This window comes from Eutrigla gurnardus (genome assembly GCF_963514095.1).
Source record: "Eutrigla gurnardus genome assembly, chromosome: 8".
Lineage (NCBI taxonomy): Eukaryota > Metazoa > Chordata > Actinopteri > Perciformes > Triglidae > Eutrigla > Eutrigla gurnardus.
In genome coordinates this window covers 21,491,477-21,562,204 of record NC_139922.1, presented here as the reverse complement: position 1 = coordinate 21,562,204, position 70,728 = coordinate 21,491,477, and the positions used below count along the sequence as shown (strand labels likewise).

General features: G+C 43.6%; 4 protein-coding genes across 11 annotated transcripts; 1 reads left to right on the top strand and 3 right to left on the bottom strand.

Annotated features, from left to right (window-relative positions):
• Positions 1-10,858: 10,858 nt before the first annotated feature.
• Positions 10,859-42,899, top strand: LOC311017375 (synaptotagmin-2-like). Of its 3 annotated transcripts, none has more exons than XM_084015664.1 (9): positions 10,859-10,923; positions 28,872-29,087; positions 29,448-29,608; positions 33,551-33,688; positions 33,805-33,972; positions 34,376-34,543; positions 35,526-35,643; positions 35,994-36,127; positions 36,888-42,899. In XM_084015664.1, exons 2-9 carry the CDS (start codon positions 28,892-28,894, stop codon positions 37,101-37,103), a joined length of 1,299 nt encoding a protein of 432 aa, XP_083871790.1. In that variant the 5' UTR covers positions 10,859-10,923; positions 28,872-28,891; the 3' UTR covers positions 37,104-42,899. The 3 variants fall into 3 exon arrangements, with proteins under 3 accessions (XP_083871790.1, XP_083871789.1, XP_083871791.1); XM_084015663.1 differs by lacking the exon at positions 10,859-10,923 and adding an exon at positions 16,506-16,686; XM_084015665.1 differs by lacking the exon at positions 10,859-10,923 and adding an exon at positions 16,507-16,686 and having other exon boundaries at positions 33,560-33,688.
• A 1,096-nt stretch (positions 42,900-43,995) lies between these two features.
• Positions 43,996-54,586, bottom strand: ppp1r12b (protein phosphatase 1, regulatory subunit 12B). 5 transcript variants are annotated; one of them, XM_084015674.1, is made up of 8 exons: positions 53,941-54,586; positions 49,764-49,780; positions 49,516-49,645; positions 48,635-48,739; positions 48,428-48,478; positions 48,218-48,268; positions 45,631-45,878; positions 43,996-44,676 (listed from the first exon to the last, which is right to left on the bottom strand). In XM_084015674.1, the coding sequence occupies exons 1-7, from the start codon at positions 54,040-54,042 to the stop codon at positions 45,744-45,746; spliced, it is 591 nt and encodes a 196-aa protein (XP_083871800.1). In that variant the 5' UTR covers positions 54,043-54,586; the 3' UTR covers positions 43,996-44,676; positions 45,631-45,743. The 5 variants fall into 5 exon arrangements, with proteins under 5 accessions (XP_083871800.1, XP_083871803.1, XP_083871804.1 ...); XM_084015677.1 differs by lacking the exon at positions 45,631-45,878 and adding an exon at positions 47,345-47,419 and having other exon boundaries at positions 53,941-54,585; XM_084015678.1 differs by lacking the exon at positions 45,631-45,878 and adding an exon at positions 47,345-47,416 and having other exon boundaries at positions 53,941-54,585.
• Positions 54,587-57,161: 2,575 nt separating this feature from the next.
• Positions 57,162-60,407, bottom strand: LOC311017786 (uncharacterized protein; the record flags this gene model as incomplete). The annotated part of the gene is made up of 6 exons (XM_084016365.1): positions 60,312-60,407; positions 59,105-59,195; positions 58,824-59,015; positions 58,642-58,735; positions 57,302-57,411; positions 57,162-57,212 (listed from the first exon to the last, which is right to left on the bottom strand). Exons 1-6 carry the CDS (start codon positions 60,329-60,331, stop codon positions 57,162-57,164), a joined length of 558 nt encoding a protein of 185 aa, XP_083872491.1. The 5' UTR covers positions 60,332-60,407.
• Positions 60,408-62,412: 2,005 nt separating this feature from the next.
• Positions 62,413-67,735, bottom strand: LOC311017303 (uncharacterized protein). 2 transcript variants are annotated; one of them, XM_084015555.1, is made up of 6 exons: positions 67,112-67,735; positions 65,450-65,934; positions 65,059-65,125; positions 63,668-64,301; positions 62,865-63,578; positions 62,413-62,817 (listed from the first exon to the last, which is right to left on the bottom strand). In XM_084015555.1, coding segments are annotated over exons 1-5 (1,467 nt in total). In that variant the 5' UTR covers positions 67,391-67,735; the 3' UTR covers positions 62,413-62,817; positions 62,865-63,576. The 2 variants fall into 2 exon arrangements, with proteins under 2 accessions (XP_083871681.1, XP_083871680.1); XM_084015554.1 differs by having other exon boundaries at positions 65,450-65,937; positions 67,112-67,732.
• Between the last annotated feature and the right edge of the window lie 2,993 nt (positions 67,736-70,728).

The following is a 70,728-nucleotide window of genomic DNA, read 5'->3' as shown; positions in this document are numbered from 1 at the left end:
GTTTATTTGCCCAGAAATAGCCAGTGCATAGTAGGTCTGTATAACTGAAACCATGGCTTTGTCAGCGGTTAGTCAGATTTCAGGCAAGTCTGCCCTCAGCCCTAAGAACGAAGGCGTTGCATCATTGAAGGCTGAATATGGAACATTTTGTCTCTGGAGCAGAGCGACGCCTTGAAACAAGGACCCTCCTCATCCTTACAACCCATCATGTGGATGCTCAATATTTAATGAGGGTTTTTATTTTAATACTCTTTTCATCCTTTAGCCCAGGTGAATCACACAAGATGGTTACAGAAATACCTCACTGCTCACACTCTGCACATTGTGAAATGTGGCTTTAAAAATGGGACCTAGGTACTGTTGATGTCTTGGTTGAATGCATTTTTTTCTTGAGTGGCTATTTTTTTGGCCCAGATTTCATTGTATCTGCTCTTTCCGATCTATGATTCACAAAAGGAATCAACCCAGACTTAAGGATCAATGTTGTTCGGCACTTCTGTGCACACAGCAACCGTTGGCTCTGACAAGCAGCAGATGGTGTGCTATACAGTGATTTACTGCTGCATAGCCGGGGGTGCAGTACTTTTTTTTGCAAGCCTTTCTCCTCCTGAATAATTGATGGAACGCTGTCAGTTGGCTGTGTGGGATTTCACATATTGTCAATTGGGTGGAAAGATTTGGCCCGTTATGTGTTTCTTCAAGGCTTCCTGCTTCTTAATTGTTTGGGCATTAACGTGCACCTGTTAGGATGCAGTAAGAGATAGACATGATGGTTGTTTTTATGGTGAATCCTGATTTAATGCAGTGTATTAATCTTGTACATTTAGGATTGTTTGGCAGAAATAAAAAAAAGAAGGGAAACATACAAGATTGGACTTGAAAGCAACTGGGTGACATCTTTGGCCCAATGTAAATGACCTTGACAACTAGGTTACCACTGTGACTCATTAACTGACTCCTTTATGTCTAACAAAATTGAGCTGTGTTTTTTACAGTGATTTAAACATTTACTGAAAGGACTATCAAGTCCACTAAAACAGCACAACTGCAAAAATGAAGGTCAAGGGGCCCTTCAAGTCCACCAGACAGACAACACTATAGGAACACCACAAAAGAACGATATGGGGAACTTTGTGCGGTGGTGTTAGGTACCGAAATGCTGCCTGCTTACCGTCAAATTCAGCCATTTTTTTTTCATTTTTTCCACACGAACTGGTGACCACAAAGACTCTTGACCCCTGACTACGCAGATCTACCATGTGATACCAACGTTGTTATACTATTGGCTCACAAGCCTTGCTAGAAGCCGCAGCCACACGTCACACATCTACACAGAGGTAAACATAACATGATTGATTTGATTCTGCACCTTTCTAAAAGCTCAGTGGGTGTGTTTTTTAAATTATTCCTTTAAATAAAAATGTTATCAAGATGACCTTTAATCAGTAAAAGAACTGTAAAATAAAATATTCATGTTTATAAAAAAAAAGAATGAAAGTGTCGCCTGTGATCTCATGGGCAGATACATAAAACCTGCCGTTGCTTCTCCTGTTACCAGTGCAACATCCTGCTGGTTATGTCCCTGTTGGATAATTCAGGATGCATTTTATCCAGCAACTAAAGCGGATTGTAACATTTACCAGCCAGGCCCCCAGAAACTGTTTGTGTTTCCCAGCCAGCGGACATCGACTGCCAACAATGTCCGATGGCTCCATTGGAGCGAAGGATGGGTACCTGTGTTTTCGTCCAACTATTTCAGTTACTTTTTTTGCCACAGTGTACAAAGGCTGTTGTGTGCATGCCATGCTAGTGGCAAGGACCCTGTGTTTATCGTTCTGTGGGTTGGTCCCCATCATGGTCCCTAGAGGATGAACCCAAAGACTTTGGTCATCCCCTGACTCTTTCTCTTGAGCCACCAGTGGATTTCTTTTGCCTTTCAGTGAAATGTGTGTTCAGTGGATTTTCCCCAAATGTGGTACAGGCATTCATGTTGCCTTTGTAATTAATTGTAATGACTTTAGTAATCTCCAGACTTTCCATCTAGTGCTATCATCAGGTCACGTTTTCCATTTTCCCCTCCCAATGATTGGATTATGATGCATTTCTGCGAATGCCATTCTGATCAGCCTCTGCTGTCCTTTGTCCTTAGTGTTAATTAGCAACAGCCAGCATGCTATCATGCTAAACTAAGGACGCTAAACACACCTGTCAAACATCAGCAAGTAATATCTTTATGAGCTTAGCATGTCACTGCACCTGAATGCTGTATTGTATCATTGTTTCCTTGGGAACAAAATGTTTTCTCTTTAGAGCCAGTTTGGTTTTCTTCAGCAAACCTTACCTGTTAACAAGCTTCCTGATGCTTCAAACTTCGTTTATATATATTAGGCTCCTATGTATGTCAGTGAGGGTGTTTAACATCTCAATTGTCTATCTATAGATTTGTGTGGGTATTGATTCAGTTGACCCTTACAATAATGATCTTTTAATCATCTTATTCTGTTAACTGCTTGTGTTACACTGGATGGTACGCACAAATAGGAGAATTATTTCAGTAAGAGTTATAGGGAAACAGATGTTGTTCATTATAATCAAATCTCACTTTAAGCCTCAACGGGAATTAGATGTAGCATTTATAACAGTGTAGTATTAAACCAGTACACACAAAAAAGGGCGAAATAGTTGTGCAATTTGTTGCTATTTTGAAAATGAACTTGAATGTCATCTCAGGAACGGCCACCCAATTCACGCTCCTTCAATTTAATAGCGGGTAGCTGCTTCCAAACTGATAAGTGCACAATTACAGCGGTGTTTCTAACAGGCATCGATTGGTCTTGTCTTCTCTTTCCCTCCCACCATTGATTGTTGATGCCACTCTCAGATTACAGGGCTATGTGAGGGCAGGTGATAATACACTATTGTCTGGCTGCAGGAAAACCCCGAATATGTGTCGACCAGTCTTTGTCATCCTTTATTCTTTTCTCTTTTTTTCATAGATCTCTTACAGAAATAGTTAATTCATTAATTAAGTAGCCATTGGTGAATATTACTTCAGCTGATCATTTCAGATGTTTTTGGTGCAGAAGCGCTCAGCAACACTACTTGATTTGATTGGAACACCAGCGTGCACATTTATAAAGGAAGATCTTAGAGTTTTTGCAATACCCAGCTGGTGGCAATTGAAATTGTATAGAAAATGACTAGATCAAGCTGGTGTAATTAAGACTCACTTGTACTTTGGAGGCATTTTTGCAAATAGAATGTAAGATTAGACCACATTGGCGGTCCTCGTTTTAATCAGAGACGGATGCATTAAAGTACCTTTTCTCCTCTTCCCTGTGCAAGTATGCTTCTAAGGTCAGTCCCTAATTTAGCTTTTAATGAGGGCTTAATTGAAAACGACTCTCTGTCTACTTTACAGATGATCTCAGTTAAATATCGCAGTGTTCTTAGGTCAGATCTTTCCATCACTCGACTGAAGACGGTGGCTTTTTGGGAGAAGTGCTGAAAGGGTGATGCCATTAGTTTAAAAAGAAGTAAGTTACACTACTCGTTTATGCACAATTGAATAAATCGTCAGTCAAGGGCAAGACTGTGTGACTGAACTGTTAAAACGGCAGCAATGTTTCACTAATGAAAGAGTTGTAGATGAAAGACCTGCAGTACGCTACTGTTTAAGGTATTTGTACTTAAATTAATGCGTGTTTGATGTATGCAAAGCGTAATTCAGTCACGGAGGACAGATTGTTTTTCGTTTTCTTCAATATTTGACAGATATTTGTAGTTAGGTGACTTTATTAGACGGTTACAATGTTCTGTCTTATTATTCCACGTAAAAGCACTGCTAATAACAGACCATCCACTGCCCTATTCCTATGGGTTTGAGTACAACACGATCATGCAGAGTGTCGGTTTTTATGTGGTGCAAGGAGATCATTCATGAGAGGTTAGCTGTCACACCCAATCTGTGTTTGACTAATGGCGCAGAGGTTTCCAAGATTTTGGGGCCTGGCTTGTAATAGAGTTTGCTGATGATGTGAAGGTGAATGATCCCCGGGAGCAGCCACAGTGTTTGCCACTTGCGGCTTGTCTACCGTTTGTCCTACAATAGCTTTGACCGCATTACAAGGAGGCAAGGAAGAGCATCCACTCTCCTCTTGACAAGTTCATCACAACTATAGTTTCATTACAAGAGCATAAAGGATGTGTAACATAAAATATTGTTGCGTTGGTTTTGATCAGAAATGCGACACTCGCTAAAAAGGGAATTTGGGAACTGATCGTTCTTCTGCTACCAATTGACCTTGAAAGGTATTACTGATTATTATTTTAAGAGACACTGTCCTGAAGAAACAGCTGCTAACAGAACACATCACTTAAAACCTATTTGACATTTAGAAGAGTTTGTTGGTCCCCTGGGGAGTTTTTCCAGAGCCCACGCTGCTCTCAGGAAGCATGTTATTCAAAGACATTGAGGTCTGGAGGCCTTTGAGCCCTTCTCCCCTCGCCTTTGCACGGATGGTCCTCTTCCATTATAGCCAAGCCAGGATGTTACACAAACGGCGTACGATTAGATGGTTGAATGGTGAAATGTTAACGCTCAAAAGCAGAAAGTAAATTGATCCGTTCCATTATTTCCTTAATAATATCTAATCTCTCCCCCTGTCTGGTGCGGTTTGTAGTGTTATGTTTCATTCACCAGGCAGGCGAGCGGGGAAGCAATTAATCTGGAATGGTGTGCTGGTTCGTCCCTGCTGTTGACCATTTCTCTGGGACTGGATGACGAATTGCCTTATTTCTGCACATAAACACAGGTCTTGTCTCTCAGTGAAGCAGGTAGCCCGAGGGAAGTAGGATTTATGGACGGTGGAAACTTGAGGAAAAATAGCACTTGCTTCAAATAAGTGAAGTGAGATCATCGATTTCCGAAAAAATGTAAGGACTAGAGTAGTGAAAAGGGGGGGGTGATGACGCAAAAGTTCAATCTTTCTTGTTTTCGTCGTGAGACGGGACTTTGAAATTGATTGGATGCAGCCATTTTAAATGTAGATGATAGATCGCTTCTGTTCACAGAAGGTGTTTTTCAGAAAGCGTGAGTCAGCACAACCAGGAGCGGTCCTTAAGCATCCGGCTGTAACTGGCCGTCCCCAAAATGAAATGGGAGATTAGCCGCAGACAGACACAGAGGTGCACACTCACTCACGCACACATCTTCCTGATGGAGATAATAATAAAGGTTGAAGAAAAGGACTTTGAGGGTTTAAATGTGAAACCGCCATTTATTGGAACATATTCAATAATGGTTGTTACAAAATAGAAATTGCTAAGAGTCCATAAACAAGAGTTATACCAAAGATATTGTAGATATATTGTCCATTGTTTTTCACGTCTGCAAGAGACATTCAGGAAGTGCATCCCAGTATTTCATACAAATAGTGCACAGGAGAAAAAGTCAGAAGTGTAAATACACAGCAGGTACCCACTTAATGCTGTATATGCATAGATAGTACAGTAGCAAGCAGACTGATCATCCAAAACTAAAGTCTGACAAATCTCAAATAAACAATCACAAAGCAGCTGTAATAAAAGCAGCGTCTACAGACAACGCTCCAATAAGATAATTTGTTGAGGAGATAAAAGATGCCTGTTAGTCTTTACTTGGACACAGATCTGACAACATGATGGATGTAAGAATGTTCGCTGCTCAGGAACTCTGCCAGTAGGGGATGCTGCTCGCAACAGATCGTTCATCGGAAACCAACTGCTGGTGGCAGAGCATTCGAGGAAGCCATTTTTAATCACTAACATCCTTCGCAACATTAGGACAACGTGCGGTCTTGATGATGGGGAGAGCAGAGGCTTCGATTTGTGAGAGATACGTTTTACGAATCGTCATAAATACAAATCAACAGCGTCGGCTATGATGAAAATCACAAATCCTGCACATTATCTGGAATGGTTTGTTTGCTATAATAGCCTAGAACGGGAAAACCAAACAGGGTCCTGTCCTCCAAACACGCTTGGAAGGGGAGGGATGAGTGGAGTTTTTTTTTTAATGTTGTGATCCGCCACATCACCGCCACTAAAACCGACACCTTGGTGCATGAAAGTTGGTAAACGTTTGATGGACAGCACTGTTTCTCTCTCTTGGTTCTGACATGGCTGTATCCGAGCGTGAAGAAGCCAAAGTGTCATCAATTGCTTGTTTTTGCTGACTGTAAAAGACTCCCACAGTCAGCAATCTGTCATGTACGCAGCCACCCATCACGCTCTCTCACTCTGGGAAAGTGTATGGACGGTAAACAGTAGAGCTCATGGCAGCCTCCACCTCGATTTATATTCAGATAGATGGTGCAATGTGTGCATGGAGGAAACCTTTGAACACAGAAATCATTGGAATAACCTTCATATGAGAGAATTCTGTGCGTCTTTCTCACTGGTTTGAAGTGGGCAGGGCTCAGAAGGGGAAGTGTCCCACCTTCGTTCACCAATCAAGATCCAGCCACACCCACACAGTCCTAATGAATGAATGATTAATAATAAATGATCTCTTTATATATTTTTAACTTCGAGTGTAGCTGTTTTAATGTATGAATGTTTTATAATTATAGAGATATTTCCGTCTTTCCGGGGCCGTAAAATAGGCACATTTCTGTTTCCATTAATAACTTTTTATACCTTTTATGTCTCTTGAGTTGCCTGTCCTTCACAGTGCTGCAAATCCCAAACCTACCTGGCCACCGATATATTACACATGGTCATGCTTATAGAAAAGCGGCTTTAAGAAAGTCGACGTAGGCTTCACAGCATTTTATAACGTTGAAATCACTCTTTCTTCCCTGTTAAACACTCTACATGCAGGTGCCTTGGATCAGGCGGGCGTTTTGTGGGTGCGCCTGAATGCATATTTGAGTTTGCATGAAAATGTTTGTAATCAGAGGGCCGGTTCTTTAAATACGCTCGCCTGCCTTCTGACTCCACGTTAAACCCCTGCATTGCAGCACTGCCAGTGGGATTTCAGCAGGCACGGCCCTTTTTTCTCCCTTCCCCTCTACCCATCCATGCTCACAATAGAGAGATTAAAAATGGGCCCGATCTCCTCCTTCTTGGGAAGCTCCTTGCTCACACATGCAGGTCTTCCAGTGCTCCATACGCTACCCTCCAGAGAGCGCAGGGGGCAGATGAGAGCCCCCCCCCCAGAAAAAATCTCCTGTAGGCCTCCTTTGCCCTCATGAATCCCCCTCCTCCCTCGCCTGAGTGGGAGAAACAGTCAAGAAGAGCCACGTGTCTTGGAGACAGACAGAGAGAGAGAGAGAGAGAGAGAGAAAGGAAACATGGGATCCGCGGGGGCTCTGCGATTTAAGTGCCGTCTGAGGAGCTGCACGATAATCTGGTTAAAGAATGGAAAGGCTCGGCAGTTCGGTGCTGAGTGACTTTTCCAGTTGTTTGGACTGCATGGACCTCTTCATCAAACGGAGAGCAATCGGAGAATAAAAGGCAACATAAATCAGAGAATGTTCTTTTCTCCTGAACGGCAGTGTGACTTTAGTCACTGGGAATATTAGAAGAAAGCGTCGCTTCAAGTCTCCTGGACTCGGTTTAATCAATGAGACAAACGCAGCCGTGGTCCAGTCAATAAAAACTGCAGCCAGCTTTGGGAATCATTTTCACAAAGCTGCTGAAAGTCACAAGCTTGGACTGTTGAGGAAATGAAAAGGATGGAACAATGGTGTGATGATTATTAATGGAAATAACAGTTATTATTGATGGCCAATGAGAACGCTGTACGTCTGTGACGCTTCAAATTTTATTTCATGACATTGTATGATAATGAAATGGTCAGCAATCAATGTCAGTGTCTTTAAGTGTTTTGTTCTACACCCCAAAACTCTTCTTTGTCAGAACTATGTGGGCGTGTTTTAATCAGTATTGATTGACGATGACCAAACCAACTGTCATCAGATTCTGATCCAAATGTTGCTGAATTCCAATTGGTGCACCCATGTATGTGACACAAACCTATTTCTAACTGAGACCCGCCGTAAAAAACAAAAACATCGAGAAATAAAGCAAAATTGCCAAATTTGTCGGAAAATCGTATTTTTTTTACATTGGATGAATACATTTATAATATAGGATAAATACTTCTTCAGTGCCTTTAAAGACATTGTTTAAGATGCACAACAATATTACAATAAATTGAGAGAGAAAATGATTAGATTTCAGTGTAACAAGGTTCAAGCTTATGTATGCAGTATTTTCAGGGGGGATTCATTCACGTCTGGTGACACCTACATCCTGGCATTTAATGGTTTGGTTTATGATCAATGTTCGTTCTGATATGAACACGGTTTGCTGACAGGGGCTTTTAATGAAAACCAAAGTAAAGAGTCTTCATTAAATCCCCCTTCCTTGTGTCTCTCCTCTGCATAGTTTGGTCCCTTGGGGATATAAATAGATGTGGAAAAGATCCAATTATGTTCACCATGAGGCAATTCCCTTTAACTTGATTGTATCTGAGAATCTGCTCATCAGGACCTGTCGTCGCCGTCAGCTAGCCAAATTATGATGTGTGTTTTTTCTTTTAGATTTGACCTTAAATTTGTCCTCATAGGATAACACACACATTACTGCTCTGACATTATGTTATTATTTGAGTGTATAACAAGCAAGAATGTTCATGTTTCTAATCAGGTTTGGTTGAGTGTTTTGGATTTTTTCATTTTTTTTTTCAGTCCTTGTCGTTTGACCTTTTGTGTTGAAATAAAATGCCACCTGCTGCAGTGTGAAGTAGTGTTAAAGCACTGCTTTTCTCCTCGCTGTCACTGTGGCCCCTCAGCTAACTGCAAACAACTCACTTTGACAGTTTCATACTGGTTCTATGAGGACTGCGGCAGGTAGATCACTGTGCACAGTCTGTGTTCTCTGCCATGTACCAGGAAATTATTCTTCAGTGCAACGATATTCTTCATCAGCCGTCATGTTGTCTATAAATGCTTTGAGTCACGTGTGCTAGTAAAAGGTCACCAGCGCCAGGTAGAGAAAGCGATTTCTATCAGTACAGTGTTTCATCATAGAGTTTATGGCATCAGCAGATCATGATGATGGATTGATCTCAGGGGTGCTACATACTTAAATGATAAACTCTAAAAAAAATGAAATCTATATATAATACATTGAATCCACAGAAAGTATGCTGGTGACGGCAGAATTCTGTGAACTGTTTTCCTTCACTGAAGTGCACAAATTGAAGTTGGTTATCTCTCCCCGTGGATGTCTTTTATGATACAATTACAATAAAGCAATTAAGCCCAGTGAATCATGAAATTGATTGTTTTGCCAAAAAAGGAAAAGCAAAATGGGCCACAAACAGAATATCCTCAAAGGTCTGCAAAGGAACAAGGACATAATTTGGCTAATCATAAAAGTTCTCTAATTCTATTAATTCAGCCCTTTGTGATTTGCAAACATATTAAAGAGCACAGTAGATATTCCCTGGTCATGGCATGCTGCTAAGAAAAGTGACTTGGAGCTAATTGTTGTACAATGATTTGGTTTCTTGTTCAGAATGTCCAGAGAAGATGGAGCCCACTCTCATATCTGGTTATTATGAATCAGCAGAGGCTTATCTTAGCTTAGCAGAAACACTTGGAGCAGCTAGTCCACAGCCTATACTAGCACCTTTAAAGCTCACTAATTATATGACCTCTTGGCAACCTCATGGTGACAACAAGACTCCAGGAAGTCCACATGGGTTTTTCTATGGGTCAAAGGAGCAATAATTGAGTAGAGATTGAAGTCACTCTCCCTCTGTGTGTGTTGTTATCCGAGCTTCTCCTTGTCTTGTGACATAGCTGCGCCTAAGCCTCGGAAAAAGAGCAATAAAGCAAACTTTAACATTTCAGTATTTTTTTTTTTTTACAATGGATATTAGAACAGCTTGAGCTGTCTGATTTGGCTCTCTTATAAATGAGTATTTAAGCAATCATGCTCTGAAATTAGTCTGTTGAATATTAAATCTAACATCTTGCCATGAACGAGAATAAGCAAATCTTTATTTACCAAATGCGACTTTATTCTCCTGAATTTGTTTAAACCTTAAAGATTGGGAAATGTGTCCCCTACATTCAAGCATTTGTCACAGGCAGTGATGTGGCGTAGTTCACTTGTGTCAATAAAACGCCCCAATATGCTAAAATATACTGTGTATAAAGGGCTGCTGAATTCATCTTTAGAGGGTGAGCCCTCATGATTTGGGAATGTATTGTTTTTAACTTTGTGTGCTGGTTTAGAAAATGGTTTTATGAGAAGCACATTGATTCAGAGCCGGTTTTTCAAAGAGACGATCATTAGGGTGGTACTACGGTTATGACAATGAATTGATTCAATAACTGGTGAGCCGGGTAGCTTTCAGTCATAATTCATTCGTCCTGCACCTTTGTGAATCAAAATGGTTGGCTTCAGCCATATATCAGCTTGTTTACGTGTGAGGGAGTCGGCTATCAATATTCTGCTCTTGGCTCTCAAAATGATTTTTTTTTTTTTTTTATAATAAGGTCCTGTAGTGTGCAAATTGAAAAGAAAATGTAATTTTTCATGCTTTTATTCAAGGCTGCTAATCACACAGGTGTTCGTGGAGTGTGATTTAATGCCGTGGAAATTGATGCACCCGTCAGTTTAACTGCCTTCAAATCAGTCGAACCCTACATATACACAATCAGAGAGGATTAACCTTCAACAATAGTGTGAAATCCCCTTCATGTCCATCAAGTGTCTTCCTGAAAATACAACACAGATGTTTCTTTGACTCAAGGAGTGAACTTTGCCTCTCTGAGTTCACATTGTCTTTCTCTTTCAGGGTTTTCTGACTGACAACATTCTCACTGTGATTACCTGCCGCCACTAAGAAATCAAGATTTGGCTGTAAGTATCCCAGCGGCGAAGATAGAGTGTGTGTGTGTGTGTGTGTGTGTGTGTGTGTGTGTGTGTGGCAGGCGAGGCTCTGAGCCAACGCTGTGAGCTTAAAGGTTGCCAGATAGCGAGAGAAGAAAGGAGGAGGAGATTCTCCACTCCGTCAGAGCGGCCCAGTGTCATTGCAGCGACCGTCCTCTCTTAGAGGAGACAGATCGCTGCACATTGTTAGATGCTTCCATCCTCCATCCTGCAGCTCTCCTCTCAGGAAAAAAAACCCCATCCATTCCTCATCCTTTGGGAGAAATCCAGCTTGCCTCTGTGTCCTTACTGTCCACTGAACTGCCCAGATGGCAGACGGCTGGATGCTTTTCCAGCCAGTCCAGTAATATAACTCTCTGATGCACTAATTGCCCCCGAAATAAATATTCTGTTGATTACCATTAATGAGCTTTATGTGTATGTATTCCTCCTGAAGAATACAATTATTTATGCTTCAAATCGCATCATTTCAGGAGACTATTGTTGACATGGAATCCGTGTCGTTAGGTGTTTTGGACTCCACTAGATGTCAGCATGGAACGTGTGCGTGTCGGGTTTCCCCCCCCCACTCTTCCATCTGTTCTCGGAGAAGCTATGCATGTGCCAGGGAGGAGGGAGCCGTGAGCCGGGGAGGCGTGGTGAGGATGAAGGTGCAGCCCAGTGTGAACAAGCATGATTTACTGTCGGGTTTGGTCGGCTGTCCGGCATGCCATGTGCCCCCCCCAGCACTCTGATTAATCAGAGTCATTTCCATGAATGATGGAGGCGCCGGTGCCTCCGAGGCTACAGGAAGCTAATAAACACCAGCGGGCAACGGCCACGCCTTGAAGGACGCTTACCAGCGTCTGTTTTTTTATATCGGCACTGATACTACGGCCATCTGCTGTTATTCAGCCCTCGCTGCCCTGTGTCATTGATCAGCTCGACTTTAAGTGAATGAGAGTTCATATACCCTGGGGACTGGCAGCTCTCAAAGTGATATGCAGCACCATTTGAGGTAAAAAAAAATCAGTAAAAGTTGTGGGGGCTGGCAAACCAAAACAAAGCTAAAAGACACTCCACAGAGCTGAGGGAGTCGGGTCAATACTGTGAGCTTTTTTTGTCCAAAGCCCAAAGAAATTCCGTTTACTAAGAGGTGTCCCGGACTAAGAATTTACATCGTTGAATCTGAATACTCATGTTTTTAGTTTTTGCTGTTTTAGATCCCCCTCTGTTTAAGCGTAATATAGAAAAATCATAATAATCGCTTATCTTATCAACTAGCTGTTTCAGAATAATGGAGAGCAGGGATTGAAAGACAGAATGGCTGCTTTGCTTCTTTTTTTTAGTTTTGGCCCTAATCCCATTTGTCACATTGTAGGAATCCACTGTTTCTAAGCGCCTCCCTCTACTGATTTTAGAGAATCTTTCATAAATAAGAAATATATTTAGCGCTGTGATAGTGATTAATAAAATGCGGGTGCTGATTTTGAAATGTGATCTCATGTCGTTGTTGTTTAGCTATTATGAAGGTATCGCCAAGAAGCTGCTGCGATGGTGATCATTCATGCATACAAGGAGATTGATTGAAAGCACATCAGTTTTCTCAATTATAATTTTTTTTTAATTTGCAATATCATTAATGATCTGATATTTAAACTAAAGTAGGTTATATGTGAGGATTTATTGGAAGAAAATAATTAATTATATGTAATTCAGCAGCATCAATTCAACCACAGTTGCTATTGTAGATGTAATCTCAACATTTTCCATTTAGTCTGAATTGTTTTCACCCACCGTTCAATCGGCAGTTTTCCGAACATCAGTGTAAAGACGCATTACGGAAATATGGCTCCAGCGGAGGGGTTTCCCTACCGCTCTGCCGGATCTAAAATGGTTATTGCATTGTTGCACCTCCCCGCATCTGCAGCACCACATCCCAGCACAGACGCACAAAAAAACAGATCTACTCCCCGACTGCCAGCCAGCCACGGCGTTGTACATTTACCACACACACACACACACACACACACACACGAAGACAGCATCCGCTAAAACATTTGGGGATCGGGGGGAGCGGCAACAACGCTTCGCTGCTTCAAGACTTGACTTGATTAAAAAGAATCACTGGATGTGCTTGTTTGTGCATGTGTGCTGTATCTGAAGTATCACAGTCTTTCCTACTTCCCTCTGTTCCTGTTGTGTTGAATTTCCCCGCTGTCTCAGAAATACAGTCCCCTTGTTAAAACACAGCTATGTGCCTTTGCGCACACAGAAAAAATCACATGGCATTACATGTGATTTTTGCAGAAAAGCCTACTGAAGGGTGATGCATTTTAATGGCTTCCCATAGTCATTGACTGAGCGGCTTTACTGGAACACACGCTCCACACAGTCGGTCTCCACCACACGCACGCCTTGTTAAATATGTATTCTCAGTTGCGATGAATCTCTCTGGAGACGTGGCCTGTTTAGTTCAAAGTAAGGTCTGATGGATTTTTTTTACTTATTTATTTATTTTCTCTTACGCTTTCCTCAATGAATTCACGAGATGATTAGCGTAGAAACAGTAGTCAGCAGAATAACGCGATGACGAGAGGAGTCACCTCGTCATCCGTGACCACAAATCGCTACGCTTTCTGTGTTCCGTGTCTCGCGGGGCGGGTGCCAGTGTTGCTCACCACGGGTTTACCCAGCGTGCTATGAATCTTGGTCGGATCAATATCCCCGTTCCCACTCAGACACTGAATCAGACCTGCCTGGCTTTCGGAGGGGGAACCGGGCTGTAAGATCTCTCTCACACTGTGCACAAAGGAATGCAGGCTTGACTAGCTTTCATAGATCCAATAGCGTGGCCCAAATGTCATACCGCATTGTTGATGAGGAGAGAATATCAACTATTGGGCTTTATTTAATCCAAATAACATTGGAAGGCTGCCATTTTACTTTTCTCCCTTCACAAAACAACATGGAGGCGGAGAGTAGCAGGAAGAGCTGGAGCAGCTCAGCCCTGCAGGTTTGCTTGTCGACTCTGCAATCCTAAAAGGCGATATCTTATCTTCTTTTGTCATGAATCCCATCAAAAGACCACAACCAACAATGAAGTGATCCGTCGAACAAGTCTTGTCTGAGTATAGCCAGAGCCTGATTTAGCTTAGATGAGCTCCGTTGTTCAAAAACTAAATGTGCCTCTCTGTTGCAGTGGGTGACATGTTCCTTTATTATGACAAACGTGGTCACGGTTGTTTTGAGTCAATCCTACATACATCATCCTGGATTAGTTGAATACTTGCTACTGAGCAAATGTGTATCAATCTTCCTTTTGAAAATAGTCCCCAGCAAATTCACTATTTACCCCCATTTATAGTCTCGAGCCCTTCGAATTCAGCCACTCCACCGCGTTCGAGTCGTCTGATTGGTTTCGGCATTGTGAGGTGAAACTGCTGTTTCAGCTGTCCACCAGAACTGAGGGCTAATTATACCAACAATGGAGACTGCTAAAGACAACATAGACTACTATCAAGGCTGTTCAGAATCAATTAAAAGTACAGATTACTTTGTAATCCAATCTACACTCTCCCTTGTGAAAAATGTATTATTTCCCGCTGTGACACTACTACAAGAAGCCAGGTTGAGATTTATGCAACTGTAAATTAAGCTCTGACTGCCACCTTTACAATCATCTGTGAACCTTCAACCCTTAGAAGAAACTAGAACAGAAGACAGGTCTGCATGGGAGAATAACCCCGACACCCGAATCTTCACTAAATGTACATTTATCACGTTTGGGATGCTGAATAATAGTTTTGAAGTTGATATGATCTCCTTTATTTAACATTCAATCTATATGGCACAGACGTGTCTTCTCAGTATCGCCCCACATTGTAGGCTCCGCTCCACTCTTTAAACACAGGCAAAAAAAAAAAAGTATGTTGTCATGGCAACACATCACCTGTCGACAAAAGGTGGATTGAAGATGGTACCCGAGTGTAACGGGTTGACACTTCTGTGAGATAGCAGGCGATCCTGTTTTTTCTAATTGCCAGTTGCCAGAATCTACAAAGCTTTTTTTAGGAAGATGTTTTTTTCTCAAAATGAAACTATGTATTTGTGACTAGTGTTAAAAGATGTACGTGTGTCGTGGGAACAAATGAGCGTGCGGTGCCACAGACAGGGTGGGGAAGTCAGAAAGCATCGAGAGACGGACTAACACGTTGTCGGTTCAGATGTTTTCATGGGACGTGTTGACAATAAGAAAAATCTAGAATAATGCAAGCAACCTATATCCAGAGGGGAAGATGCCGAGATATAAAGAGCTGTGCTTGTGTCGTTTTTTTGTTTGTTATGTGAGTTTTTTTGGCACAGCTTCACCTCCCCCTATGATTACCACATCACTTCTAATTCTAAAACCAGCAACCTTGCATTGCTGCCTCAACCAAACACGGAGGAATGGTTTTGCCACAGACAGGAAACAAATTGCATTGCTCTCTCTCTCTCTCTCTCTCTCTCTCTCTTTCCACTTAAACGTTTTGAAATGACAAAAAGCCATCTCTCTCTCTCTATCTCTCCCTTAATTTTTCTCTGATTGAGATTATATTGATTTCTTGTTCAAGTGCTTATTGCCGGCCAGTAGTCGGCCTTAGGGGACGATGATAATTCTCGGTGACACGCAGTGATACCCGATGGGCTCCGAACTGTCTGCTTCAGCGGCGGTGTTAAGCGAAAGAGTGCGTCACATCTTGTCATTAAACAAGCAGATTTACACAGTCACGTGCCCACTGTAAAGGAGGGGAAAAGCAGTGTGAGCTAAAGGGTCTGGGTGGCGTTTTGCAGTATTTATACATTGATTTATGATTTATGTCATTTTATACACTGCTCTGTATGCTTATACGGAGCAGTGTGAGGTCAGCAAAGGGTTTTTATATCAAGCCAATCATTGCTGTCGTAGGATTAAAATCTCCCTTGATGACAGAGGGAGTGGTGCAAGTCCAAAGACATCATTCAGATAAATGGATTGAGACGGGCAAAGGAGAAAGAGACTCAGCAGCAGACTGCCGCTGCGATAAGCACACGGCAAATGCCGGGCTTCTTTGGTCTCCTGTACAGTATGTCATTCCCCCCCCCCCCCCCTCTGCTTACTTATTTACATCCATTCTTATTTTTCATGCAGCTGCAGCTCAGGAACATATCTGAGCCCCCCGGAGTCCCCCGAGCAGCTGTGCCGCGTGAACGAGGGGGCGCGAGTGCCGGTCGGACAGTCCGACATATGCGTGCTTTTGGATTGCCCTTATGCATTGGACCGGGGAAACAGATTGCTGCATGCAGCACCTTGTGAGCGGCATCACAAATCAGCCGGCCGAGTAGTGAGAGCTGGAGTGGAGGGGAGAGATGGAAGATGGAGAGAGAGCGGGAGAGGGGAGGGGAGGGGGATCCTTTCAGTGACAGAGATAGAAAGAGTGGAGCGAGGGAGAGGAGGAGGGGATTCAGAAAAGCAGAGGTGGGGGTAGTCACCAAGAGAGTGAGTGAACGTGTGTGTGTGTGTGTGCGTGTGTGTGTGTGTGTGTGTGTGTGTGTGTGGGAGAACAAGTAGTGCTGCAGTGGAAGCAGTGCAAAGAGGACTGCAGTTTCTGGTGCAGATGGGAGCGCGGTCGAGGGACGTTATTAAGGCAGTGTAACATTAACCCCAAGTGCCTCTTTGGTGAATGGGTTAGCCCCTTTTGTGGAGAAAAGGATTACGGAATTACGGTAGTGCTGGTAAGGGCGTATTTCAACTCTCTTCTCACCATTTGCTTCCTTTTGAAGAATAGAGTTATTGGCATTTCAGGCTGCTGTAGATTTCACGTGCCGTATCTGACTAAGCGGTTCCTTGTTGTTGGGTTTTACCATAATGCAGGTGCATGTTACTTCCTGGTGCATGTGGTCCAAACTTTGGTGGGAGCGTATTCGTAAGTCTGAACATCCTCCGGGTCCCTGGTCTGCCCCCCAGGATCCAGCTACGGATCTTGTCTGCCCATTTTTCCTGCAGTCCATTACTGATCAGGCACTGGTTTTTTTTATAGAAAGGGTGGATGTACTGTAGTGCTGTATCTAGATCATTCTCATTGATCATGCCTCATTACGCGTGCCTGGCGGGCGTAGTGTCTCTTTTCCTGGAGAGTGTCCAGGAGGCTGCCCTGCTGACAGATGCTCCGCTTACCCCCGTAGCCACAGCGGCATCTCTCTGAAACCCCCCTGAACACGCTGAAACAAACAAATTTACTGTATTATATCCACCGTGTAGCCAAACCAAGCCACGGTGCTCTTTATCTTTTGATAGTGAGAAGGCAGACGTAAAAAGAGGCTGACAGTTGTGCTGAGGAGTATAGAGAGTAGAGGGTGGGGATTTTATAAAGTGCTGCAGGATGCTCTTTTTTTCTGCTGTCCCTCATGGGACATATAGCACAGGCAGCACTGAGGTGACAGGACCAAGGACAAAACCTGGGCTGCTATACCTCCTTACTACCTAATGCTGAATCGTGCAGGTCTTTATCAGGCTCATCATTAGCACAGCGTTTTCATTAAATCAAATGAAATTCATTATAACAAGCTGCCTATTAATAGATAGGGTGTTATTTATTTAACTGTTATTGAGGGCATTTTTACCCCCCCGGTGTAAACCTCTGCAGCTTCCAAAACAAATCCACATATAATAAGATTATCACAGTTCGCACAAAGAGAATTATCTATTCTTCGATTTGCATGCTAAAGTATCATCTTGAAATATAAACCGGGACTCATCTGCTATTACCAGATACAGTCAATAGCTTGTATTTGGAGGGGGTCACGTGATCACTCAGGTTTCAGTAGTATAGTAAACAAGGATTGTTGAGGATGTGAAGGATCATATTCTATGTACATGCAGCTGGGTAGACATACTATACCATACATGTTTACTCCTCCAATATCCGGAGGGCAGTAGACTATTTGATACTGAGCTGAAGCTGAAGGTCCTTTCTTTTTTGTCAGGCTCTAAAACATTGAGGCAGGCTCATTAAGTCCGTACCTCAGGCTGCCGCTCCCATTGGCTACTACACTGAGAAATAGTCCCCGAGTCTCTCATACATAACCAGAAAAATGAGGGGATGCTTTGAAGTTCACCAATCTTATTTCTGTTTTTCTTTTGGCGCCCTCCGAGAAGACAGCTGGTGCCCGATTACCAAGAGCAGCTCACAGAAGAGGGGAAAAATTAAGAGGCTCATTCTCACTCTTAAGCCCCCTAGAGTGTCTTGCTTGAGTGGGTGTGCCTTCTTGCACCCACATCACATTTGATTTCTTACCTCCTGCTGCTTCGTCAGATTGAAATATTTCTGCTTATGTTGCGAAGTACTCCACGAGCAAAAGTATGCTTAAAAAAACTACAAAGCCACCCATATTAGACCCTGAGAATGAGTCACTTATTCTCTCTTCATTGGGATTGCTCAGCCGCTGTCAGCTTCTCACTCCAGGTGAGAAGCTGAGCCTTTTCCCAGTCACGGCCCCAGCCCATTTGATGGTGTTTTGCTGGCAGACGAGAGCTTCGGTATTAAACAGTCGGACGCTGTCACCAGTAACAGCTTCCTGCTGCGCTGACGGGGCAATTTAGCCACTCTTTAATCTTCACAGGAAGCAAAACATGCCAATTTATGTTGTGAGACAACTAGAGGCATTTGTTTCCTCACCACCGAGGATTGGTGATGGTCTGAGAGAGAGAGTAAACTACAAAGCAGCGTAGAGAATGGGTGAAAATATTTTCAGTGTGTTTCATCATACCGGAGATGTGTCGTGCAACTCCTACGATGTTGCCACAAAACCTCTTGGATTGAGGTTTGCTAAATGGAAAGTGGCGTATATATTCAGCTGTAAGTTGAAGTTTAACATTTTGAAATCCGCTGATTTGCTTTCCTTGGGAGAGGTCGATCGATACCACCCTCATGGCTGCGCAACCAGCAGCCGGTTAGCTTAGCTAAGCACAAAGAAGGAAGCTGGGGGAATCGCATGGCTCTGTCCAGCATGAGCAAATTCATCATAATTAACAAGTTTTCTCGTGTTTCTTTAACCAAGGTTTAAAAAGAACAAGCAACTTTATGGAGACTCTGCTCGTTGCCTGGCAACTGCTCATAGTCATTAGAAATAGTTTGGTATATAACATTCCCTAACATGGTGAATTGTCATTTCTATATTTTTTTGCAATCAAAGCACTTGCAGGCGGAAGCTCGGATAACAACACACACAGAGGGAGCGCGACTGCTCAGACATTACTCCACTGCATCTTGACACAGCAAATAGATGTTTGCTGCTATATTAATCCTCCCAATGCCGCATATTGCTCCTTTAATGGACAGACATAAAAGTGATATTGATCTTTCTGCACTAGAAAGCAAATGAGCCTATTTCCCAAAACATCAAAGTGTTCCTTTAACTCGAAGAGAGATCTTGTACCTGCAGACTCGCTGTCTACATATTTCCCTTTTTTAAAACGGGAACGTCAGTAGATGTGGCCTATCTGTGGTGCCGCAGAAGCTCCTCTCCTCTTTCAGAGATTCTTCACACAGCCTTACATGCAGATCGGTCACTATCTCTGTGACAGGATGATTAATCGACCTATCAGGGGACAGGGAAAGGGGTTGCGCTGAGGGGGTGAGGGAGGATGTATGGCAACCGGCTGTAAATGATCCCTGCAGCCTCTCATTCAGCATTCAAGCCCCGGCACCTCCCACCTCCTTTTCAAGGATCTCTCCTGATAATAGCTGAGTCACAATCAGCGGCAGGTGAGAATAAGCATTGTTTTATCTGCACAAGCAGGTTTGTAAATGAGCCTCTCCGGACGGCACTGTGGGTCAGCACTCAATGAGATATATGAGGGAGAGGCTTTTCTCTAATTCTGCCTTGTGAGGTGATGTGCGAGGCACCTTTTTGACATCCTTATCTCGGCCGCTGCCCCCAGATCAGCAGAAGCAGCAGAGTTCCTGGTGCATTTCGTTGACATAAAGGTATAATTTCGATGCCGACATCTCTGAATGATGGTTGTTTTGTGTATTCTTGCATCCTGGGTGTTTGTGCTGCCCTAGAGCCAAACACGGGGGTCTGATGCTTCTGTAAATGTCCCGTCCTGGATGGCTGCATAAGCAGTTCTGCTGACTGTGCTGCAGATCGGTTGCTGAGTGAATGAGTCTGTTGTTTGTTGGGACAGAGGTAACTACAAAGTTTATCTCCAGTGTCGTTTAACCAAAAAAGGAGAGCCCTAAATAGAGTGATGTCTGGCAGCGTTCTGTCTGCACCTTGTTAGCCGAATTGAATGGCTTATTTACTGTGAAGTCGCATTACGGCATCCCGACAGATGCTTGACACTTTCCCATCTATGTGTTGTATCTGGAGATTCGGAGGTTCTTGGTCAAGAGTTTCAGAATCTGGCTTTGGCAAACAGATTTTTGGGGATTTGCCAGAGTTCTTGTCAGACTCTTGTATCTCTTCCATGAAATGACAAAAAAAGGGATTGCAACTACAGAAGGGTATGTTTCAGGAATCTGCCCCACTCTTGGCGTTTATTGGACTGTGCATGCCAGCTGAGATTTTCTAATTCTGTGCACTGACATTATGTGCAGAAGTGACGGAGAAAAGATATCTTAATGAGCAAAATAAGACGAAGGAAACAGCATAGAAATATGCAGTTATAAAAACTACAATAATGTAATGGACTGATTCTGTCAGTGGCACCTCAATACAACACCCTTCCTTCCTCTTTATTGTATATGGAGTAACCATCAGCCACCCCCTCTACATGGATGACTGCGACATTGATTCACTGATCACCAGGATCTACAGCAACGGCATTGGGATGTCATTCGGGTTAGATAAGTGTGGTCGGATGGTATCCAAGAGAGGCAAGATGATCACATCTGAAGGGGTTGAATTACCAGAAGGCAACATAGCAGATGTCCAGGATAGATGCAAATACGCTGGAATCCCACAAAGAAAGGGAAACCATGAAGAGGCTGCAAGAAAGTCAGCCAGAGCCAAATACCTACACAGAGAGTAAGTCAGCTGAATGGTAAGAACAAGATCAGAACCATCAACACGTAGGCACTGCCGGTCATCACATACCCCCACTGGTATAATAACATGACCAGAAAGAGATAGAGGCCCCTGATATCGAGACACGGAAAGCTCCTCAGCATGCATGGAGGGTTTCACCCCAAGTCCAACACACTGAGATTGTACACTTCGTGGAAGGAGGGAGGTGGAGGGCTAGTGAGAGACAGAGCCACTATCCTGGAAGAAACAACCAGAAGTGATGTCCTGCCAAGTGAATATCTCAGACAGCAGAAATGCAAGGATGAAGAGGAAGAGGGGGAAGGTCACGGAAGGACGAGCCCCAGCACGACATCTACCACCGGCAGATAGAAGAAGTGGCTGATATGGATGAATCATACCAGTGGCTCGAGAAGGCTGGTCTGGACAGCACAAAGGCACTAATCATGGCAGCACAAGGAGATATGAGCTGAGCACAAGGTCAATGGAGGTCAGGGTCTACCACACCAGTCTACCACTGGTCCAAAGGTGGTTGAGGAGGACCACGCTAAGATCCTGTGGGACTTCCAGATCCAGACTGATGAAGGGACAAAAAATATCAGTAATGAGTTAATTTAATGAGCAATTCCAGTGTTATTATGAATAATTCTGAATGAAGGTGCAGCTCAGGCCGAGCTCCAGCAAAGTTTCTCTTCCTTAAGTGGTAAATAACAAACAATGCAGCCATCAGTATCGCCCCCGTAATCCTATTAAATCTCGGGCCAAAATGAGACCATTAAGACTGTGGGAGCCCCAAGTCCATTTCAGCTGGGGTGAATTACCATAGAGTAGCAGAGGCTTCAGCAACGAAGCTGCACATTATCTCTAATTGAAACAATTTCACCATCTCAACTCGCCTTCCCGACTACAGTAATGCTCTGTCTGCTGGATTAAAAAAAAATAATAAATACTATGCCCCCTGTTCTCTAAATGTTCCAGTACATATTTTTCAGCTGGAATCGAGTCCAGACAGATCAGAAGGTCAGCTGTGACTCAGAGGTAGCGGTGGGAGCCCCAAGTCCATTTCAGTTGGGGTGAATTACCATAGAGTAGCAGAGGGTTCAGCAACAAAGCTGCACATTATCTCTAATTGAAACTATTCCACCATCTCAGCTCGCCTTCCCGACTACAGTAATGCTCTGTCTGCTGGATTTAAAAAAATCAAATAAATACTATGCTCCCTGTTCTCTAAATGTTCCAGTACATATTTTTCAGCTGAAATCAAGTCCGGACAGATCAGAAGGTCAGCTGTGACTCAGAGGCAGTTGAGCCAATATTCCCTTCCCGTTTCCCCGAAGTGTTGATGATCAATGCGCGTGACGTCTTTTAACAATTACCTTTTAAATGATATCCTCGATATCTTGCACTAATAATAGCTCAGTGGGGTTCAGATGAAAGAGTCACTCAGCATAGCAAATACAAAGTAAGAGCACACACACACACACACACACACATGCTGCTTCTCTGATAGAGATAATCTACCCCGCTGTTAAAGACACACCACTTTGCATAAAATGTAGTTGCCTAAATCTGAAATTATCAAATTAAGACTCTCTTTAGTGCATAAAGAATTGACTAGCTTTGTGTATATTTCTTTCCACGATCCAACCCAGTCTACTGTAGCAATCACATTAGTGAACCTTAGAGGAAATGAAGCTGCACGGGATGCACAGCTACTACAGCTTGAGGCCAACTCTTCCACCCACCCACACATAACCCGTAATGTCACAGATGGCGGGGGCCTCCGTGGGGGCTGAATGATTTCATCAGGGTCACATTATTCAGATTACTTCCTATCTTTTGAGGACCCTGGTCGTCTGGTGACCTGTGACTAGCGAGGGGACGCCGCCGCTGCCGCCGCTGCTATTGTTTCTCTTTGAATACAGCAACCTTTTTACAGTGACAAATATTCAATACTTAATTTGCCGCCCCACTGCTTCCTCACCGTTGTGCCCCGAGCTGCAGTCACATGACCCCGTGACCAGTTTCCCTCTCCTTTTTTTTTTTGCAGAAGCCATTTTGAAAGACGTTGCGCTAAGACGTTTCTGGGCTGCATTTCATTACAAATCCAGCAAATCTAAATTAAATCGTGCACAATGCCACACGTACACATGTATATTGGCCACTGGCAGACAGCTGTGTTAACTGGTATAGAGGCAAGTTGTAAGGGGACTGAGAGAGTTAATTAATTGCCGTTCAGGGTAGTTGTTGTGTCGTGTAATGAACCAGCTGCACGACTTTAGATCACTCTCCTTGGGTTGTTTTCTCTCGTATCAGACCTGTGTGCTAACAAGCCCTCAATAAACACAACTCCTCCCCCCTCCTCCTCTCCACCCCCCCTCACGTGGAGTCGTCTTAGCCGCGGGCTAGGGTTTCCTGTCACTGCGGAGGATGTCACACTCTTGTGGTCAGTGGGTCATCACGAATGATGACATCAGATAAGAAGGCGGCATTTCTCCGTTGTGTGTTTGTACGCGAGAGCAAGGAGATGTGGTTATTATAATTAGAGTTAGACAGGTGGGAGGTAATTAAGGAAGGGCTCTTAGCCTGTAGGCACATTTGAGTGTTTATATTTTTCTAGAACGATGATGATGAAGACGACGTATGATGTGATAATCCATGAGGGTCCACGAGTATGATTAAAGCATCTACTGCTAATCTCTTATACTTATTAATTGCATAAAACATCGGCCCATTAAATATACTGCAAGGAGTTGGGGATTAAGACGCCGGCGACTTATTCAAGTCTGGCTCAGGTCCCTCTTGTCATCTCTCCACTGTTTGTAATATAGGCTCAAAAATATCAGAAACCATACTTTAAAATATGCTGCAAGACAGAAAGATTAATGTGAAAGTGGTGAAAAGATTTTTGGATATACTCTGAAAGTAAGAATCGAGGTAAAAGTCATAATTTCTATTTGATTATTTGGCAGTTTATATAAAATGTAAGCCATTTGAAGATGGATGTCTTCTCAAAGACAATCAGTTTGATTCTTTTGAAATGAAAGAAGCATTTCTCCTCAAAGATTTTTTTATAACTATTGAAGCCATCTGTCTTCACCTTCATGTGTCTCAGCTCACAGACTTTAAAAGTTAAACATGTATTTATCACAGTTAAGTTCTCCGTAAAACGACTGCGTTAGCACATGCGGTGGCTGCTTCACCCTGTTTGTTTGTGCACCAAAGATAAAAGTGCTTTATCCCCATCCAACTGACTCGGAGCAGTGTGTTCAGTGATAAGGACCGGATCATGCCCATAGCTGCGCTGCTCCGAGCCGAGCCATTTTGTTTTGACGCATTCTGATGCGTACTCGAATGCTAACGGAATGAGATGCTCGCTGGGAGATGGAGCTCAAAACTCCCACACATTTCAGCAATCGAGTATTACATGAAATGCATGTTGAATAAAAGGTCTATTATTTAACTTATATTCACCGCGGGGAACATTTTCTGAGCGTGATTCATTCAGGGTCGCCCCGCTCCGCACTCCCACATTTACACCTGAAAGCAGCCCAGTACAACCACAGTGTGATCTGGTGGCCGTGCAGCTCCACTGGAGCGGGTGGAGGTTGAGATCCTTGCCTCAGGCCACTGCCTCGGTGTACACTGATATACCTCAACGACTATTTGATAGATTGTCCTGAAATGTGGCATTCATGCTCCTCAGAGGATGAATCCTATGACCGATCCCTTGAATGTTTTCAGTCATGTTAAATGTCTCTTTACTTTTCATCTGCCACGAAAATCAGGTCAAATATAAAGTGTGCCCAATACTTATGGCTTATGACCTCATTAGGAAATGCTTGCATGCAAACACGCTGGCCTCAGAAGGTCAAATATCCGTTTAACATTAGAATGTTAGCCGTTAGCTCAAATCATCACCGTGCCAAAGTGCAGTCACGTTCATGGCTGTAGACTCTTTGGGCGCTTTTTAAAGGATATACAGTGCAGTTCCAAAATGCACGGTGCAAGTGCGTTTAGGGCGTGTCCAACTCCAACGCTAGTTAAATTGAGCATAATCTGGCCGCAAAGTAAGGGGAAAGGGTTTGTATTATGTCTCTTTATGGATCATCAGGTCTGTTTTGGGTGTAACATGAATTAAACCATTCAGAAACCAGTCATCCCCCCAGGTAATGCACCCTTTAAATTGCAGGATAATACTGTGCTATTGACATTTGATCCGGTTCTTGTGTGCGAGTACATATCCTACTTACACAACATTCTCGTTCTATTTAAATGATTAAAATAGCTACATTTACTACAAAGCATTTTTGCATTTGTGACCGACTTGTTAACTTTGAAATCCTGTGCATTTTGACACCCTCAGTCAGCAGAAATATCCTACTGATGAATACTAAAGAAGGTGAAATACTTCCTTTGTGGTAGAAAAGTGGTTTTTATAGTTGATTTGTCTGGAGTGAACACTGAGAGCTGACTGTGAACCGAGACTAATGGCTGTCATAAAATAATGGTCTGTGTCTGTGTCCTCTCGGTCCGTCCTCGCTGTCCCGCCTCACAGTGGAGAAGATGAAATGCTTTAGCGCCTATCCGTGACTGCTAATTGCATTGCTCTGGCTTGGCCTAACGTGAGGGACAAACAGGGTAAAATGCACATAAACCTCAAATGTAAATGGATGCTTTGAAGATGTCACAATATCTACAGTGACTTTTAATAGAGGGCGGTGAGGCCTGTGATTGTTGTTTTATTGAGCAATACACTCATTTTCAAATGTGTGATGGTTTAAATGTGATGTTGAGACATTTTCTTGATAACTCTAAACGGTGAGTGTGTCATACTTCCCCAGTTTCTTAACGTATATATTTTAGGATGAAATAAGCTGGTCCCGGCCCCTGAATAATATAAAGCTCATCCTCCCTGCTGTCAGCCTCAATTTAAATAATTTATACGAAGCAATAAATAGAGGCAGAATCTCCGGCACCAACTTGGAGAATTGGAACTTGAGAAATAGGAAATCCTTCTCCTTTTTTTCTTTTTTTCCCTCCCGTATCAACATGAATTTAATAAAATCAACGCCAGAAGTCTGCTCTTGTTATTCTCGGCATCTCGTCTCTCTGGTTTCTGGAATGGAGGTCGCGCCCGATCACTCATCACTCCGCGGACAGGCTGCTTTCAGCTGCACTTGTCACACTCTGATTTCTGGAAGCGATACGAGCTCTGGTTGAACATTTGTTTGGCTTGTGGAAACGACCGCTGACGAATGGCTCGTAGTTGTTCATTTTTGGTTTGCTTCTACGGTTAAACACCTTTCGTGGTCAGGCACCGTTGGCTTGATTGCAAAAGCGGCGACGATTCCAGGCAAAACAAAGGCACAATAAATTGAGAACTGATAGTTATTTCTCATAAATATTGTTGGTGACTGATCTCAAGTCATAGTCTCAGACCCAAACAACACTGTGGAGTGTTAGGAATGCTGCAACATGGCAGGCTAAAGTGCAAACTGCTATCATAAATCATTTTATGAAATAAATGATTGTGCACTTCCTTAGTGGGAATAAATTGAATGTCACAAAGCCAGTCATTAAAAAGAGCTCTGTCATACTTTCCCCAAACTTGACCGCAGTTGTTTGGCACTTCCTGTGTTGTCGTGTAGCACTTAGGATAAGACTTTATCATACTCTGGATAATATGGAGCAAGTATCACATCCCGGTATTAGTATCGGTACATCCCTATATGGACTCAAAATAATTTCTATGAAGCCTGATGATGGTGTGATTTGTCTTTTTTTGTTGCCTCTCTGCATATTTCGTTAGTCGCCTTTTGCTCCAGCATGTGGGGTGATGGGTGTGTGGGTGACGGGTGTGTGGGTGACGAGTGCGAGGGTGACGGGTATGTGGGTGACGAGGGTGACGGGTGTGAGGGTGACGGGTGTGAGGGTGACGGGTGTGTGATTGACGGGTGATGGTGACGAGTATGAGGGTGACGGGTGATGGTGATGGGTGTGAGGGTGACGGGTGTGAGGGTGACGGTGATGGGTGTGAGGGTGATGGGTGTGAGGGCGATGGGTGTGTGGGTGAAGGGTGTGTGGGTGACGGGTGTGTGAGTGGCGGGTGTGAGGGTGACGGGTGTGTGAGTGACAGGTGTGAGGGTGACGGGTGTGTGTGACGGGGTGTGTGAGTGACAGGTGTGTGGGTGACGGGTGTGTGGGTGACGGGTGTGAGGGTGTGTGGGTGACGGGTGTGTGAGTGACGGGTGTGAGGGTGACGGGTGTGTGAGTGACGGGTGTGTGGGTGACGGGTGTGTGGGTGACGGGTGTGAGGGTGACGGGTGTGAGGGTGACGGGTGTGTGGGTGACGGGTGTGTGAGTGACGGGTGTGAGGGTGACGGGTGTGTGAGTGACGGGGTGTGTGAGTGACGGGTGTGAGGGTGACGGGTGTGTGAGTGACGGGTGTGAGAGTGACGGGTATGTGAGTGACGGGTGTGAGGGTGACGGGTGTGTGAGTGACGGGTGTGAGGTTGACGGGTGTGTGAGTGACGGGTGTGTGAGTGGCGGGTGTGAGAGTGACGGGTGTGTGAGTGACGGGTGTGTAAGTGACGGGTGTGAGAGTGACGGGTATGTGAGTGACAGGTGTGAGGGTGACGGGTGTGTGAGTGACGGGTGTGAGGTTGACGGGTGTGTGAGTGACGGGTGTGTGAGTGGCGGGTGTGAGAGTGACGGGTGTGTGAGTGACGGGTGTGAGGGTGATGGGTGTGTGTGACGGGGTGTGTGAGTGACAGGTGTGTGGGTGACGGGTGTGTGGGTGACGGGTGTGAGGGTGTGTGGGTGACGGGTGTGTGAGTGACGGGTGTGAGGGTGACGGGTGTGAGGGTGACGGGTGTGTGGGTGACGGGTGTGAGGTTGACGGGTGTGTGAGTGACGGGTGTGTGAGTGACGGGTGTGAGGGTGACGGGTGTGTGAGTGACGGGTGTGTGAGTGACGGGTGTGTGAGTGACGGGGTGTGTGTGAGTGACGGGGTGTGTGGGTGACGGGTGTGAGGGTGTGTGGGTGACGGGTGTGTGAGTGACGGGTGTGTGAGTGACGGGTGTGAGGGTGACGGGTGTGTGGGTGACGGGTGTGAGGTTGACGGGTGTGTGAGGGACGGGTGTGTGAGTGACGGGTGTGAGGGTGACGGGTGTGTGAGTGACGGGTGTGTGAGTGACGGGGTGTGTGTGAGTGACGGGTGTGTGAGTGATGGGTCCTGTCAGAAGCTTCACTGTTATCTGAGTTGTTTCTCTGTTTTTGACGTAGATATACATAAAGGTTGGTGGACAGAGAGGCCTTTGGCAAAGAAATGATGTAACTCATTAATTTCACCACCATTTACATCCATGGAACTAGAGACACATCACTATTAAATCTAGCAGAACCAGTTTCAGTTTGTTTGTCTGGCTATGTTTGCTCTTGTGGCAGATGTATTTTAAAGAAAGGATTATGAGCTCAGGCGTGGTCCTTCTCTCATTACCATCAGCAAACGTGATCTCATTCATATCTGTATTATTTTTCACATTTCACTGCATTTATTTGGCACTATTATCCAAAGTGACTTTCATTTATTTCCCATGCATATACTTAGTAGATAAGGAGTGATTTGCAGTGGCTCTGCTTGGTGTTTAATTTAGATTAGTCAGTCTTAAAGCAGCTCTATTTAGATGTAACAAACATCCATTTAGGCAATTCAATTAAATAGACTACAAATAATTCCCCCTTTTGATTGTTTTCTTGTGCCTAATGCATTGTTATGAATTTCAGAACCTGTGTGTTTGTTTCCATTAATCATTGAGTTTTGAAACACAAAACGAGCATAACGGTGGTTGTATTATCTGTGAGTGACTGTTTTCCATGCTCCTTTTCAGGGACCTCGTGTGCAGCCTAAATGACGAAGTGGAACTTGTTCAAGCATCAGACAACACCCATGGTCGCTGCTAACCCAACGGGGGCCAGTGCCTTGACTGTGACTACATCCCCCGCCGCATTAGTCTCCACCGACAACTCCACCGAACCGGTCAACAAGAACGATGCCTTCGACGAGATCAAAAACAAGTTCCTGAATGAAATCGACAAGATCCCACGTGAGTGCCAGACAACAAAAAAACAAAACCCAAGCCCCGTTCTGATCAGCCAACTTTGTATTGATGTGACTCTCAGCAACGATTTTAGAATTAGATTTTGTCTTTAGCTGCAGGCAGCCGCAGCCTCATAATGTCTTTATTCAGTATTGATCACTGGCTGCCCCTTCCTAATGGCAGAGAAATCAAATTTTCACCCAATCTAATTGCTAATCTAGCACCTCTCACTAAATATATTTGGCCCAGGACATGACATGGAGTGAGCTAAATGATTGGTTGGTCAAATGTCAAAGTATTTGCTTCTTTCTTCTCTTTCTGGGTGTGGATGTGCCATCTATGCATCGGTCTGTATATTCTCCTCAGTGCCGTCCTGGGCCATCATTGCCATTGCCGTGGTCGCTGCTTTACTCATTCTAACATGCTGCTTCTGCATCATCAAGAAATGCTGTTGCAAGAAGAAGAAGAACAAGAAGGGCAAGAAAGGAAAGGGTGACATGGGAATGAAGAACCTGAAAGGGGGAGAGGTATGTCCTTCGGCGGGAGGTTGCATATAAACGGCCGAGGGGGTTTACACCCACACTGTGTTCGAAGCAGAGCCAACCCATGGCTAACCTGCCCATGAGCCCGTTATGTAACAGCTGTGTGGCTCACAAGTAGCTTTGTGCCGGAGTAGAAGAGAAAACATGCATGCAGTGATACGTTTGACTCAGCTAATTATATAACCGACTGTAGTCCCCCGTGTTACACATTTTATTCTAGTAACAAACTTGTTTGAAATGAATTAGAGGACATATCATTTGTTTCTAACCCAGTGTATTCTCCGCAGGTGTTAAATTTCATTCTTTATCCACCATGATTATTTTTCTTTTTTTTTCTCTCATTATTTAAGTTTTTGTCATTAATGTGATTGTTGCTTTTTTTTCTTTTTTTATCTCACTTGTGCTTTGGGATTGGAGTGGAAAATGACAGGACTCTTTATCTTTTACAGCCCATGCATTGTTTTCCCAGTCATTAAAGAGTAATTATGAAAATTTGTAGTTAGTACAATGCCGTTTGTTTTTAGGCCTATAATTATTTTGTTTTTCCCCCCCACATACGCGATTGATGATTTGACAAAGTACAATAAGAATCTAAAGAGTGGAGTTATTTTAAAACCCAACGGAGCCTGCTGCACAAGATATGATTGTGCTAATGAGGAGGCTCCTCTATCTGTCATTTTCCTCGCTCCCTACAGTGTAGCTGACTACATTTGCTGTGATTACACTTCTTTGGTGTCTGCTGTGAGTTCAATCTCTTCCTTTGTCTCTGCTCTCCTCCTTCCTGCTTTGTGTCTTATGTGTGCTCCGTGTATCTTGACTGTGGTGGACTTCTCTGCCTACGGTAGGTCTGATAGCACGCGGCGCCCCTCTCTGGCCGCTCAGAGTAAGCGCAGACCAGGGCGGGTGGGTGGGTGGTTGGGTGGGGATGGTGTTGGTGGTGGTGGGGGGTGGGCTGGGCTGGGCTTGGAGGGGTTGGATTGCAGTGATGATGACAATGAGTGCTATGGCTTCCTTAGTTTTTTTGCAAGCTTAGGTGCTGCGGGTTGCTTGAGGAATAAATGGGAGCGATTAAGCTGCTTCGCTAAAAAAAAAAAACACTGAACTGATATGCCGCACCAACTGCTATGTCTTGAATATCCAGAGATTGCAACATTTGTATTTTTTTTATTATTTTTTTGGCAAAAAAAAAAACAACAACCGAGCAAAGACGCGTTTTTAAGTGTCTACGGTTTGAAATGAACATGAAACTCATCCTACGGTTGAGCCTTTGAATGACGAGTGCACTCAGCAGCTCACTAGAGATCACTAACATGCATGTGCAAGGGGTAAGCTGGGTATTTGTCAAATAGTGAGCTGGAACTTTACCTAACTGAGAGCTTGGAGCGTGTTTCCACCACGACAGGCCTCGACTGTGCAACACAAACCCCCCCAAAAAAACAAACCAATTCTCCCCAGAGATTCATTGACGTGGGTCTGAAATTCACACACTGCGCCCCCACTCGTGCAAACACACTCCGAGCTCCGCAACAGATAAAGCCGTTTGTGAATCGCTTGACAAAGACCAGCATATCCTCTTGCAGTAGGTACCATTGAATGGCCACAACTTGACTTGAGAGTAACTTTCCTGGATGACCCATGCTGCTGACATACTAGGTGACAGTCATTGACCCCCCCCCCCCCCCCTTCCCCTCCCTGAAGCACCTAGGTCTCACTGAGAAGAAATGGTGGGCCAGAATGTTTGCCCATGCTTGACTTGGCCTGATTTCAGAAGAAAGTTAAAGCTGCAATCAGCTGGCTGTTTTAACACAGATTTCCTTTTAATAAAAAAAAACAAACCGAACTCACAATTCACCCCCCGTTGAGTTGACCAAAGGGCATGCATTCAGACAAACCACGTCTTCCTCTTTGAACCCCCACTGGAAGTTTTGAGAAACAACTGGAAACTCTCAATAGAGCATGATCCCTCCATGGATGTGTACATTTCACTCAGAACACGTGTATAGACATTTCTTGGGGCCTGACAAAAATAAAAAAAAATGTCAGATGAGGTTTGAAAACAATTAAAGCATTCCTTTTTTATCTGTCTTCAGAAATAAGGTAATTCATTTTTACATTTTGCCATGAGAAAGAAACTTGGATCCTGCATTGTGTGGCCTGGCATGCTTGAATGGAAAGCATTTACCACAATAAAGATAGAGAATGCCACATATCCGGATTGTGTGAGAGAGACAGACAGAGAGAGGGAGTTTTTAAGCATGCATGAGAGCCTGCATGTAAGCAAGTGTGTGTGTGTGCGTGCGTGTGTGTGTGTGTGGGTGCACGGTACAATATGGCGTGCAGTGGGTGTGATGGTGTGTGTATTATCTGTGCGTGTGCCCTGTTCCTCTTCCAGCTCATCAGTGAGTAGCTGGACCCTCCAGTCTTACGAAGACATCAGTGTTTTTTCAAGAAGACAGCCATAGGAAAGTAGGCCATACTGAGATATCACCCAGCTGCTGCAGTTTCCACCATGAAAGCTCACTTTAATATTCATATTAATATGAATATAGTGTAGTATAGATTCTAGAGTCACTGGGTGGGATTTAAAGGCATAGATTGATTTATCCCCATCTATTATCTCTGGAGCGGTTAAACTGTCAGTATATCTGCTGGTAGTTCTTCTAGCACGTCATAAAGAGTCACAGTAATGAGAGTATCAGCTGGGGGGGAGGAAATGGAAATCTTTTTGGGATAAATTGTGAAAGTAGAATCAGCAACACAAGTGTAAGCACATTAATAACGTAACAGTGATATTGTCTGGCTCCAACTAAACCTGTTTGCCAGCTTACACACAATCAGTTTTAGCCCGTTTGAGAGCTTCTCAAGAAAAGTGTCGGGAGTTTGATGAGACCATAAATCTATCCCTCATCGCTCCGTCCTTCAGTTGCTCTCAGAAGGACGCTCTGCTTCCTGTGACGGCTCCTGTTTGACATGCTGCACACGGGGTGGACAATATAACAAGGACGCCTTGCACTATTAGCGCAAAGCATTGCGATAGCTCTGCAGTAAATACTAGTTTGAAGTGTCCACCTTTGTGTCAGACTGCACTCGGTGGTGTTTGAAAAATATCCCACAATGCCCTTCAGTCTGTTTACTTGGCTCGTCGTTGCCGACGCAGCTTTCCCTCTGTGTGGGATATGCTATCACGACTTTTAAGACTTTCTTAACAACTTAGTGTGACTCATTTGGGATGAGTCATATCTGGGATTTGTTTAGCCTCCTGTGTAGCTGCCTGTGTAACAACGACGCAGTTCCCCTGTTTCATGTGAGGTTCCCGTTATTTTGTCCACCCTCTCTGTGAAATCACAATTAGTGGCAGTTACGAAGTCATATAGATAGATTAGAAAAGGCTTGACGATCACTGTTTCATGAGTGGAAAAAGGAGAGGTTTTTGCATGGATGATGTGTTCCACTATAGTTTACTGTAAGGTGTTCCTGTTTTTCTGTCCACCCCCTGTATACTGACTGTTTTTATTCTGTTGTTTCCCTCTTTTTCTCACTCCTTCTCTCTCTGTCTCTCTCTATTTCTCTCCTCTCTTCGCTCAGTAAGAGTTTTATTGAAACGGTATTGGCCTACATCTGATTTTAGGAGATATTTAAAAAAAAATAAATAAAGCTCACTTATGGAAAAGAGAAAAAAAAAGAAAACAGCAAAATGGTGTCACCCAAGAAATAGTGAAATCAAGTCAGGTTGCAACCGTGGTCATCGATGAACAGATTGCACTAGTAGCACCGGGGTGAGCGGGGGTAAGTGGCAGGTAGGTGCTGTGGCTGAGCCGACTGCTGATGGCCGAGGTTTAGTGTTCAGCACAGCCGCCGCCTCACAAACGCCTCCTCACTCTTCTTCTTCTGCCGCCTGCCCCCCCCTCCCCCCTCCTGTCTGTGCAGAAACAACAGGATGACGACGACGAAGAAGACGATGTCGAACCTGGACTGACTGGAGACGAGAAGGAGGAAGAAGTGAAGGAGAAGGAAAAGCTCGGGAAGCTGCAGTACTCCATCGATTATGACTTCCAGGAGAACAAGGCAAGAGTAGTTTGTTTAATGAAGAAGCCTTTGACCTGTTTTTGCACGGCTGATTATCAAAAGAGGAAAAATATGAGCCAGAGAAATGCTCGCTGACTTGCTTCCCATCTCCCCAGCTGACCGTGGGAATCCTGCAAGCGGCCGATCTCCTCTCCATGGACAGCGGCGGCACCTCCGACCCCTACGTCAAGGTCTTTGTCCTCCCCGACAAGAAGAAGAAGTATGACACAAAGGTTCACAAGAAAACGCTCAATCCTGTCTTCAACGAGACCTTTACCTTCAAGGTGAGTTCCAAACACCTTTCGCTGATGACTTATTTAAACCACATCCGAGCCGTTTGATTTGTCGACGGTCCTGTTAAAGGTGAAACCGCAGTCGGAATCTGATTTCCTTTTCTCAAAGGCCTCGGTGCCACCAGACATGCTGAAGGTGTCCGACGAGGAGAATGTGGTAGAGAATCGAATTATAGGACGCTTTGCCTGCTGACACAGCTCTATAGAAAACAATTCCTTTTCCTCGTCAAAGTCAGGCTAGTTCTGCTGAAGCTGCGTGTTGCTCAGTAATGCCGTTTTGAGCTCCAGGCCAAAGTCACGTCCCATGTTGCTCTATAGTTCTGATCTGCTCTGTAGGTCAACTTTTTATTTCATTTTGGGTTTTTTTGAAGTGCGATTACTTTCTGTCTCCCAGATTCCATTCCAAGAAATGGGGGGGAAGACTCTGGTGATGTCGGTCTATGACTTTGATCGCTTCTCTAAACATGATGTCATCGGAGAGATTAAAATACCCATGAACACCCTGGACCTGGCAAAGCCGCTTGAGGTGTGGAGAGACCTGGACAGCGCGGATCAAGAAGAGGTAAGTGTTCTTTCACCACGCTGCTGTTTATCTCTGATAGATGCATTTTTTAGTCCAATAATAAGAGCGTATCATTGATTTTTGTATTTTTTTTTTTATTTTCACTCGTAGTGATGGAGCTATAGAACACTGAATCTGCAGCTCCCTTCGGTTTTACGAAGCATTATACTGCGTTTTTGGTTCACCCTCACCGCTCTGGGTGTTTTCTCAGCTGTTTTGAATAAAACTGGAAAGAAAAACCCTACATTTCCTGCTAACCACCAAACAGCACACTGACACGGTTATTAACTAGCCGGTGTGAGTATTTAGCAGCTACGGCACCACATTTCTCACAGGAGTTATTGGAGATCAAAAGAGAGTAAATATTAGACATAAATAACTTACCATAGTAGGCGACAGAAGTCTAATTATCTTTGCAAACTGTACAAGAGGTTGTAAACACACTGAACTGCATGTATTCAGGCCCTCCGCCCATATTGAGCGACCTGAACAGCTTGCTCAGCCGATGACATCATACAAAAATAGCCACGGGCACAAGGTGGCAACTTTTGTCTGTTTACCGATGAGATTCAGCCGTCTGAAGGACACGCTTCTTTGTTTTTCTAATCAACTGCACTCCTTCCTCTGTAGCCTGAAATGTGATTTCATTATTATGCCGCACCGTAATATGAAAAACAGATTTTAATCAATGAAGCCTCCCCAGAGCCGCCTTAAGATGAAATAACCTCTCTGAGGTTGCTTGCGGCCTGAGATAAATTTATTAACTGTGAAAGGGCCAATGAGGTGTACTTAGGAATACCAGTAATCCCTGCAGCTAAGGAAAAAAGATGATGGTAGCGGGAACTATTTGTGTGGATGGCGTGTATTTAAAATGTGATTCCAGAGGGACAGTGTGTGTATTCCTGTAGCGTGCTGTACATCAGAGGAAAAAAAATAATTCTGCGTCAGACCTCCTTTAACTCTCTCTCTCTCCTGCTCACAGCCGGAGAAGCTGGGTGACATTTGCATCTCCCTGCGTTACGTCCCCACTGCTGGCAAACTGACCATCTGTATTCTGGAGGCCAAGAACCTGAAGAAAATGGACGTGGGCGGACTGTCAGGTACGGACACGCGACGGCTCGTCAGAAATAACATTTCATCATCCCGTTTGACGCTGATTTGGAGGCTCGTAGTTTGACTAGAATGCATCAGCTCAGTGTGACGTGTGGATTCTGGCGGTGGGACTGCGGTGGATGCAGGAACGTGCCTCTGTGCACGGCCACTAGGTCGCTCCTGCTCTGCTCACGTGCTGACGCTGCAGTGCTTACCGTGCAGCAGCCCACGCTCCCTCCCCCCTCCCCCTTGGCTTCAGCATTGGCCCCATCTGTTGGTGCATCACAGCACTGCAACCCAAACGTGCGTGTTCAAGGCATTTTCTTTTCTCAGTTTCTTTCCCCCTTTTTTTTGGCAGATCCCTACGTGAAGATTAACCTGCTGCAGAATGGAAAGAGGCTGAAGAAGAAGAAGACGACGGTGAAGAAGAACACTTTGAATCCGTACTACAACGAGTCCTTCAGCTTTGAGATTCCTCTTGAGCAAATGCAGGTAAGGACATGGAAGCACCGCTTGTTGAAGGGGGGGAAAGACTTCCATGAACAAAAGTTAAAGTGCTGTTTGGAAGGAAGTACTGGTGATAAAAAGCACTGAATACAAGTAAAAGTAGTTATTACTAATAACTGTAAAAAGGCAAATATGTACTATATCAATACCAATGTGATCTTCAACGTAATCTATCATCTGGTAGAGAAAACACTGTCTCCTTATTGCTTATGGCAATATAGACAGAAATATTACTCTCACAGCGCTAGATCTTTGGTCTGTTATGACCAGTAGAAAGGACGTTAGCAAACCTTTGCTGCTATGGATTATTATTGACAACTTATTGATTTCATGATTCTTCTCTTCTTGTGCTATTTTAACCACATGTGACTCTTTGAATTGCGAAATACGCAGATTTTTCCATCTTGCTGAGAGTCGGATCAGAAGATGTGTGCCACTCTCATGTCCGGTAAATAGGGTTAGCTTAGCATAGCATCCAATCTTGAAAGTCTTGAACCAGCAGAGACTCCGTGGAGTGACATGAATGAGAATTGCTGTGTTAATTGGGATGTGTTTCAGTAACCAAACCTATGCATTTATACAATGGTAGCCCTAAAAATCACACGTGGCCTCAGCCTTGAAATCAACCACCATCAACCGCAACACGTGCCTCCTTAAAAGAGTAGAAATCTGCCCCGAGCAGCCCTCATACCTATGTAGACGCTGTGGCATTCTGAACCATGTTATGTAATGCTTTCTCTCCCAGAAAATCCTCGCTGTGATCACAGTGCTGGATTATGACAAGATTGGCAAGAACGATGCCATTGGGAAGATCTTGGTGGGAAGCAAATCCACGGGGGCCGGGCTGAAACACTGGTCCGACATGCTGGCCAACCCCCGTCGCCCCATCGCCCAGTGGCATCCACTGCAGCCAGAGGAGGAGGTGGATGCCGCCCTCGCAGCCCTGAATGCCAAGAAGTAATCCCCCCCCCCCCTCCCCGTCCCCTCCCCCTGAACACATCGTCCCCACCTCCACCCACCCTACCCATACATTTCCAATCATGTCCCCAGGTCCCACATATCAGTGTATATTCCAGAAGAACACCCCCAACTGTACATCTGCTCCCTCCAACCCCCACCCCCCTCCTCCACCCACCCTCCTCTCCTGCCGCCACCTTTAAAAAGATCCATAGATACCATTCAACATGATGGGAAATATAGTTTAAAAAAAAAAAAAAGCATCATGTTATATGAAATCATGTCATTGACAAAAGAAGACAAGTTACAGGATGGACAGATACTCCGTTGATTTCCTTTAGATCTATTTTTGTATTGGGGTCGTGGTTCCATTAATAAGAATACAGAGTAGACTACGAAGACTAGTGAGAGTGCTATTTAAGAATCTGGCGATAGAGGGGATAAAACATACATTCACTCATATTGTACTTCTCATCCCTTTCCCTTTAGTGACACAGTTTGCTTAGAATAGTGCTTAATAATAATAATAATAATAATAAAATGCTTTATACTGCCATATGATAGAGAAATAACACAAGCAGGTCCATTCCTTAGGTGTTTTTGTGCACCATGTTCCACACCTGCCAGTTATCATACTAGATGATTCCGTTAGTTTGAAGTACATTCCTAGAGTCGGGTAGCGAGTAGGGATAGGCACATATCCGGTTACCCACAAACACACTGCCTTTTTTTCGATTAGTTAACCTTCCGCCCATCGTCTCAGGAAAACTGAGAGGAAACTGAAACTCCATGCCTTTTTTTCTAAACGGGTTCTTATTATTCAAATACTCCACTCGATGAGAATGAATTGTTGGATTCAAAAGCTTGAGCGCTTGTTTATTTTTTTGTTGTTCATTTTGTTTGTTTTTGGCTTTTTAAGGCTCACGACCGGTGTCAGTTAAACCATGAAAACGATACGTTAGCGAAGAGGGGTGGTGGATTTTCAGTAAAGAAATACAAACCAAGGGGGTATTTGTTGTATTTTTTTTATTTTTGGACTGTGAAACAAAAAAAACAAAAAATGGCGGCGTCTTGTCATTTGAATAAGAAAAAAAAAGCAAAGGGAATATCAGAGCGGCTACAACAGAGAGGGATTCCAACCACCAATGACATGATATTTACCGGATTTTTTTTGCCTGCAGTCTACCACCATCCCGACCCAACGCCTCCGATTCTGTATCTCACTTGTTGTGCTACTGCCATTAGTCATGGACTTGATACAAGGGTTTTACTTCAAAGGAATCCCTATAACCGTCTTACAGTCATAAAGGAGACAAGCCTTCAAAGTAACAAAATAAGCAATTTTTCAACTACCAGGGACGCCTTCCAGTTAGCGGTGTTGTTCTCTTCATTCCTTTTCTTTCTTTTCTCTCTTTTTCTTTTATTTCACTTGTATTTCATTTGGTTTAACTTCAAACACTTTTTATTCCTCAAGCACTTTAAATCCAAATGTTACATTTAGGAAACCCTCCGAAAACCAGAGCTTTAATTATTTGTGTTATTAATAACTGCTGGTTTCAAGGGGGGAAAAAACAAAAAAGAGCAAGGGAGTGCATTATGTAAGCAGTTTTTTTTTGTTTTGTTTTGTTTGTTGTCGTTGCTTTGTTTCGGCTCAGCTGTTCGTGTACGTGTTTTGATTGTTTGAATATTACGTTTCTCACTTGATTGCGAAGATGTGGTCTGGAAGAAGGCACTGATCCTTGTGTATCTTATACACAGCTTACCAAACTGTTGAATTTTATTGCACTACTGGGTATTATTCTGTTTTTGTGGTAATTTGACGCTGTTCTTCGATCCGTGCAAGTTTTTTTGTTGTTTTTTTATTATAATAAAATGTTTTTCTGTGGCACACGTGGCATGCCCGACAGCTTTCCTCGTGTAAATGGACTCCTCTGAAAAGAGACACATAAGAATCTGATGCTCCTTCCCAGAGTGTAGTTGGTTCAGTGGATCTGGAAATTAATATTCTGTTCAAGAGGAGTTTTGAGTACGAACTTTGACAGAATCCAAACTGTTGTCTGACCAAAACGTATCGGCCCTGAACAAATAGGTGAATGCTTAATTGCAACGTCAATGTAAATCAAATGCAGACAGCACCACGCCGCTTTTTGGAATTTAATGAATGTCGGCTCTTGTATCTTTCTCTGTTGGGAATCGTAACTCTTTATTTGTTTATTTATGTACTTATTTTTTAACCAACATAGACTCGCATAATCTTTTCCCTCTGTTGATGAAGCAGCACTAAAGAAAAGGCAACATGGAAGCAATCAAGCAAACCCATCGGTGTGTAGTTTTGCCTATATGCATAGTTCATACACGTTGATACTGCATGTTTATACAAAATACTGTACATAGGAGCATGTTTTAGAGATGAAGCAAAAATATCTCGTGTGCGTAAAAATGGGTGTCATTTGTCATTTTAATAACACAAGCGAATGGTGGGGTTGGGGGGAGGGCGGGAAAAAAAGATGCACTGTATATTTTCTAAATGAAACAAATGTGTATTTATTTTCCATGAGGGTCATTGGAGAGGATGTCATACAACTATTAGAGTACTATTACTGATAAGAACCTTTCCACGCCTGAAATTCTTAAGCAAGTGTGTCGTCCAGTACCGTGTGTGAGTTCATGTAGGATGAAAATGTAGCCGCATGCTTGCTATATACTTCCTTGTGATCCAACTTTTCATTTGACGCCATTTATCTGCCATGCCATTTGTTTCAGCACTTAATCTGAAGGTTTGACTTATTTCTGCATTTTATTGCTGTTGCTTTTTTTTTTTTTTTTTTTAACAAAACAAAAATATGTTGTTTTTTTTGTTATGTGTTGGGATCGGGGGGGCGTGGGGGTCTCCAAGTCTGTAAGACGACTATTTTCTAATAACATTTGGCAACGTGGAGTAATTTATTGGAAGAAGATGGAATAATTCTGCGATCTGTAGGTGGATTGTAGAAGTTGTTCTTTGTGCCAGTAGTCTTTGTATGAGATGCATTTACAAGGGGCCAAAATATGAATAATCCCATACGCACATGACTTGGAATCCCTTCTTCCCTCTTTGTTTACTTGGAAGTTTTTTTTATTTTTATTTTTCACTTCTACAGTATTTAAATGACCTGAAACCCTTCACGACTGTGTCTCTTTTACTGTGTTTATTATACGATATGTGTGTACATGTATACAAGATAAATGAATAAGATAAAAACTAAAGCCATAAAAACTCAAGCACTAACTCTTTAGAGCTCAGCTGAGTAGCCGGAGCTTCTCTATGAAGATGAAAAAAAAAAATGAAAAAAAGATTCTTTCTTCGTTTTCCTCGGCCAGTGTTTCTCTTTTACATTCCGTTCAGAGGTCTTTTGTTCATCAAGAGGGCAAAAATCCACTTTTCTGTACATGTGAGCTTTGAGAGCAGTTGTGAGTTTAGTAGAGTGAGTGTGTCTTTTTCTACTTTCAGAGCTGTTGACGTCCTTGTTTCATAGAGGTAGCGGAATTTACAGTGTCGTCATTAGTAGCGTGTATGCCTTGTTTTGATAGTATAAATAACAGATATAATACAGATTCTCAATAATAGTGCTAAAAATATATACATATATATATATATACATATATATATAGCAGAGAGCGTGTTCTTTTCTTGGGCCGAGTGCAATTTATGAACCAAACTGGGTCACGCTTCAAGTTTCTCTTCCTCCAGTTTAGCAGCAGAATGTAGTGACCACATGTACAATCAATAACGCACTGCTGGTGATCACGCTGATGGGTTTTTTTTTGTGTTTTTTGTCGGTTTGCTCGGCATATTGCCGGAGCGAACGAAACAACGTCGTGAAAGTGAAAAGAGAGAAACTTCAAACGGTGGCACCAAACAGAGTTTTTAGGCCTGAATCCCTCCCATAGAACTATGCATAGAGTTATGATTTCCACAAACACACGGCAGAAAGGATGTGAAAAGATAGAAATACTGAAAATGTCGTGCACTTGATGTGACATTCAAGGAGGAGTTCCAAAAATTTGGGCGGGAAATTCGCTTTCTCACGGAGAGATGAGAGGATCGATTAGCTTAGCTTAGCATAAAGACTGTGGACGGGGGGAAAACGGCTAGCCTGGCTCTGTCTGCGTTTGTGTTAAGCTAAGCTAATCGTCTCCTGCCGTCGGTCTAATCATCTAACTCTTTGCAAGAAGGTGAACATTCCCGTTTCCCAAAACTATTCCTTTAAGTTGAACAGAAAACCTCGACCTGCCGTCTATCCCATCTTCGCAAACAATCCTGCCACATCGTCCAATGCAATATTATATTTCCTCATCGTCCCATTATCGTTGCGACCAAACGATGGAACGAGTCGAACGCGAAGATCTCGGCGCGTTTTCACAAAATACTGCCAGTACCGGATCATAGTCGCCTGCGTCCGTCCACGCTGTTTGAATCTACAAAGCCAAAACTGACAATTAACTGCAGAAGCAAACATGGGACGGCGAGGGCGAATGTGATTACGGGTTGTGTTATAGCACATTTAGGAGATTTAGTTTCCTCTTTTTTTTTTACTTCTCGGGGTCGCCGTGGTCACGTGACATCTGGGTTCTATGGGGGCCGAGGGAGCTGTGTATGGGATTAAACAAACACTATCCACAGTACAGGTCTGCATGCATGGGACGCATCACTCATTCTTAAATGTGCATCTGTCGCGTGTATGACCGTAATACTCAAACAATCTTATTTCTATTTTTTCAATATTTGGGGGTCACCCACATCGTGCACAACTGCGTCTGAAATTGTTGAGCCGTTTCAGCTGTGCAGAGACCGTTTTTAGAGCACCGTTCACACCGTTTTTTTGTTTGTTTCTTTTTTAACAAACGCTGGGATTTAAAAAGGGAAAACATCCAAAGTTCAGCAGATCATTTTCTTTTTTTTACCACCCTGTCGAACAAAATGTGTCCGAGAAGCCTCTCGGCGGGGTGAGGACACCGCTTTGAAACACGTTGTCTTGTCTCCTCTATTACTCGCTGTATTTCTTCTTTGTATTCTTGTGCATATGTGTAATCACCACCTTCTGTCTTTGATTTGTTTTTTTCGTGATGTATACTTCTTAAATGTAGAATGTAGGACTGTGTTTGAATCGATGCCAGAATCATATTTGACTGTTTTTATTGGGTTTTTTCCCCCCGTTTGCGTCTTTGTCCTGTTTTTTCCGTGTGACCAGCTATGTACCATCAGTATCGTTACGCTGAACAGGAAGCAGGCTCGTCGATGATTCTCTGCTTTTGTTGAGCGTAAAAAGAACGCCGGCCTTCATGTTTACAACATGGATACACCGTATACTGCCAAACATGCAGGACCGTACCAAACTCCCCTCTTTGAGCGCTTAGTCCTCCACCTCTCATCCCCTGATGAAACTGTGTTCTCAAGACTCTTTCTTTTTTTTTTTTTAGTTATTTTCCCCCTTTCTCTTCTTCCTCATCTTTTAAAGCGTCGGAGGACGGTCAGGTTGTGTCCTCTAGCTGTGTTTCTTCGTGTCTAGTGTCGTGGTGCGCGTGTTCATGTCAGTACTTGTGCCTACTGTGGATCGCATGCTTTAGCCCTTGACTGGACACAAAACGTTGCTCACAAACTCCTCTTGACCCTTGTGTGGACAAACGTTGGGGATCCTTATAAAGTTATCAAGGGAACCAAATAACTTACTACAAATTTATCATATGTGTTACCAGTTCTGTAAAAAAAAAACTACAAAAAAACAAAAACAAATAGGAAATAAAGGCCTTTTAATTACCATGATTTTGTTTGTGTTTGATGTGTGCAGGATTCCTAATAGATTAATGTCACACTGAGAATTATCCGTTTCTATAACAGTTTATTAAGCAATGTGAGCAAACCCATGTGTGTGTATCGTCAACACATTACAAACATCTTCAATACAATATGCTGCGTAGAAGCAGCTCTACAGTGTAGCTGTGAGTGAAGTACGTCATGTGACCAAAGATAACCGTGGCGTCGGACTCCAAAAACCACCATGTTGTTCAAGCGGTCAAACATCCAACATGGGGACTTCGGTCGACGAGTCCATAAAAAGGGAAGAGAAGACGGAAGTCTCCGGTACACCATCCATCACTTCTAAAGACAGCTAAAGGATATTCAAACACAAGCTGAGTCCGGCAGTTTTATAACATACAGGAATAACAAATCTGTGACCTCCACGAAGAGGAACGAGCAGGAAAGACGCCGCTTTCATCCGTCATTTCATGTCTCATTAACATTTCAAATTATTCAAACATTTCTGTGGAGGAAGGAACAAATAAATGTAGCCTCCATGAAATCTGGTCCAAAACAAATAACTAATTTAACTGCCTTTACCGTGATGATGTTAATGCACCACACAGTGTTTTTTTTAAAATGTGTGTTATTTAATGGATTGTATTTATTATTAATCACAAGGTTTTGGCATTTTCGTTTTTTAATCACCTAATAGAAATTAGATTTTACTAAACAAAGTATAAAGATTAGAACTAAGAAATGCATAAATAAATAAATATATCTCTATTACAGAACACAGGACACTTTCCTTCACACACACACACACACACACACACACACTTGGACTCCTCTGTGTCGTCGTTCTGCTGTTCTGAAGCTGAGCGACTGGTGCAAAATTCTCTACAAAGCCAAAAATATAAAAAAAAAAGGTCTACTGAAGCCACAAAGAACTAATTAACAGCTTTTGGCAAATGTGAAATCCTGTTATCATGGAAACTAAAACAAGAAATTATAACATACAGTCAGGCAATCGTACCAAATGAGGCCAAAAGTGTCTCTCATTTAGCCTCAATATCTTCATCAGAGAGTAAAATGGTTCAAATTGTTTGTTTTTGTAAGATCTTGTATAGATTTTCTTCCCGGTTTCAACACATTCTTTGTCTGAAGCAAACTAGAAAACCTACTTTTGTGCTGCTTCAGGTGGATTCATTTTCACTTCTAGCTGTTACTTCCAGAGCAGCTGTTTATCGCCGGGCTGGGCCTCTCCTGTGTGGTCGTATATTCTGATTGAAATTATAACGATTATATCTCCATGCCAACGTGGCCTTCTATCCCAATTAGGACAACATTGAAAAATCCTTTCTGCAGTGCACAATGTAGCGATGAGCGTGATGTCTCAGTGTGAAGTGCGGTTATAATATTAGAAACTGTACCTACATGCGAACCCCTTTGTTAGTTTGAACGCCGCCTTGAAAGCTTATTCAAATGGCACAACTGGTCCCTATTTGGTTAATGTGAAAATAACGAATTATGTAGAAACACGTGGTGAAATTTGACTGAACTTTGATCTTTAAAAAGTCCCAACAGGAATTTAGTTTCTGAAAAAAGCGGCCATCATCTGTGACGCAGAGAGGAGTCACATTGCGGAAAGTGAAACTGCCATCAGGGTCGGAGCGTCCGCAGACACAGAACAGGAGCTTCAGACATCTTTTCATTTGGACAGTTTGCTGATGACTCGAATGAGAGCCCCATTCTCGTCCTTCAGCCTCTGGTTGTCTGACTTGAGCTCTGTTAAGATCTGGGACAGCGGGAGGAAAGACATGATATTAGAAAAAAAAAAAAAGTGAGTCATCTAAAGCTTAAGATAACATAATGACACATTTAACCAGGACTATACAACATCATCAAGCAGCGTCAACTACTAAGTGGACTAAAAGTTTCAGTGAAGTTTGAACAACAATGTCATGCTTCACGGTACGTCGTCATGCGAGTGAGGAGTGACTTTGAACGGGTGTGTGTGCTCCGCGTGTGAAAAGTGAAAGAAAACAGAGTCACAGAGGGAGAAACTGAGCGAGGGTCAATTTCCCAAATCTAGGTCATGTCTCTCATGAGGAGCGATGACTAAAAATAACCACCCTCTTTGCCAAAGTATTTCCCCTCTACTAGAGACAAACAATAACCCCCCTGCTCTCGAGCTGTGACATATTACCAGAAAACTGGTGAATGAGCAAAGGCCCCCGCGGCAACTCGCATGTCCCGAGTCCCTTTTTTCTATTTTAATTTCTCTCTTTATTCCTTGTATGGTATAATGACCAAAGTTCCAGTAAATGAATCCCATCATCATAGTAATGCCTTGCTCTAATATTTTTTGGGGAAATATGAACCAAAACACACCCAGTGTCTCGCCCCGGCAGCACAGGACATGCTCATCTCGAGGGCTAATGATCTCTCGCACGTTTCATTTCCTTCAGATGATTGACTAGAATGGCTATTTCCTTGGCAAACAACTTTGCATTGATTACACAGCACATTACGCAGGATCCACATATATTTCACTGTTGCGAGATCAATGACTGGAATGATAGGCAAAGAAAAAAACTCCTAATGTTCCTGTCATGTGAAGCCCCATGCACGGCTGTAGCTAAAAAGTATACATGGACGTTAAAATGAGGCTTATGAGAAATGGGGGGGTCAGCGGGGTTAAAAGAGTGCAGAGGAAGATGGGGAAGGGGGGGGGGGCATCGGGACCTGCCTGAGAGGAACACAGCAGAGGACGAAGCACCAGGAGGAGGGGGGAGTGTAGAAGTTATGTGTCTGAGAAGTGGAGAGGATGGGGGAGAAGGGAGGACAGACGGTGTCGGAGGGTCAGAGGTCCTCTGTCTCCGGCATGGAGGCCGTCTCAGAGAGGCGGGAGAGGACGCGCAGCATAGCTCGGTTCTCGGTCAGGAGACACTCGTTCACCCTCCGCAAGGTCTGGACCTGAGCCAGAGCAGGGAAGGCCTGCACAGAGGAGGAGAGTAGATCCAGAGAGGGGGCGACGGAGAGAGAAAAGGCATGCAGGGGGGGCCGTGTGCAAAGACTGTATACGTATCCACTCATACAGGCATCCACACACCTTCACAGACGGGGAGGACTCATCAGCAAAACTTCTACAAACACATATTCAAACAACAGGGGGGTTCAGAAGAAATAGCAGAAGCAAAGGAAGCAAAGGAAGGCAGTTCTCCTTGAGTGTTGAGTAGTGTTATTATCTGCATAGCTTTGCAGAGGATAGGCAGATAAAGAAAAAAAAAACATTAAAAATAACTTGAATTCTACTATTTGAAAGTTTGCAGAAGAGAAAGTTTTAAGTCGAAGGGAAAGAAATGATTCATTTCCCCGTCTTCTCTTCTTGGCCTGACTATTTGAGGCGAACCTCAATGTGGTTTAACAGAAACGTCTGTGGTTTGACATGATTCCTGAGGGCAAAACCACATCACACACACACACACACACACACACACACACACACACACACACACACACACACACAGGGCACTTGTACTGTGTCAGGCTAGCCAAACACAAGTGTGTAGACGTTAATGTGGCCACAGATGAGGTTTGAGGAGAACATCCAGCTGCGTATTACAACACCAAAACACATTTATTGAAGAAATTTGAGGCCAGCTTGTGTTTGGAACTTAACAGTTCATGCTTATAATGTTCCCTTGGTTTTGAGAACAAAACGGTGCAGTTTCTGGAGAGGTGCCCTTGGCTAGAGAGAAGAGAAGGACAGAGTGAGGCGAGAATGCATAATGACCAGTATCCTTTATTACAGTCTCTTAATATCGAGCTCTTTGATATTAAATTAAATCTCACAGTTGCTATTAATTAAGTTTTGGAGGCTGTCGGGAATAAATGTCTCTTTTCTGTATGAAGTGTAAAGACCTTACAAAGTAATCAGACACGAAGGCATGGATAGGGAAACAAGGACACGCTGTGTCTATTATTGTGAAGCACCCGAAACCCCTGGTCCAGTCTACTGGACCCGAGGAGGTCCTAGTCCAACCTGCCCCCCTCCACCGGAGATAAACCCATGATTTTGGAAATAGCTGCACACAAATCCGCAGCAATGTAACTAAGTTGGTCTGAGTTTGAATATTGACATCGATGACATTTCTGCATCGGAAGGTCTTAAATGTTGCTGGTATGTTTCCTCCGGTAGGTGGCACAGGTTGGCACTCATCCGACTGATCTGCAACCCGCTAAACGTGAACAAGTGACTTTGTGAGCGAGTGAGCGTCCCCCTAAAGAAAAGAAAACCTGTAGCATTTATAGACTAAATGTAAGAGCCTATATTTGAGCTCATCGTGTCACATACATGTGCGTCCACACGTGGAAACATGCCCGAGCCTCTGACAGAAGCAGAATCGTGTGAGGTGACAGGCAGGTGCCAATCACTCCTCGTCGCCATAGCGACCACTCACCGTCCCACCCTTCCCCCTGAAGGCAACCTCCTCTCAGGGCTGATACCCACAGCGGAACCGCAGTGGGGCGTCCTGCTGAGGGAACCACGACAACACGGCGGGGTCAAACATCTGCTGCTGTATATGTATCTGATTTATGTCGTCTGTGTCACTGTGTGCATGTCATGCATACTCTCTCAGACTTTCTTTTTTTTATCTCTTGAGGAATATAACACTGCCATATAACAGTCCAATTCTAACCCTGCACACATACAGTGCAGACCACGTCCACTCAGGCCTGAAATCTGTCTGCTGCTCGCCCCCCCCCCCCCCCGTCTCTCTTTGTGAAGCAGAATACACACAGTGCGGCGCAGGAATGTCTCACAAAAGCAGGTCTTTTGCTCTTGGACGGGGTTTTGGTATTCGGCTTGGAACTAGGTCACAATGTTCACCCCGACGGTGGGATAAGTGGAGCAGGGGAGCAGCAGCAGTGCAGGCTCCTCCTTAGCCTGGCAGGAAGTGGCCCAGCAGAACACTGTGGTTAATGAGCCCGAAGCATTAACCTTCCCTCTCCTTGAATGCAAGCCCACCTGGCTAACAACAACCCTGGAGTGAGAATGTGAGGGCCGTGTGTGTGTGTGTGTGTGTGTGTGTGTGTGTGTGTGTGTGTGTGTGTGTGTGTGTGTGTGTGTGTGTGTGTGTATGTGTGTGTTTTGCACTGTTAAAACACTTTAGGCATGCTTGATTTAGCATGGGTAAAAGGGGGCTTGGCTGGAGGCGGGTATACCTTCAAGTACTGTTAGTGTGTTGAGATAAATGACTTGTACAAGAGAGACGTAATATGCCGTTTAAAGCCGGGGTGAGTATGCACAATTTATTTTTACACGCACTGACCTTTATCTCATCCTCCATGTTTGACACTCTTTTCTCAAGAGCTTGTTTTTCCTGTAAATACAGAAGGAGCAACTGAAATAAATATATGGTTCCTTGTGGTGGAAAAAGAGTGACATTCCACTAAACTATGCTTTGAACAGGAAAGTTAGAATATATGCATTAACCTATCATGATGGCGCGGAAGAGCAAGATGAAATACAATACACTTACCCTTTTCTCTGATTCAAGTACTGTGGATCTCTCCGATATTCTGTCCTGCCTCTAGAAGGTGGAATAGTGCTGTTATTGTAAGTGTTGGTAGGATTATATTTATTTTGGAACATGGTTTCATTGAGTAATCAGCCACGACCTTCCTTCTGCACACAGGTGGGAATAGGATGATGGCGAAGCAGTAAAAACACGACAGTTTTTCTGTACCTGAGTCACTTTCTCCAGCTGGGAGCGAATCTTCACCAGTTCCTGTTTGCTGTCCTGCAACCTGGACTTCAGCTTCTCGTTCTCATGCAAAGCTTCTGCATACATCTGAGATTAAGATTAAGATTAAGGAGATCTTTTTTTTCCAGAGAGTCTGTTCTTTTTACCTGTCAAATCTTTTTCATCAAAATACTAAGTTGGGGGTGAAAAATAGTGAAATCACACATTAACCAGTCTAACAAGGATATAAAAAGTCAGCAAGTAAACGTATGGAACCAGTGTTCAGTATTACAATTTAGAAAACGACATGTAGGCCTTTATATCAGACAGAGTCAATTAGTGAGTTAGCATAGAACAGAAGCTAAGCACGTTTGCCCAAACGGCTGTTGATTTCTACTGAGCTTTATCTCAAGGCCAACGATGATTTTATTTAATCATTTCGGTGCCAAATACATAAAATAATGAAGAAATCAATGCAATACTTAAATGTATCTTGAACGTTATCCAAAATCTGTCGATCCTTCAGTTATTAGTGATCAAATATGACTATTCAACATCATTTATATGCACAGAAATATGATATACACAATTGATTTGATTGATATTAAATGTACAATCAAATCACTTGTTTCAAATGTTTTAAACTTTGTATATGTTACCATATAGATATGTGACATGGTGTTACCTTATATTTTACCAGTTAAGTTAAAAAATGATGTCGGTTCAGTATATTCGTATTTGAGAATTTCAAACATGAGCTCTTTTTTAATTACCTAAAACTCCAATTATATATCCATGTTCTTGCCCTTATCCAGATGTTCCACCAGCTCTCTGCACCACATGAATCACTCAGGAGGGGACTGTGCTTGTTGAGACTTTCCTACCTTCTTATAGTCCTTGGTAGAGGAGTCTGGCTCGTGTCTGTTCAGAGCCGCCAGCCTCGTCTCCCTCCGAGTGTAAGAGCTGGTGCGGCCCAGTGGTTTGTCTGTGGCGCTCTCCCCGCTGGAGTCGTATCTGAAAGTAACACATTCAGTTCACGCTGCCACTTTATTTTAGGCCATTTACTTTTGATTTGTGTTCTCAGGAAATACAGTCCTATATTACGGGAGATGTTTCAAAGATAAATCCTCACCTTGACAGTCTGTCATGCTGAAAAACAAACAACAAACCATGTTAGTTTGATCACTCAGACTTCAGCATGGGAACAGCACAGCTATAAAAAAAACATCCTGTTGTGGTTACATCCAGATTTATTTGTTTGATGGGATCAAAATGAGGTTTGCCAGTAAAATATTTTCCATTTTGAGACAACAGAGAACCAAAAAAACAAACTTCCAAGTGAATTATCACAGTGTGTTCAGAGACCTGAAGTCCCGTGGGGGATGCAGAAATGAGATATATAATTCACCCAACCACTGCGCTGACAGGGTTCGCACAGGTCAACCCTCCCCGTTGAGCCCGGTTTATCTTTCAGAACGGGCGACTAATGCCTACAGCATGAAGATGACATCATGGCATCAGACGCTAGGTGTCTCCTGGGTGACGGGTCGACGTCTGACCTCAGAGAACAGACCGATAGCGGGCTGTCCTGGGGGGATTTTTGCCACGACTAATCCAGTGTACATGGCTGCCAGGCTTATTTCTGCCTGTTGTGCTCACGTACTGAATCTGTTTCCACTTCACCAAGGAGTCTGGGTATTGTGCTCCATCCAGAGGAGGCGTTTATGTACTAATACACATGTCATATACTGTGTACACAGGGTTTCTGCACTGAAACAAACTCCCCAAATAGATCAATCACTGCAACCCGCCGCAATGTGAGTCCAGACTGATCAGTGATGTCTTCAGATGCATTTTTGTAAACCCAGAATTTTGGAGTTGCTGTCCCACCGGGAAAAGGAGGGCTTTAAACACCTCCTTTCAGAAATAAACAGCAATAAACACCTTGTGTGGTGCCACCAGCCCGAGCTGCTCGAGATAAGAAGCAGATGTAGACTGCATTAAAAGCAGACGTTTTATAGGCAGGACAATTCGTGTCAGACCAGAGAACAGAGCGAAGTTATTCCTGCGTCACATTTGCAGAGTCCGGGGGGATATTTCACACAGCGTCAAAGGAGCTATCCCTCAGCAAAGTGTTTACATAACTGAGCCAGCGCTGCCGGTCCTTATGTGGGCATGTGCTTTAAGCAGAGCTATCCAGGGAAAAGCAGACCTCCGTGACCTGAGATGAAAAAAAGGCCCAAGGATGGAGACCACGAAGGGCTCTCAATCACTCCAAGATTCCTCCATCAGATTCTGTGTTCGTTCATTAATCAACCCGGGATGAGTGGCCTCGCTGGTTACATGAATAAATCATCAGTCTGCTTTTGGGGAGACGAACTGCAACGTCGGCACTTCACCAAACTCTTTTAAGATTAAGAGCTCCTGACTGTACACAAACCTATTTCACACTACAGGATTAGCAAATTGGTGAAATTGGATTTTTTTTTTTTTTTTTTTTTTTTTTTACTTCTCAAACGAGCCCCAGTGGGGTTTACAGGACCTGATTCTTTAATAAAGGATGGAATCCTGACACTAATGCATGTTTTTACACGTATATCTTCATCATGAAACTTTTTTTTAATCCAAATTTAACCAAAACCAGCAAAATAAAGCAGATATTCTAATTGTGATAGTAGTTGTACCAATGTGATTCCCTTGTTAGGGAAAAGAAAACAGAGGGAGGCAGATGTGGCACGTGTAGCTCAGCAGAGCAGACGTTAGACCTGGAGAGGGACAAAACCACCAGGGGGGGGGCAGACCGATGGAAACAGCCTCCGAACGGGTGCATGCTTGAACCACGGGGTGTTCTTCAAACACAACTGCCTCCAGTTTTGTGGTTTGCCTCACCGCCACGTTACATAAACACTAACGTTAACAGCAGTTTGCAAGAGTGAACTCATCGTGAGGAGACTCTTCACTCTCCGTCTCATCTCTTCCCCTCATTCTGTCACAGCATCACTCCTCCAGAGCTGACCGGATTTCACTGAAGGAAAATCTGAGCTACAAACACACACACACACACACACACACACACACACACACACACACATACACACACGCTCCCTCCACCCCCTTCTCTGTAAGCGACATACAACCATAAAAGACATTTCTTTCCACATTCACTCACCTTTTCTCATTTCAGCCACTGCTCCGTCTCTATTAATGCTTTACAGAACATCTGAGCCTGTCTGAGAGCGTCTTCCTCTTTTTTCTTTTTCAGGAGACTCAAAATGCCTCGCATTCCCAGTGATGGAATGAATACTCAAATCCTTTACTTTGGTAAAAGGACTAATAATAGCACAATGTAAAAACCCTGAATCCAAAATGAATGAACTCATTCTGCAGAAAGAAAATGTCCTGTTACTCACTAACATACATACGACAATGCATGAGGAGTGACTTTACTGTCACAGTTGGTCGAGGTGGAGCTCATTTTATCAAGTTCCTTTAGTCCACTGATCCCCAAACTAGGCGACCTCTAAATGGACACCGGATTAATCTGGTGGTCGAGGTATTTTTTTATTATATTGGATACATTTGAGCAGATCTCAGTCCTGCCTCTAATGTAATGCGTCTGTTTTATTCTGTAACTCTCTTTTCTGTCACTTCACTTCCTGCCTTTGCGTGGTTTCCCGCCATTTTTGGATGTCTGCCCCGCCCCGATTAGTTTCACCTGTTCTCACTTCCCCAATCAGCCATGCACTATACACACCTGCCCAGTTCCTTTGCTCTTAGCAGGGAGTCGGGCCTGTAAGCTGCCTGCGTTTCCTGCCTGCCTGCCTTTTGGACTTTCAGCCTGTAAGCTTCTTTTTCCTCTTTTCCTCTCAAAGTTTTTCTTTGGATCTCTGAACCTGCAACTGGGCCTTTCGTAGCCGTCTGTGCGTCTGTCAGCAACAACAACTCAGCGATGTCTAAACTCGTACAAGTATAGCTGTCACATAAATGTAGAAGAGTAAAACGTTTCCCCACTGAAGTTGAGTGGAGCACTTGAGTACGAGCAGCTTGAGCACGGCGCTCACGTAAAAGTGGATACTTTCACCACTGAGCATCTGCCAGATGCGAGTGTCGTCCAATAACGCAAATGTGTTCCTGTTTATACGTCTTCCTGTTGCTCGCAGCTGTAACGCATTGTTTTACTAAATCAAAACATTCAGAGCAAGTGCTAAAAATACCGCATCAATCTGAATTGCATCTTCTCTCCCATGAAAAACTCAGATCTCGGCTGACATCATGGAAAAACGAATGCCTGACTTTCACCATGGATACAGCACCGAGACGTTTTGAAGACAAATAGAGAGATGAAGGCATTCACTGCTCGAAACTGCTGTAATGAGAGCTTCTGCTGTGTTAGATAACATTAGATGAGCAAATGTGTGTCTGTAAATAGTCACTGCTTCATGTTTCTGCATTTCTCTCTCTGTCCCTTTAAACGTGGCTGTCAGTAAACTGCACAGTCCGCCGCACTGACATAAACACAGTCGAACAACGCCCACGAGAATAAGCCTCTTGCACGGGGAAAAAGAAAATAACAGGAAATTACAGAAGGAACCTTCAGTCCTTCTCCAGAAAATGTTCATGGGAAATCAAATGAGCGCTTCACACGTTAGTAAATCACTGTAATGAAGTACTTTGGTGAATCAGGAGTGGCGGATTATTGGTCAAAGTGCACATAATTGTGTAAAAATGACAAAATAACACCTGTTTAACTGAACACGCTCACAATGGCACATGTCCAAACACGTAGAAATGTCTTACGAGGGCTGCAGCTCACAATTATTTCAATTATCAGTTGATCTTCCGGTTTGGAAATCAAGTAATCGCCTTGCCTATAGTGGAAAATGCTCTTTTTAACTTCCAAGTTCAAGCTGATGTGTTTCTGTACTTTAAACAACCCAAATATATTCAGTTTACTAACATAGATGACAAAGCAAAGTAACAATTCTTCACATTTTAGGGGCTGAAATTACAGAATACGTATTATTTTTACCTGGAAAATTACACTTTTTTCTGATTAATCGGTTAATTGCTTCAGTACTTTACATACCTTCTTGTCGTACGTTTAGATGTCTGAAAAAGATTGCCTAATCCTAAAAAATACTGACTTGATAGTGGCTAAACAAACAAGTGATATATCAATTTTAACAGCTTCATGCAAATAAATGACTCATGGAAATATTAATTTAGAAATGATCCTGCTAAATTGGTGAAATCATAAAGTTTGAAATCCAAAAGGTGTTTTCCTCTATAAGAAAGTGTTCTGCTCTTACTCTGTAGTTCTTGTCTGTAGGGGACGGAGAGGACGGTGGTGAATCGGTCACTGACTTCCTGGTGCGAGTCAGGTCCTTGGTGCGCGGGTAGTAGGTCGACATCTCCCCCGTCTTCTCTGGACCAGCAGGTCAACTTCTAACGTAACGTTCCACCGAGGCCACCAGATAACAGCTGCACAGATTCCCTCAAGCAATGACGCAGATGCCCATGACTGCACGCATTCCCGGGGAATCCTCGCCAACAACAGGTGTGTGTGAGTGTGTGTGTGTGTGAGTGTGTGTGAGTGTCTCAGTCCAGCTCCAGACTCACACTTCACACTGAGCCGGAGCTGCAGCTAAGTTTGGAGGGATTTGAGTTGTGTGGTCACGCCTTTTTCAAAGCTCAGTGGACAGAGGAGCAGTAATCAGATACAATTGCAAAGAACAAGAAAGCAAATGAACCTCTGTTGATCACCCAAAAAAAAAGAAAAACTTTTTATCTGGTAAAGCAAATAAATTGTCCTCCCTGGTCTCCGCTCTTCGAACACAGAGGTCTTTGATGAAATGTGAAGAAGTCCAAAAGGAAGCAGCCAAGAGAGAAAGTGTGTTCCCTTTACTGCCTCTTCCTATGTTGCCCAAAGTTATACACACACTCACTCTCCCCTCCTGCTTTCACTGCTTGGTCACCCTCCCAGTCCTCCACCCCCCACCCCCACCCCCCAGCTTTGGCAACCTGTCAGAGGCTCTACTGTGGCTGGACTAGGGCTAAAATTGTCCACCGATGTGGACGGGGTAAAAAGGGGGAGGTGGAGCACAAAACCAAAAGTTCTAAGGGGGGGGGGGGGGGGTAGTTTGTGTCCTGGAAGGTCAACACAGTTTCACCTGATGAGCGTCCCACAGTGTGATGGAGAGATGTGTCACGCACATGTTTCCTCTTACCAAAATGTGTTTAAACTTTCACATTGAAGCCCAGGATTCTTAACAATTAATATGATGGTGATTTTATTTTTTTCATCCTGAGGCCTTTTGAGGTTTGTAAAAAAAAAAATACCATATGATGTTACCTCTCTCTTCAAAGTCACCGTCTTATGAAAGGACTAGTTTTGGGGATGGATTCGATTATAACTTTCCTGCTGAGTTAGACGAGGAAATCGATACCTCTTGGGTCCGTACAATAAATACTGAATGGAACGACAGCCAACAGCTGGTTAGCGCTGCTTTAGCATAAAAACTGGAAATGAGGAAACAGTTAACCAGATAAAAAAAATAAGTTTTACAAGTGTTTGTTTGAATTAAACAGACCAGATGTAACATGTTAATTGAGCTTCAGAGGTGCTGGTGGGCAGATGTTTGTTACCTTTGGACAAAGTCAGGCTGGCTGTTTCCAGTCTTCATGCTAAGCTAAGCTAAGCTAACCGGCAGCTGGATGTAACTTCGTATTCACCATACAGACACGAGAGGGAGGAGTCAAACTTGTCATCTAACTCTCAGCAAGAAAACAAGCAGATTTCCCAAAATGCCGGATTGCCTCCCAATAACCAACCCGTAGTACCTCACTGTTTAAACTCCCACATACTCGCTCATCGCGACTAGATGAAAGGAAAGATAAAGGCAAAAAATGCAGAAGGAACGATTGAAAGGCAAAGAGAATATGAAAGAGAAAAAGAGTTAATTATTCAACAAGAATTCTGTAATGATGGGATGTGAGCAACCACACACAGAACATCACCATAAAGGTGCTAATTGTCCTTACTTTCCCTTGAAGCTCTTCTTAAAAGGTCGACATCGTAGCTTTGGTTCCTAAACGGTTCTGTATTGTGTCAATGTGGGTACACTGCGTGGGCTTTTCTGACAGATGGTTTGAAATGCGTCCCAAAAAAACTAAATTGGCAACAGTAGCCATCTTGTATCTAAAGTATATTTGTAATTCTTCCATCGGAGACCATCTGAAGAGAATATGATTTGGTGGAGAGTTTAATTACGAGTTGTTCCCAGCTGGAGTTCGCCCAGTCTGATCCACAGCTTCAGGACTTTCAATATGGGATATTACAGTAACCTTATGTATTTCATGAATGTAGAAAGTGAGCCACAGAAGCTGCTACCAGAGTTTACTCGATTTTTTTTTTTTTTTTGTAAATCTGGAAGAGCAAGATGTCCTAGCAGCCAGGATCTAATCACTAAATCCCCAAAGTGGTACTGATGAAGAAAAACTGTCTGCAGAGGCACTCTTGCTTGCTCCATCTCTTGTTAATTCCCCCTATTATCATCGCCACCATCACAAAACAATCTAGTAGCAGAATCTATCAGCTGACTTGCTCCGCCCCTCTCTCTCTCTGTCTATGGAAAGTCTGCCCCGATCATCATGGAGTCATGTAGAGGTCGGCTGTGGCGATGGGCAGCCTGTCGTGCTCCCAATGAAACCTCGCTGCTTGGTATGATTATCACAGACAGATATAGTCCTCAGTAACGCTCCGAGACTCTCATGTTACTAACAGATCGCTGTTTTAGATTCCACCATGGGAGGGACAGCAGGGTCTTCTCTCCTTCCCATTCATCTACCTTTTTTCCAAACCAGTGATTCATAGATTATCCTCACTTAAACTGAGATGGATCTCCAGGTTGCAGATCCATCTTAGTTGGATGTGTAGCAGACAGGTGGAGGGAGCACAATATCGGTTGAGAGGGGGGGGGGAAGAGGAAAAAGTCAATCCTCTTAAATCCGAGGCTAAGAGTAAGCGGAGAGCGTTTCAGTTTGCCCAATATGGTATGGTATGCTGAGACACCTCAGCCATGTGATGTGAGGAAGCAAAGCGACTTGGAGGGAGGAGGGGGAGGATGGGGAGGGGTTGGTCCTCCAGGACTGTCTTTCTATGAGACATTAACCAGCACTTCTAGTTAAAAAGAATCTTTGAACACATGCCTGGCATCTACGATTGCAGCACATCTCCAAATATTGCATCAGAGACCAGAGTTTGGCTGCCTTTGAAGCGTACTTAGCCTTCGGGTGAGAAACAGGATGTGAATATGAAACAATGTCTCTAATGAATATTGAACAATAAAATTATTCTGGCATAAAATTCTCAGCTGTGAACGTATTGGATTTATAGATACATTTTGTTTCATACATAAGACCTAATTTCAAATTAGTTGATGAAAATGAAAGTGTGTCACGAAGGCGCCGAAACATTCTCAAGGGATCTCAATATATTAGACGGTAGTTATATCATATGAGCTGTAAATACTCAATACAGTGAAACCAGGTGTGGAACGCTCTGGAAATCTTTTGGCTCCATCTAGTGGTAGTGTAGGAAAACATCAGGTGACATTTTTAAAGGAGAATCCTCTTGTTTCTGTTCAAAGAGCGTAAAGGTTTTCCACGTACCTCTCCGTCACAACAGTGACGTGTCTGTTGCAGCGTCGGGGCAAAGGTCAGCGCTGCTGCATCTTCAACGGGGTTCTGGTTTTCATCTCTCCACCATCTTTCCTCCCCAGCTGCACATATACAGTAAGTACATCTGTCGTATTTTATCTATCAACAACTGCTGGAAATTAGCAATGACATGCAACACTTATTGAAGTTACATTGTTTTAACATCTTGTCCTCTCATCCTTTTTTATAAAACAATCTTATAACCTGATGAACTATTGACGATTATGATTAGTATGGATGGGACAAACACATGAGTTATTGGTGGTGGAGTGCAGTATCGTGTTAATTGTGAATATGATGGTAGAGAAGTGAAAAATAGTCTGATTTTACATAATACAGGAAGTATCATGTAATTTAAAAATGTTTGGGTTGTTTCTGCAGGGAGATATTATGATTTGTGATTATTGAATTTTCACTAAAAAAGGATAGTCGCTAAAATGTGTAAATCGGTTATGCAAATTAAAATATTTTCCTTGACAAAAGGTAAAAAGTGATTCCAGTATGATTCCAATTATTTTGGCCAGGATAATCATAACATGACGTTTTCATATCATCCCATGCCTAACAATTATTATTGATTGTTTAAGCCGCTCAAAATTGTTAAATCGATTTTCATGTTTCTGCACTGCCCCTACAAAATTCAAAGAATCAGAATTTCTGTTATTGGTATTTTATAACGGCTTGCAGGGAGTTAAGCCTCTGGAGTCTAATTAACCTCAAACTCGCCAGCAGTCACACTGGGACGTACATCACCATTTTGCACGGAGGCTCCATGCATATAATGAGGCCCACTTTTGCTGAAAATATCTGCGTGCGAGTGATTAACTAATTATGATCATTAATTAATAATCCAAACAACTGTTAAAAGACCTGGGGAGGGGAGGAGTACTCACTCTGAGCGCTCTGACCATAAATGGACGACTGACTTACAATTATGTTGTAGATATTTATTATTTACTCGTCAGCTTTTACAGTAAGCTGACGAGTGGTATTCATGTCAAATGTGACCTGTTTCTCCCCATAAAAGTAATGTCTCAAATATGTAACACCTCTACCAAGATCTATATCCGCTAGATGGGTATCAGTCGATCAATCGTCTATCAGCTTTTTCTATTAGCCTTTAAAAATCCAGTGACCTGTAATCTGGTCTAATGCGTTAATTCCTGTATTTTGTCACTTTCATCAAGTGCACATGTCCAGTTTGTGGCATCAGTTTTGAATGAGATCAGAATATTTCTCACACACTCACACACACACACACACTCACACACAATAATTAAAGCTTTCCTGACCTCTGAAGGAGTTGTTGGAGTATCCAGCAATAGACGAATATGAGAGCTTGGGAGACTCAGCGAGGGTTTCTAACCTGGGTTCAAAGTTGCCCTGCTGCACAAGCATAAGACAAACATGCACAACTTGAATGACAAACATCCTCCAATGTTACACATCAACTAAAAAAATTCCTCTTCCTAACCTCGTCCATTCTGCTCCATTTGGGCGGTGACTCCGAGGTCTCCGTCAGGCCGAGTTCGACTCTCCTGTCATCCGTCCAGCCGTTCCTCAGACAGCTCCTTTCATCCAGAGTGCCTGTTGCCTCCATCCGTCTCTCTTGAGGAGACAGGCTGTTGATCTTCTGAGCCTCTTTCAGGTCCGTCAGAGTGACGCCCTGCAGGACATTCATACAGCTTCATATCTGTCAACAGTCACAACACCACCCAGAGAAAGATGGACTTCTGTCAGCCAGCTGATCTTTACCTGTGTCGACCTGCGGGTCTGTCTGGCATGACGAGACTTCGCTTTCCTCTGAGACTCCGCTTCTTCATCCCTGACTGGAGTCAGATAGGACCTAAAGAAACAGCAAACATGGGGATTTAAGTCATTCAAAGGGCCACTTGTGAATCAAGCAATAACGATGACAATTATATATTAGGATAAAGGTCAACAAACGCAATCCAATAAGCATACAGAGAGAGAGAGAATTGGAAAACATCCTATACACAGATATAAGGCTGTATGAATGTCATTTTTTTTCTCTAATTGACTACATTTACATAATATAAGCTACATTTTTCTAATAAATCCACAATCCTCCAACTTCCTCTCAGTTAGCAATAATCATGGCCTCAAGCTGCATCAGTGTGTGCACTACTTACACCTTTTTTCCCCCCTGCATTATGCATCACCCCAGCATCTTATTGACCAGGAAATACAATAAATAAATGCTCTAAAAAAGCATTTTCATTGTAACTTCAAGTCCTCAGCTCCATTTCTGCAAGAGGCCTAATAAACACACGGAAAGAGCTGAGTAAGCATCAGTGGAGAGGCTCATGTTTTACCCAGAGAGCTAACCCCCACCCTCTCCACTCTTAATGCTATTGATCGCTCTCTCAGTTGTGGAGTCACCCTGAATGGTCAACCACATGCTCTATAATGTGCAATGCATAGGATGTGGACTAGGCTGATACCAGAAATGACACAGTGAAACAATCAACCGCAATACAAGTTTAGAGCTAGCTCAGCTGCAGATGCTTCCAAACGGACTCATTAACTGTAGCAATTACAATCACGAGTAAAGTTTATATTTTATCCACCCGGATCTGCATCCCATAGGCCTATACAGCAAAATGCTCCTCCTTAAAAAAAGAAAAAGTGAATAATTAATGTTAAAATAGTTGCTAAGAAAAATATCCCCAGGCCAATAATTACTAATGTACATAAAGAGTAGTAGATCAAAGAGGGGGGGGAATAATTTACAGCCCCAAAAGTACAAAACTACAAGCTCACATTGCGTCGGTTCAAAGAGGCCTGCAGCACCTGCACAGAGCACAGTTACTGCACATTAAGATGACAAACAGGAGAGCTAGCGGCTTTGCCAAAACGGTGGCTTGTCGGGCTGAAGATGAAATAGGTGAAAGAAGACTTCCGGAAGAGAAGAGGATGACTCAGCACCTCTGAAACTTACCTGGGAACAAACGCTGTCATGGTCCCTGTGGAAGGTCAGAGACTGTAAGGCACCGAGATACTGCAGCAGTGATGTGTGGGAGAGGCTGGAATAAATGACTGTAACGGAGAGAGAGGGAGGGAGAGAGAGGGAGGGAGAGAGAGGGGTGGGGGCAGAGAGAGAGAGAGAGAGAGCACTGACACAATCGATTTAGACTTCCTGTCTCATGCAAGCAAGTCTATACACACTTCAGTTAAACAACGTTCATTCTGCGCATATTTAATAAGTTGTGTGAATACATCCCATGTGAGTGTGTTGCAGTCTCCTTCTGCTATCGTATGTTGAACTCAGGCACAGTTATTCCTCATTCATTTATTCAGGGGGTGTCCTGGCCAAAATAATTGTGATTTGCGATAGTATCCTGATAAAGATCAAAATGTGCCTAAAATTGGCACTAAAGCATCCTGGAATCACTTTACCTTAGATTTTGTGAAGAAATACATGTTTATTACATTATAGATGGGTTTCTTTTTTTAGGGTTAGGGTTAGGGTTAGGGTTAGGGTTTTTAGTGAAAAACAAATAATCAAAATAATAAAATAATAACAAAAATTGGAAACTTTGATTCTGTTTTTTTTCATCCATCCATCCATCCATTTTCTACCGCTTATCCTGTATTTAGGGTTGCGGGGGGGCTGGAGCCGATCCCAGCTGTCATTGGGCGAAGGCAGGGTACACCCTGGACAGGACGCCAGTCTATCACAGGGCCGACATGTAGAGACAAACAACCATTCATGCTCACATTCACACCTACGGGCAATTTAGAGTCATCAATGAACCTATCCCCATCCTGCATGTCTTTGGACTGTGGGAGGAAGCCGGAGAACCCAGAGAGAACCCACGCTTACACGGGGAGAACATGCAAACTCCACACAGAAGGAACCCGGGCCGACCCGGGAATCGAACCCAGGACCCTCTTGCTGTGAGGCGAGAGTGCTACCCACTACACCACCGTGCAGCCCCTGTTTTTTTTCATGTATTTTTTAAATGAAGCTCTATTTTTCACTTCCCTAATGTGATCGCGAACTAGACGGCTTTTTCCAAGTCACAATTATACCGATAATGAAAATTCAAGATTAATTTATTGTGTTTGTTTAATCCTGATCTGGGATAAAATCCTATATCGCCCCATCCTAAGCAGCTTCACAGTTGAGCCAACTATTTTAGGGTGACATATTTTCTTGAGGTGATATTTAGATGCAACTGCAAAACGGTACAAATTCAGCACATTAAAATGACAAAGGAGACCCCTAATTTTGGGCTCAAATGTAAATGTACACAACAATGTTTATTCTTGATAGACTTCCACATAAAAGATGCTCATGTTTTGTTGAAACACATGGGGACTGTTAGCAAACATTTAGTTATCAGTGCATTTGTTGGGGACTATTTCCAGCTGTGGGTTGGTGAGCTTTCTCAGCATAATGAAGTAACATGTCGGCTATGAGGCTCATTCGTCTTGGAAATAGTTTCTGGGTAACAACTAAGTGTTATACAGGTCATAGTTGCCCCCAGCTCCAAGCACAGTTAACGCACTATGACCAATATGAACTGTGTGCGACAACGGCACAAAATCAAGTATACAAAGGTGAAAGAACTAGAGTTTATTTTAAAAATCATGACAATGTGAGAACAGTCATACAGACAGTAACTGATGCCTCGGCAGAAACAGTGCATTTTTGTAAAAGTGAAAAGTCTCAGTAAACTGTAGCCGTGTCAGAGTGTAACTATACTAACAAGAACCTTTGTTGATTCACTCAAACAAACAAGGTCATTTTAAAACAATATATTTGTTATTAATAACTGATATGTCTCTTCTTTGCCCCAAACCCATCTTTCACATTTTGTCTGCGTTATTTGAGAATTCACATTATTCCAGTTTAACTTTAGAGCATCTCAGAGAAACAAGTGTGACCTGATGTGGTTTTCTAACGTTCCCCAGACATGTTCATGCAGGGGTGGAGATGTGGAGCCATGAACGCTGCCACTCCTTCAGATTTCACAGTCCTGGCACAGTTTTCCATCCACGTTTAGGCTCGGCGTCATGCTGGAAAACATCCGGACTCCAAGGTGACTCTGTAGTGTGAAGTAGGCCTTCTATTTGGTTCATATGCAGCTAAATGTGCGTGTTTATGCTAGTTTCATGTCAGTCTAACCTCTCATGTGACCATGTCAACAAGAAATGTTGGTACGATTTAGTTAAATTGCTTTGTCATTAAAAGGTGTGATTAATCGTAGATCATTTGGTCTTTTGTTTTAAAGAAAAGCGGTTGTGAAAGTGTTCCTCAGTGTGCATTTGAATGCCAGTTCAACACTGCTATAGTTCGCTATCCGTATGGAGGGCAACACGTCCCTGAAGCTCCTCTCATAGTTACAAATTACTTTTTTCCCCCTTCCCAATGTTAAAACATTATTATTCGTGGTGATGATGATGATGCATAGAACGTGCTGCTGCAATTTGTGAAATAACTAGTCTAAACTGATTAAATTGTTTTCTATTGAATACAAAGTCCAACCCTTCAGGTGTGTAGTTCTGAGTGGAATTGTGATCCGTTAACAAAAAAAAAGTGCTATATCAAAGCAAACCTCCAGTTCAAGCACTTTAAAAAGTAAAAAACAAACAACTATCAACTACATTTTGCCTATACTTAAATCTTGTTCATCTTATCAAACAGGCTTTCTTCCCCTCTAGCTCTTTAGTTGGCTGTGCGCCTGAGTAAACAACCGGGATACATTAAGTAACGGCAACGTTCCCTTCTAAAATATTGCCTCACATTACATTTCAGGCAGTGACAAAAAGAAACATTACTTATGGCTTCAAGTGCATTGATGAACAGTTTATGCATTGGCTTCTTATGTCATTAGCTCTTAGTTTTCCAGTTTAATACAGAACGTAACCTTGACCCAAAAAAAGGGGGTGAAAGACACTCGTTCTTTTATAGATTAAGGCTTGTGAGGTTGTTATTGGCAGGTGAACCCTGATTGACTAATTTCCTATCTTAACAGCCATGTCATATTTTTAAGGTCCAGGTTTCAGCTCAGTGACTGATCTCTTCTGACTGAGGTCTGTCTTTCAAAGAGCAACCACATTAATAAATACTGTACCGAAACAACAGCAATCAATAATGCCTTCCTACAGTATCGGTCACATTGTTGACTGGGTTTTATACTGAGAAAGTTCCCATTATGTCCGGTGTGGAAAACCAATTCCCTTTCAGGCGGTATGCGCTCTGTAAAACAGAAGAGAAAAGGAACATATTAGGAGGGGATGTTAATCATGTGATGTCAGATTTATTTGTTTTCGTATATTCTTACTTACATTCATCTTCTGGTAAAGGATCAGTTTCTAAAGGCACTTCTTCCTCCTCCTCCTCCTCCTCCGTCTCCTCTGCCTCCTCTTCAGCTGCTACATCCTGCTCTTCTTCCTCCCCTCCTTCAGACATGATCTCATCTTCGGCTTCCTCCTCCTCTGCTCTGTAGCTCTCCTCTTCATCTACTTCCTGGTTCTCCTTTTCAGGCTCTTCTTCACTCTGCGCCTCTTCTGCCGTCCTTTCCAATAAGGCAACCTCCTCGTCCTGCTCCATCTGATCCTCCTCTACTGCTTCAACCTCCACTGCAGGAGCGGTTTCATCTGTCACAGAGTCCTCCTGCTCAACAGGAGCTTCATCCTGTGCAGCTGCTTCTCCGTCTTCCTCTGCCTCTTCTGGGTTGGATGCCTCTTCTTCTACATCTGCAGGAAGTTCCTCTTCTTCTGGGTTGGATGCCTCTTCTTCTACATCTGCAGGAAGTTCCTCTTCTTCTTGGTTGGATGTCTCTTCTACATCTGCAGGAAGTTCCTCTTCTTGGTTGGATGCCTCTAGTTCAACATCTGCAGGAAGTTCCTCTTCCTCAGTTGATGCAGCTTCCTCTTCTTCAGCTGCCGGAACTATCTCTTCCTCCATCTGTCCCACCGGCTACAGCAGTAAGAAACAACAATAAAATACTGTATATTAGTTCACAGCAGACCAGACTCCGGACAGAAAATCATTTACATGTCTGGTATCTGAACATCCAGGTGTCTCTGTAAATGGGATAAGAGAAAAATGACAAACAAAATCAGAATCTATGCTGTATGAATGTATGCGAATCTGTTGGCCGGGCAATTAACCTTCAAATTAATGAGACGAAAATCTCATTACGATTCCCTCTGGAACACAGGGAACAGAAATAGTAAGGAGAACATGCGTGCTGACAGTATGTGTGCTAAGACATGTCACATCATCTGCCATTAGTGTTCTAGTAAAATCTACCAACTGCTATCCATTCTGAAAACAGTTTAACATCTTCTCTACATACATTTCTATGCCTTTTATGTCCGTGACGAAGAAGAATTTGATATGAAGAGAAATTTGAGTTAGCCTGAATTGCCACACACATTTTGTGTTACTGATGAATCGACCAATCAGATCGTTGTAGGCAGGATTAAGAACGTCATCTTCCTTCATAGCTCATCAATAAAAATAAAAAAATAAGAAATTGAGAGCTGTGCAATCTGTGAGAACAAAGTCAGGCTGAATGAATGAAGTGAAACAAAATGGCAGTTCAGTCTGACTATAAGACTAAATCCGATTTTCTGGTGGGTTGCTGGTTTCCTGGGTAACCTGTTTCTGTATTTCAGCTGAGTTCAGAGTGCAGACTTTGGGCTGCTGAGTTCTGATCCTGCAGACGTACCGTACTGAGATGCTCCTCCACACTGGCCTGCTGGAGCCGCTGGGACTGTTCACTCTCAAGCAACACTCTGGAAGACAGTATGTGAAAATATCAGTTTCAAATTATGCTTTTTTGCAGTAATTAACTGTTGGAACAGACGTGTCATTTAATGTTATATTATTGAAGCCTTAGCATTTAACCCTTATTAAAATAGTTGAAAAGGTTCTAACCTGCCAACAAAATCAGGGCAGTTTTACAATTAGAATATGAGGCCTCTCCTGGCCTAAAGTAACACTGAGGTGCAGACAGTGGCAGCCAACAGTGCTTTGACCAAGTCAACAAAGTTATGGGTCAGAGGAGGTGAGCCGTTTTCTCCACAGCTCTGAACACTGCTGCTTTTCCCAAAACCTACCTGACGGCAGCCATCTCCAGTGTGCTGGCCTCAAGCAGAGCCTGCTGGGTGTCCAGCTGCTCCTTCAGTCCGAGCACCTCGGCCGCCTGTCCGTCCAGGGTGGCGCTCAGAGCGGCAACATGTCCAACCCTCTCCTCCAGCTTGGATTCTGCTTCTCCAACGCTCCCCGTCAAGACCCCGACCTTCTGGGACAGCTCGGCGCTGAGCGTGGCCAGGCCCTCCACCTGAATCCTGACACCGTCGAACTCCTCGCTCTTCCCCTTCAGCACGGTCTGCAGCTGGCTCAGCTGTTCCAGAGACACGGTGGCATGCTGCATCTCCGCCAGGCGGGCTTTCATCTCAGTGTGCAGCGACAGCACCTGAGCGGGGAGGTCGGACGTCTTGAGCTGTTCGGCTGTAGCCAAGGCCATGCCCACCTGTTTCTGGGCCAGCGCATAAGAGTCCTCCAGGGCATTCAGGCGGGTCTCCAGGCCCTCTGGAACGTGCTGCTGCAAAGAGACATGGGGGAGGGAGTCAAGCCACTTGGGTTGACCCTCATCCTCACTGAACTGGTGTAGTCTCTGAACTACTCTGGAGGTTACCTTCAAAACTATGATTTCTCCCAATTAATTAAATTAACTTCTATTAATCAAAACAGAATACTTCTATTAGACAAATGCTACATTTTCCCAACCATATCATCATATCAGCACAATCATGTTTTTACACATTAAACTGATCATGCAAGCTCAGCAAAACCTTAATTCTTTTCAATAAGTTATGCCAAACAAACTGAACACTGAATTTGCATAAAGTAGTGATGTTCTTAAGTATGTGTCGGTACAAGTCAACCAACATTGGGTTGGTTAAAACGTTGGAACCGCAGTGGCAGAATAACTCTGTTGTTGCTCGAACAGGAAATATGTAGCAAGACTCAGCTAGCAGAGCTGTTCTCACATTGAATTGTTTGAAACAAAGGTGGAGTGGCCGCGGGTAGGTGTGGGTGGACAGAGCTTGAGTGTAATATGACTCAAGGCAGCCACAAACCTGACGCAACAGTTCATTCATGGAGATACATAAACTATAAGATCATAAATTCTTTGCTTCACCACTGTGCTCTCCTACAACCTATCCAATGGCCTGTACACAGCCTCTGAGCTGGTGTCCGGTATCAAATTTTTTTTTTTAACCTAAATTTAACCCTGGCACACTACTGCCTTGTTTCTTATTATTTTGGCAGCATCCTCTGCACAGCTCTGGAGGTGTGATCTCCACTGGTGTTGTAAACGTGTAAATACAGACATTTTTCCACAGACAACGTCGCTGAGTAGGTGTACTGTATTTGAGGCAGTGTCAAAAGTCCCTGCAGGAAATAATCCTCGTTACAAACGTCAGCAGCTGCTTGGACGTTAGAAATAGCAGCGTTTTGTGCTCACTGCAGTCAGCCTGTTGGCATTTGGAAATCTGATAAGAGGCCTGCAGGTCTGAACTTTCCTGACTTGTAAGTGGGACCATGTGCTTGAGGCCTTTTCTTAATCAGTGAAAGTGTTGGACGCTCCTGAATGTATGCATGGCCCCGGTGTGTTCACGTTAGACTATATCACAGGAGGCGTGTTGTCTCCTTAATGGCTGCACACTCACGTGACTATCCTACTCTCCCATGGAGTATCTCATATTTCTTACCTCGCTGCTTGACTTTCGCATGTCTTCGTGAGAGGACTGCAGTCTCACTATTTTCATCTGCATGCCCATGAGATTGTCCGTCAAGTAGGTTAAAGTTTGGTGCTGCTGGAAACAGAACCAGGCTCCGGACGCGCCGCCGACCACCAGCAGCAGGAATAAAACCAAGTGCAGAGCGTAGCCGTTGCCCCCGGAGCGGACTTCCGACTCCACCGCTTCATTTTTGAAAAAGTTGTCTTCGTGTTTTTGGTTGCCCTTCGGTCTTCGGTGCTTTGCAGTCATGTTTTTTCCTCCAACAGAAAGGACACGATGTTCTAGCCGGGGCGGAGAGGTGATACTCGAGGAGCCGGTGGGGGTCACACAAAAAAAAAAACAACAACAACCAAATAGATCAAGGAGCGGACCGACGAAGCTCGTGCGCTGATTTAGTTCGGGGAGAGGCGGCGCGTGCGTCTACCTGGATTCAATCACCGCGTAACAAAGTAGCAAGAGGCTGCAGCGAGTTCTCGATGGACATGTAGAGCAGATGATGATGAGGAGGAGGGGGAGGGAGGCGTGGCGCGCAGGAGGCGTGATCGTCCAGTCAGAAAGAGAGTTGGGGGGAGGAAGAGGAGGTGGGCTGCCACCATGTGCGCTGCTGTCACCTAATGGCAAAACTACACGTACGCTACTCTGCGCTATTTTTTACCGCAGCTGAGCCCAGAGCTGCTCGTATCCTTCCGCTCCGCTCCGCCTTTCGAGGGGCCACCATAGGTCCTAATGGTGCGACAGGACTGGGCTGCAACCCTGTCAGGGATGGATTTATATAGGGACCCTATCAATCAGCTGATTTCCTTTGTACAAATGTAGCCCACAGCGTCCCTTTTTTCAAAATGTGTCATGTTGATGCACAGGATATGGAAAGGGCAAATTTTAGATAAAGGTCAGCTTCTAATATGTCAACATCTCCTTGACCTTTGCTGCTTTCTTACATCCCATCTTTAAGGGGGTTTAATGCTCAGTTAAATGTGCACTCTGGTTAAATCCTTATTTAGTCTGTCGATTTCCTTTATTTTGTTGGTATATTTGTTCATTTATGTTTAATTGTTGCTTTGGGGGGAGGGGATTCAACCTGTAATCCTAATCCTTGACTCACACTGCTTCCACTTTCTGTTTTATGGTGTTTGCAATTAAACCATTCATCTATCCATGATCCTTTGCAGGGTTGCTGGCTGTCACCTTTCCCAGCTCACACCGGGCGATGTGCAGGTTGCCCCTCCTTCACACAGACAGACAACCACTCACAACATAAACTGGCAATAAATACCCAGTGAGGGTAACCACCGCACCACCGTGCTGCCCTACAAACCCGGGAGGGTCAATTAAGACTCTCCAAGGGCATGAGTAAAACAAACAGCCAGAGTATCTTAATTTTATATGCTAATCTATGCACTGAAGATCTTATTTGAACCGTGAGACCGGAAATTCTGGCGTATAATAATTTTTGAACCACCCAAAATATTTTTAAAATTTTATTAGCAGTCCAATTAACACACAATTCTGTCTTTTTCTTATTGCAAATGGTGCATTACATCCAAACAGCATGACCACTTCAACTCAAACATCAGGAATTAGATCTAAGCCTTAAAATAAATACTGCTCATATCGTGGCTCCTTTAGTTTCTTCACTCTGTATGGAAGAGAGATGAAATGATTTAGCATCAAGTATTAGATTTTTTTTTTTATTCCACCTATCCTGCAGGTGTGTTTCTCTCTCTCACCTCGGACACTGAGGACGGTGGAGCACTCGGCCCGTCCCAGGGAGTTCTCTGCACTGATGGTGTACTCCCCCACGTCTTTGGGGCCCACGACGAGGATCGACATGGAGCAAACCCCACAGATGTTGGAGATGTAATAGTTGGGATTCGTGTTCAGGCTGACGTGATTGCGATACCACGTGATGCGAGGTTTGGGATTTCCCTTCACTGCACAGCTCATATAACACTCGTAGCCTTTGGGTGCAGAGTGAAGCTTCAGCGGTACAATGAAGGTCGGAGCGCATCGCAAGTCGCAGTCCTTTCTGGTCGGTACGCTCACCACCAATTTTTCTACAAAAAATTGAAAAACAGTAGGAATAGATTTGTTTGTCCTGGAAAAGTGATCTTTTGAGATCATTGACGCACAAACTCACCTTTCTTCTTCTCCGTCCCATAGGTGGGTGACTCCGACTGCGCAGATGTCCCCATGTCATTTTTGGCATACACCCGGAAATGATATTCCCTCCCGGAAATGATGTTGCAGACCGTGAACTTGTTATTGAAGAGTCTGTCGGCCACTGTGACCCACGTGTGTTTGGTCGAGTCATGTTTGGACACCATGTAGTGGAGGCGGTCGTCGAGCTTCTCGTCAGGAGAAGGCTCCCACGTCACTGTCACTCTGCCAGGCACGTTTTCCTCCAGCTCCACCAGTCCAGGAGGCCTCGGATCATCTGTAACCACAATCAGTTTCACTGGCTCATCCGTTAACACTATGACACTGATGTAGCACAAGAAAACACACATATTAATTTGTTTACCTGTGACCCTGACCTCTGTACTGAATGTCTCTTGTCCTGCCAGATTTTTCACCAAAATGGAGTAGATGCCAGTATCGGAGCGCTCAGAAGAGGGGATCAGCAGCTGGGACGAGCCATCTGAGTTACTGATTGTAACTCTCTTTGTCACTGGCACATTGTCCTTTTGCCACGTAATATTCGGCCGCGGGGAGGCCTGTAAAATAAAAAAAAGAAAAAGGACATGTTATGTCTTGTCTTGAGTATTTCAGGGCCTGAATGTAACCTTTGTGTTTCCCTCCTCTTTAGTTTTTAGCCAAACCACGGTTTGCCTCAGTATGGCACTGACAGTTACTCTCACCTCAAAGTTCAGCGTGATCCTGACGGTGTTTCCAGCCCTCACCACCATGAAACTCTTCATCTTGTGGTTTGTGAACTTTGGCCTCACTGAAATAATGAGCAAAAGGATTTGATGGCACTTGGAAATATATTTAACTTGAAAGGTTCTTATGCAGTGGAATAAATAAAGAGACATGGATTCTGTGAAGTTACTGATTTTGAGTAAGAAATGAACAGTCTGTACCTGGAAATATTTCTGTTAACATAACACCATACTTATCATGTAGACAAGCATTAACGATTATTAAAACTATGCAAGACTGTAAAGAAACAGGATGGGTTTCAGAATACAAATGCATAGCACAGCTAATGATTAACATTGTTTTTAAGTTTCCGCTGACCTACCAGGCGAAGGCATTGCAAGGACATAGTTGTCCAGCTCCTCGGGAGCACTCTCTCCCCCATCATTAGTCGCGATCACTCTCACCCAGTACATGGCCATGGACTTGAGGCCTCTCACACTGAAGGAAGTTGTGATGATGACAGTGGTATTACAGCGGGACCATTCAATGCACTCTGCAGGGCGAATCTCAACAAAATATCCCTTTGCTTCATCCTGTATCCCTGGTTTATCCTCAGGTTTGGTCCAAGTCAGGACCAAGTGATTGTAAGACGTTTCTGTCACCTTCAGGTTTGTCACTTTACCGGGAGGCTCTGGTGATACACAACATTAAAAGTCACACAATTACAA

Excerpts from the sequence above, each read along its gene's own strand:
- ppp1r12b (XM_084015674.1), bottom strand. The coding sequence starts at position 54,042 with ATGTCGACCTACTACCCGCGCACCAAGGACCTGACTCGCACCAGGAAG. Across the intron at positions 48,269-48,427 it reads TACTTGAATCAGAGAAAAGG|GAAAAACAAGCTCTTGAGAA; the intron begins GTAAGTGTATTG and ends CTGTATTTACAG. Across the intron at positions 45,879-48,217 it reads ACATGGAGGATGAGATAAAG|GCCTTCCCTGCTCTGGCTCA; the intron begins GTCAGTGCGTGT and ends TCCTCTGTGCAG.
- LOC311017303 (XM_084015554.1), bottom strand. The coding sequence starts at position 67,390 with ATGACTGCAAAGCACCGAAGACCGAAGGGCAACCAAAAACACGAAGAC. Across the intron at positions 65,126-65,449 it reads CTGGAGATGGCTGCCGTCAG|AGTGTTGCTTGAGAGTGAAC; the intron begins GTAGGTTTTGGG and ends ACTGTCTTCCAG. Across the intron at positions 64,302-65,058 it reads TGGAGGAGCATCTCAGTACG|CCGGTGGGACAGATGGAGGA; the intron begins GTACGTCTGCAG and ends TTACTGCTGTAG.
- LOC311017375 (XM_084015664.1), top strand. The coding sequence starts at position 28,892 with ATGACGAAGTGGAACTTGTTCAAGCATCAGACAACACCCATGGTCGCT. Across the intron at positions 29,609-33,550 it reads AGAACCTGAAAGGGGGAGAG|AAACAACAGGATGACGACGA; the intron begins GTATGTCCTTCG and ends CTGTCTGTGCAG. Across the intron at positions 33,689-33,804 it reads ATGACTTCCAGGAGAACAAG|CTGACCGTGGGAATCCTGCA; the intron begins GCAAGAGTAGTT and ends CCATCTCCCCAG.